Here is a 72,089-nt window from a genome sequence, read left to right as displayed (position 1 = left end):
CAACCGAATGTCGATTTTTTTTAGTTTTGGTACCGTAAAGAACGTGACGGAAACCGCCCAAATTTGCATAGATTGATCGCCTTAACGTCCGGGATCAACCACGATCGGGTTTACCAACGCTTGAATTTTACTAACCGACGCCGTCTCATTGGTCCACCTTAATTTTTATAACTTTTGTTTTATTTTTGGTTTTTGTACCAGCACAAAAACGCACATAACCAAAACCGACCGAATTTGCATTGACTTACCGTCTCAATGCTTAGGTTTTATAATCGCCCGAGTTTTACCGACCTGCTTGCGCCGGGTAGAAATCTAGTTCATATATAATTCAAGTTCAAATATAGCCCAAAAAATACATGTCAAAACTCTACTAATATACTTTTTTTTTATCACATCAGAAAAACAAACTAAAAGAGTCTAATTCCGTTAGTGAAAAACTCGTTGAAGAAAAATATATTGAAAGACGAGATTGTTATGGTACACATTTTGAAAGTTGAGCTTAGCACCGACCAATTGATCGAAATTTGGATTATTAAAATTCAATATCCCCAAATAAACTTCTAAACCAATGATCACCAAGGGAAAAAAAAGGAAGGAAAAAATATTCCCATGTAACAAAGAGAAATTTAGGTCTTGTAATTAAAGGACGAACTTTTAAAAAAAAATCATCGTAGTATATGTGTGGATAAAGCTCTTTATTCGAATCTCGAACAAGCCATATTGTGAGAACTGTACTCTAAATTGTTGATTAAATGAGAAAACTTTAAAATCTTTATGAAATCGTGAACTCCAGAATTTTGAATTTAATTTGTCGATTGTAAGGAAGTCGGGAACGTGGGTCTACAGCGGTAACTTTTAATAGGATTTTAAATTTGGAGGGTTAATGGTCGAAGGCAGAATTACCCTCACTTAGGGTGCACATTGAGGGACTAAACGAATAGGATGAATTTGTTACGCAAGTGGAGCAAAATGGAACAAAATAGAAAGCATCATGTATTCATGTTGAAATGACAACATTTAAGTGAATTGGAGTAAAATGGCAACAAAATAGAAAGCATCTTGTTGAAAGCAAAATTTAAAGAATTTAAGAAAGTGAATTGAAATCACCACTTTAACTCTTATAATAACTGAGTTGAAGGGTCCTAGTAATCTGCATACCATGAACAAGTTTAACCTCTATTTCATTACAGTGTTGAAACTAAAAAAAAAAGTGCCGTCGACTACTAAGGTGCCGTCATCGGGCACTTGCGACACCAAAGTCTTCTTTTGTTATATATAATAATTTGCGTATAATTAGAATTTAATACATATGAATAAATTGATTACTTGATAAAAGATTCTAGTGGCTTTTACAACTTAAATGAGTTCTTAAATTATTCTATACTTGTGGGTGGCCTGCACTTTGCGACGGGTTTGTAAAAGTTAAATCTAACCGGATGTTGGAATTATTATTATTAAATGTTAATTATTATATATGCGTAATTTAGTGAATTGAGTATATACTAATTAGGGATGAGCTCGGTACCGTACCGGTACCGGTACCGAAAATCACAAATTTTTGGTACAGGTACCGGTATTTAAGGTAAAATTTGGGAAATACCGGCACCATATCATACCGTACCGGTCCCGAAAGCTCAAAACCTTGGTACCTCGGTACCGACGGTACTAAATCGGTACCTATTTCGGGTACCGGTTCGATCGGTACCATACCGATTTTTGCTCATCTCTAATACTAATAAATAATATATACTAATTATTAGTGGTTACAAAAGACTAGGGGTGTAAACGAGCCGAGTGTGACATCTGACCCGATCCGACCCGACCCAGGTACCCGTTTCTCTGACCCGATCTCTTTCTTTTATGATTTAATATTTATTTATACTTATATTTTACTTTAAATAATAATATATTTTCCTTCCCGCCTCTTTCTCTCTCTTTCTTTCCGCCGTCCCGTCCCTCTTCTCTCTTTCCGCCTTCTTTTCCCTCTTGTCGCCGTCCCGCCCTTACGCCTTGTTTCCCTATTTTTCTTCTAACTCTTTGCTTGTCCTTTGGTTCTTCCCGCCTAAGGTTGTCTGCGCAGCTCCACGCGCCAGACTCCTTACAAGGAAGCCTGCGTGAAGACCATCTGTTCCAGCGATACGCGAGACGAACTCTTCTCGCAGCGCGCTAAGAATTGTAATTCTTCTCGCAGCGCGCGAAGAACGGTAGTTCTTCCCGCGACGCGCTAAGGATTTGTAGTTCTTCTCGCAGCGCGCTAAGGATCGTAGTTCATCCCTCGACGCGCGAAGAATTATAGTTCTTCCCGTGGCGCGCTAGGAATTTTAGTTCCTCCCGCGGCGCGCTAAGAAATGTGATTCTTCCCGCGGCGCGCTTAGAAATGTAGTTCTTTCCGCGATGCGTTAAGGTTGGTTCTGTCTGCCTTCGCGCTCGCGCTCTCTTGACCTTCTGTGTCAGCCTTCTCGCGCTAAACCCTTTGAGTTTTCTTCTGTTTAATCTAGCCGTTTGCTTTTGTGTTGTCTTATCTTTTGAGCTGTTGACCTAATCTGCTTTATGTCTGAAAAGTTACTTTCGGCGCAGCATGCGCACCAACCCCATTGGTTGACAGAAAAAGTGACTGACATTATCTTTTGAGATCTGCTTTTTCCATGCTTGACCAGTACCTTTATCTGATCTGCCCATGCCTTTTTACTGTTCCCTGACAGCTTTATCTTGCCCCCTGCAGCTGCCATATCTTTTGATATCTTTTGCTTTTGGAATCTTTTGCTTTTTGAGATCTTTTCCCCTTTTTCTAGGGATTGTGTTTCCTAGGGTTTCTCTATAAATAATAGTATTATTTTTCCTAACACTACACACACAAAAACACTTAATCTCTCCTATTCTCTCTTGCTCCTTGCTCTCTCTGCCGCCTCCTCTCTTGCCTCCGTCTTCCTCCCTGTTCTGCCCTGCTTTTCCGGTAATATATATATTATATATAATAATTTACTTATTAATTAGGCTAACTTATAATCAAGACTTAAAGCAAATCATTAAAACAATAATCTTATTTATAGGTTAACTTGTGCTTGTTTAAAGTTGGTTCTTGCTTTATCTTACACCGCATCGTTTATCAAGTGAGTAATCTCGTACCTAATCCCTTTTTGCTTTTAATGTTTTGGGATGTTCATGTGTTCATACAAACTTAGAGTCTTAAACTGTTTATGAACTTTAGTCGCGCAGTATCCCATGTGTTGAGGACGTAGACTTGGCTGTTTATTTGTATGTGTGGATCATTAACCGTCTTGTCGGTCTATTCCGCAGTTCTCATGGTACCATTAGATGAACACGGGAGAACTATCGTTTATGATTTTCTCTTTTGTTTGCACATGCACAGTTTGTCTTGTTTGTGAGCTCAATTGTGAGCACTGGCAGTCTATGAATCTTAGAGTTGATCCCGATCAGATTACACCCCTGTTGAAAACCAGACATACACATGTTGCGCGCAGATTTATTGTTATCTATGTATTGTATTAAACTTGATTTCTCACCAACACGCAAGTGTTTGACGTTTATTTTAACACATGTTCAGGTTTGCAGTAGCTGTTTTGGAGCTTGTGGACACGTAGGAAGTTTTCTTTATTTTGGACCTAGATTAAAATGTATCAAGACAAGTTATTGCCGTTCGAATATTATGATTTATAATATATTGATTTATGATGATTCATGTTATCTTGTGTTTACCCTGCGCGTGCGCGAATGAACGTATTTATTAAATATTGGCACCCAAATAGTGTCACGAGTAATGAAACAATATGTGGCGCCCCGATGTATAATCCGCCTTTGGTCGGGGTGTTACACCGAGCTACTCATGAGCTACTAGAGATCGGCTCGTGGAAAAGCTTGATCGAGCCGAGCTCGAGCCCGAGCTTGAGCCTACAAGTAAGCTCGTGTAATAAACGAGCCCAAGACCGAGCTCGAGCGGGCTTTGTGAGCCTAAACGAGCCTGCTATTTATATAATTTTTTAATATATATATATATCTATTTATATATATATATATATATATATATATATATATAATGTTATAAAAAATAACTAAATAACATATACTATTTTGTACATAAAATTATAATTGAAAAAATACACAAAAATAATTATAAATATATAAAAGTAATTAATTAATAGTAAACGAGCCGAGCTCGAGCTCCGTGTAAATTAAATGAGCCTAGTCGAGCTCGTGCTCGGCTCGGTTCGTTTGCACCCCTACAAAAGACAATGGTACCCCTGGAAAATATTTTATTAGTAAAGTGAATGCATTAAATGTTATATTATATGTATCAAATGTTGTAAACTCTTAAAATTAAAAAGTTCTTACTATCATTGTTAAAATTTTACAGTATATATACGTGTGTATGTATATAAATTTGTTTTTATCATACTTTTAAATATATATATATACACACACACACTAGATTTTATGCCCCGTATTACGGGGGTTGTTTTACATTATTCGTTTTTAATATTTATATATGTATATTTGGATTTTAATTTTATTTATTATAAGAAAGTTAATAATTAATATACTTGATGTTTGATGATGAAATGGTTTCACAAATAAATTATATGTTATAATCCGGTTTAAAAGATATCTGGGTTTGGTGATACCAATTACCTGTTTATTTTCTTTATTATAAACTTGTTTCTTAATTATAAATAATATCTTTTTTTAAAATAAAATAGGATATTAATTTTTAGTATATTCCTATTTTATAGGATTTTCATATCAAATATTTGATGAGATTACTTTTTAATAGAATGAGATGTTATAATCCGTTTAAGAGCTATCTGAGTTTGGTGAGACCTTTACCCGTGAATTCGTTTAAAAGCTATCTGGATTTGATGACCCGTGACCCGCTTATGTTTTTTTCTATAAAAGTGTTTCTTAATTATAAATAATATCTTTTAAAAAATTTAGCTATTAATTTTTAGTATAACCCTATTTTATAGGATTTTTATATCAAATAATTGGTAAGATTAATTTTTAATTTAATAAGATGTTATAACTCGTTTAAGAGCTATCTGGTTTTGGTAAGACCCATACTCATGAATTTGGGTGAAATCAATGAGAGGCCTCCATTTAAAAATCAAGAAATCTGGTGGCTTCCATAAAAAGGGAAAGCAACCACATCGCAACACGTAAGATTTTAAGGTATTCGTTTATATATATATATATATATATATATATATATATATATATATATATATATATATATGTATATAGGATTGGGTTCATTTCAAAAGTGGTTTTAGCGTGAGAAGTGCAAGAAGAGATTCTGGCCAATCATAAGTTTTCTTTTTAATTTAGGATTATTTAATTGTAGAACTATGTTAGTAAAAAGTTTAGGAGTTTCTTTTGGTAATTAATACTAATTAATGTTAAGTTACAAATAATTATATATTTATTTTTATTTTTTAAATTGATTTAATCTTTAAATAATTCATAAAATAAAACTATCATACTCATACTATAAAAAATATAAATATATTAACCATCATAAAAACAAATACCTACACAAATCATAATATTACCCTACATATACAAAACTAGTTTATGTTATCATCTACACATATCACAATATTTATATAGATGCACATAACTAGTTCATGTTAACCTATACAACTCATAATAATAACCTACATATACAAATTTACTTCATGTTATAGCCTACCCATTTGTATTTACCTACGCATATCAGAATATTAACCCACACAAACAAACCTTGTTCATGATATCACATACAATTAATAGTATTAACCAAAACTTGTAAAATATTCGCAATGTAGGAACGCATCATATTTTTTTTATAATTTTAGTTATTTTATAATCTATCTTTTATGTGTAGGCAAATACGAGTTATGTGTAGATGTATATTATTTACATGTAGGTGAAAATAAAATGAACTAGCAAGCTTTGTAGGTGAATACGATATATGTGTAGGTAAATATTAGTTATGTGTTGGTGAAAAATAAAGGAAACAAAATTAGTGTAGCAGAAAATAAGTTGTGTTGGTAAATACGAGTTACATCATGATAAAAATAAAAATAACTAACAACTTGTATAATTGAATATGAGCTATGTGTAGATTATTATGTTACTTGTGTAGGTGATCAATTTAATATAATTCACCTACATATACATTTTTTATATGTAAGTAATAGATAATTCAAATATGTAATCTTCTACAAAAATTAATGTGGAGAATATCTTAGGAGTAATTAGAGTAATTAATGCATTGACAAATCAAATATGATCAATGGTTGAGATCGATTTCTCGCACTTCTCGCTATAATATCACTTCTCGCATTATCCATCTCCTATATATATATATATATATATATTAATTATTTTATTATGAAATGTATATTTGTTATACTAAATAAAAATAATCAAAAATAAATAAATAAAAATAATAATATTTGTATAAATAACATGTTTGTGTAGGTTCCCTGCCTAGCGAACTCGGCATTTGAAACCCGGGCTCTTATATTAAGCGAGCGTACTTCTAGGCTTTAGCTTATTTTAGTGGTTTATTTTGAATTTTTGATAAGACAAATAGCTTACGTGTGGTTTGGCTCGTTTAAACGCTTATTATTACTTTGGTTGTGTCCCATCCTGCCATCACCAAAAATTTTCAATTACTAAGTACCAAGTAAATGATAAACAAGTGTATTGTAATTAACTTTTTAAAATGATTGTATGTATTAATTTACTTAAAACAGGACAACTCTAGGGTGTTGGGTAAAGGAGGACAAAGTTTGGATTAACATTTTAAATATTAATATAAAAATGTAATTAAAGAAAATAAAAGTAGACATGAGCACGCTACCCCTTCAAATAACAACCTGGCTGTAAATACTAAACACATACTATTTATTTATATTGAATACCACATGCCTCTTTCTCCTCTAATTCCAACCCACTCACATTTTAATATATCAAACACTCATCTCCATGCCATGCTTATGGGGGGGCCATCAATGTGTTTCATTGACAACCTTCTCTACTCCCACGCCCCTTTCTTAAAAGCATCTACTTATTTATTTATTTTTCATATAATCATGATCAAGCGATGAGAATATATATCAAAATATTTACTCATATCATCATAAGTTTTAATATGTACAAATATATTATTTTTTAAGTGTGCAGATTATTATTAATTATTTTTTTGCTGTATATCCACTTTTTCACGTACCTACTTAACTTTTTTTGGTCATACGTGAACAGCAGGTTTGAGCATTTGAAGATATTTTGAAATATACTTGAGAAAATAGTTAAATAGAATTATTATGTGTACCTTTGTAGATATATTTTTAATTTTTGAAAATACATTTGACATGTTTATTAACAGGGATGATTCAAGTGGATAAGCATCGGTGCATAATTGTTTTATATGCTTTCTTTCTTTAAACGACCGTTTAATCATTTAAATTACGGACGGGTCACTAATTTATTCGATTATTTTCATTCTACACTTAGGAAGAAAATCAATGAAACTTTATATTTTAGAAGGGGACACACTATACCCAAAATTTCTCCATTATTCGTGTGATACAAGCTTGACTTTTTTTCAACCTAAAATCATAGGGTTGAAAATGATTATAGAAAGATGGAGATCCCAATAAATCATACATAGAATAACGTGCAAAATTCTAGAGTCGGTATGAAGGTCCTTCTTTCATGAATCAATATGTACTTCCCCATGAAGAACTTGCCTTCAATGTCTCTTTCTCATTTCTTTTGACTAGCCAATCATTTATTTTTCTTATATTTAACAATTTTATAATAACAAGATAATGAATGTTTAATAAAAGTGAAGGAATTAGAACCTCACTAACCATCATTCCAGCTTTGATGGGTGACCAAAACTTTTGTCTTTTGGAGTGAAAATTAGGATTCAAAGCCTAACATATTGATATATTTTTTTGGAGTAGTTTAGATAAAAAAATAATAATAAAACTCACTAACACCATATACACTGGTCACCCCACGCACAACGGGAAGGTGACTTGGCAAGGCCACACTCCGAAATAACGGAGCATATGCAAAAAATGGCTGAGTTTTTGCGATAAAACGTCGCAAATGCGGGGAGGTGGTGATTATTAGAAAATATTTTTGATATATTTTACACATATCTTATTTATGTTAAGTAAATCTCATCTACCTATATTATTAAAGCAACACAATACTTACACATGTCATTCAATTAGACCCTCTAAGGGTACAAGCTTCTATTTTTACAATTTTCATTTTATGAATGATAAAATGAAAAATATGTTATTGGTGAGAATTAAACTCATGACCTTACTTTTAAAATACTTGTGCCTTACCAACTTAAGTAAAATGAATTGATGGCAACCTTCCCTTATTCTTAATTGGTAAAGATTCACAACCTTTCATTTTTATTTCTAATACAAATACATATTATTCTTACTAATCTATGTATTTTAGAAAATTATTTATATCTCATGAATTTATAAGGTATGTTATTATACATATTATTCAGTTTAATTTTTTTATTATATTTTTTTAACCACCGTGTATCATACGGGCTATATCCTTGTTTAGTTATTATTCCTATTTTATAAGAGTTAGTATTTGATTCAAACTATATTTATATCCCCATACAAAGGGCATTCAAGATTTAATGAATTATAAAAAAATATATAAATATTTTTAGTGATGTGGCTAAGGCGGGGGGTGTGGGAATACGATGCCCATTTGCGGTGGGATGACCTCTTAACATAGCCTAAAGCATTCTCAACCGATCCTTTATCCCCATTTTTATAATTACACTAAAAAACACTACATTTCTCTTCTGTTTAATTAAACAATATTTTTTTTGTACTTTAATCATTACAGTTTTTTTTCTCCATCATATAATTTACAAAAAATCACCACATTTTCTCTCTTCACCCTATAATTTACACTCACAACTACTCAAAACCTCACCTTATAATTTACAAACTCCCCTCACAAAATTTTAGGGAACCGGATGATAATGGTCTAACAAGTAACAAGACATGAATATGTAGTCCAACTTTTAATATCCAGATTTATAAGTTCATCAAAATCTCGAAGTATAAGAATTACTAAATTTAATTTCCTTTAGTCTAATCTAGGTGTTTTTACTTTTTAGTGGTGTTGTGCATTTAAAGTCTTGTTTCACTCTTCTCTAATAGTACGATTAGACCTATGATTTGAATAATCTCATCCCCCAAATTACTCTTTTTACCGTCCTTTTCTCATGGGCCATTAATGAAGTGATCTTTATGGGCCTTTGTGGTTGGACCTGATTATCCGTCGTGGGCTTGGAACTCCTCTTAGAGCCAGGTAGGCTCTTCACGTCGAGACTTCACTTGAGTAATTTGTAAGTTTTAACGTTTTTGTAATTTGAACAATTGAGAAAAGGGTAACTGATTTTACTACAAATGAATTTATAAAATTGTTTCATTATGTTCGATACCAACTTATTTTTGTTACAGTTTAATATAACTTTTAACTGTTTTGGCACACCCTTTTTTGGCCCGTTGTCAGTAAATTTGAAATTGTGGGTTAATTGATCCGTACATTTTATATATAGCTTAATAATTCTATAGATATCATAACATAACATAACATAACAAAATATACAAATACAATGTTGATTTATTTTTATATTTTATAGGTCATTGAGAAAAGGATTTTAAACAAGTTATTAAGTTCAACATGAGATAAAACGATGATAATAATCGAATAGTCAAGTTCAAGCCATTTTATTCATTATTACTTATTAGTTTTACTCAGTGAAATAAGAAAAAATAAATTAAAATATGTTGGGCCTTGAATTTTGTCTACGTGAAACAACATAAATTAAAAGAGTCATACAATAAATAAAATGGGCTTTGGAGCTATCTAAATCGATCAATGGACTTGGGATTCTGTAATCAAATGGGGTGGGCCAAAGAATGGAAGAAATGTAATTCAAAAAGGGTCAATGGTTTTTTTTTTTTTTTTTTTTTCAGCAATGGCAACGGGCCAGGTTTGAACAGGTGCAGGTAACCTCATAGCTGTAAAAACTTGTGTCATGCCAGGTCCAATAATCCGTCAGGTAACTACCATACTCGTGGGTTTTAAGCATATTATATGCCCTATATCCTTAAAAAATAAACTGCTTTATAGGAATTAAGATTATAACCATGAATATTATATACCCTTATGTCAATAAAATAAATAATAAAAACCAGTCATATTGGAATAAACTGAACCCATTTTTTTATTAGTTTTTAGTTTCCTTTTCTTGTAATATTTCATCAAGGTATTTTTTATTTAAGTGTTTATAACTTATAAATACTACAAACATATACCAAAGCATAAGTAAAATCGCAAATCTTTTTTTTAACGGCTAACAAACATAGAATGCCAAGGTACTCCGTACGGGGTGGCCCAATGGCAAAAGGCCACCGCCAGCTGGCCTAACCTAGCCGTACGGAGCCCTTAAGCGCCTCCAAGTTATCTTCAGTTTCAGGGAAAACCCACCGCCCGAAGGCCCACTGGTGGTAAAACCCGGATGCCCTCAGGATCGAACTGAAAATCACAAAGATCTCAGTCTTCCTTTATTGAGCCATCATATCCCCCCAAAGTGTTGTAAGTGGGAATCGAACTTGGGTCTCCATTAAGAAACCCAAGCTCCCTACCACTACACCACATTGAATGAATAGTAAAATCGCAAATCTACACCAAGATTGCACATATTTAATTAGATTATTTACGCCATCATCCGATTTTTAAATCCAGTCCAACCGATGGGACAATAAAACATCCAAATCATTATTCGGTCAAGCCCTAAAGGCCTAAACATTATTAAAAAGGTCTCAATAGCACGCACACATGGCAAAATCACGACTTGGTCAGTCCAACCTTGACGATTAGGAATTTAGGAGTACGATGCCATCTCCCCTCATGATTACAAGATTTTTGTATTTGCTTCTTAATGTAAACATTACAAAATCTAATACTTGTTTCTTTAGCCCTTCTCAAATGCAAAAAGACCCAACAATTATACTACAACTAAACTATACAACCATCAAAACTAAAACCTACACAAAACATGTACTACCACCATTGATGAACTAAAACACCCAACTCCCTCAATGACCTATACAACTCCAAACACTCTCCATATCCATTTTGATACTTCAAACCCTTCTCACCATCACAACATCTATCCTTCCTATTATAATGACACTCAAGAAACATCTCATCAACCAAACAAATCGCCCCGCTTTCAACCATCTTCGCGATCAAATCGAACTCGATCCCATCAACATCCATCTTCACAACAACAAAATCTCTCTCACCAAAACTCCTCTTCACCCAATCCGCGAAATCAAACCCTTGAATCTTATTCATATCCTTCATATAACTAGTCGACGTATGAGCCGATTGAACCCGACCCATCCCCCTCCCCCTCTCATTCTCATTGTTCTTATTCGGCATGCGATTAATCTCAAAAAACAACGATTCGTTTCGAACCCAAGCCGCGTAAGGCAAAAGGGTTACTTTTTTCTTGGACTTATACTCTTGATGAAACCTTTTATCCACCTCACTCGCGAAAACATCAAATGGTTTGTCTTGTTTCGGGTACCGTTTCTTGAACCATGACCCGATACTCGACCCGTAGTTTCTCGACCCGACATCAATGTAAACATACCCGGTCTTGAAACTAATATCCGCCATCGACGGGAGGTACTTAATGTTTCGTTTAAACGAAATCCACGGCTTTAACGGCTCTTCGGGTATCAACGGCTCCGAATTTCGAATTAGTTTCTTTTTATACGCGGGAACTGAGCAAGTTCCCGGGAGTCTTCTCCGGCGCCGGAATATTCCATTTTGTTTTTGTAAAACAATCTCGCGAATGGCGGGAACCGACCAGTGGTCGACGGTGATATCGCGAGATCGGATTAATTTGAATGAATTGAAAAGATCAAGTAAGGAGTTTAAGCTGTACAAGTCTTTTGATTCGGTGTGGATTATGAGATAACCTTCTGGGTTTAAAGTTCTTGACAACTCGGAGGCGAATTCGGCGGGTAAAGGGGAGCAATCGAGGCCGGTATGGGACGAGAATTCGACATCGAACGAGTTGTTTTGGTACGGCAGCCAGACGTTCTTCTTGGTTGATATGGAGTTGGTGACGTTTGAATGCTGCATTGCAGCGGTGAATTCTAGGATTTGGATTCCGATGATTAGGGTTTTGGAGTTGGGTGTGAGGAAGTGGTCGGAGATGAGGTTTTGGAAGACGGTGGCGTAGGATTGGACGAGGTGGTCGTCGAGTTCGGGTTGCCAGGTGTCGGTGGATGTGGTGGTGGTGGTGGTGTCGGTGGTGATGAGGTAGACTTGCCTTGCAAAGAAGAAAAAGATTCCGGCGGAGAGTATAACTCGGAAGAGGATTATTTTCCGGCGGACGGTGGGGATTTGAGCAGGTGTTTGTGGGATCATCATTGCTGTTCAAGATGGAATATTGAAATTGAAGTCAGTGGCAGATTTTGAAAATTTGATGTGATTGAGGGGTAAAACGGGTAGAAATAACTCGTGTGTATTTACGAGAATGCCACTGACGGTTATAGTTAGTTGATGAATGATAAGTGGGCTATAATAGTGGGCTTTATGAAAGATAGTCTTTTTTATTTTGAAGGTTTGTCAAATAAAAAGAAGATAGATTTCATAAAGCCCACTAATATAGCATGAACTTTACCGACAGCCACGGAACACCGTTGCTGAATATGAAGCTTGCAATTTATACGGGGAAAATTCTCAAAATGTCCCTTTTTTGGATTGAGATTTCGTATATTTTCATTCAAAATTCAAATCCCCTATTTGTTTCTTTACTAACTCGTCGTCTGCTCTATGTTAGAAGTTCGAGACGACATGTTTCTTAACTCGCTGCCTCCCCACCATATTAGCTCATAACTCGTCGCCTCCTCGCCATGTTAGCTCAAAACCCATTGTCTCCTCTCCATGTTAAGCTAACACAGTGGGGAGGCGATGAGTTTTGAGCTAACATGGAGGAGAGACGATGGGTTTTGAGATAACATGGCAGGGAGGTGACAAATTATGAGCTAATATGGTGGGGAGGCGGCGAGTTAAGAAACATGTCGTCTCGAATTTATAATATAGAGCCGAAGAAGAGTTACTAATGGGACAAATAGAGGATTTGAATTTTGAAGGGACATATATGAAATCTCATTCTAAAAAAGAGACATTTTAAGAATTTTCCCATTAGATAATTCGTTTTTATGTGTTATATATGTATTTAATATTCAAGAGTGACACTGATTCATCAAATACTTTTTGAAATTAAACATGTTTATTGGTAAGGCAAGCTCATCACGTTACAAGCGGATACGTATCAAATTCTTCAATTCTTCATCATATGATTCATCCATGAGTAGTCATTTCAAATTCTTCATGAACACAAGCGGAAGCGGATGCGTATTTAACTTTCTTACTTTTTTTTAAAAAAAAATATGTATATTCTAAAATATTGCGAGTATATATGCAATAATTTTTAACAAGTTATATATTTTTAAATTTCATTTAACAAATAAGTTAAAACAATCGTAGTATTTTATTTTACAAATAAGTTATATTCACCATCCTTTTATAAAATAAATAAAATTGCCGCGACATGTTGGGTGTTCACAGGGGCGGATATACCTTACATCCAGGGGTAACCTGGGTTACCCCTCAACTTTCGCTGCATAGTGTAAAATTTTATTTATTTTTAACAGTTTGATATATTAGGACCTCACTCACGAAGATTAGGTTACCCCTGAGCAAACATTGTATAAATAGAAAAGGTGAAAATCTCATCGGAAATTTTTTTTCGATGATATGTAGTTGCAGAAAATGAAAGAGGAGGATAAAGGTAGAAGATGGTATTGTTTTTCAATTATTGAGGTAAAAGGAAAATTGAAAACTGAAAAGTTTCTTTCATGTCATTTCATTTCATTTGTTTTTTATTCCTAAATTAAAAATATAATATATATTTCAAAATGATAACCGTGAATGAAAATTCCATCTTGAATTTGAATTTCTTCTATTCAAAAAAGAGAAAAAAAAATGGATTTTTACTTGTTATGTATTTATACATTTATTGGTAACTTGGTATATTTAATTTAGTTTGATCTTATTTTGTTTTAGTTTTTTTAATGACTAATAAATAAAGACCGGTTACCCAAGGTAATGAATAAAGATCGGTTGCCTGGGGTAATACAATAGCAAAATGCGATCTCATACGCCTGTGATGGAAGAAAACATTGGGTAGCCCGAACCAATCATCTTCTGCTACGACGTGCTTATTTTTATTTACGTACCGGTATAAATTTTATTCACAACAATACAATCTATGTTTCGACGTAAATTTTATTCAAAACGAGTTGTGCCAAACATGATGTTATTAACAACCAGATTCGTTAGACGTTAAACCCAATTTAAAATTTGAAAAATAAAAATATAAGGGCTCACTGTTACACTCGTACATGACCTCGAGGGTTTTTTGAATTCTCATAGACGATCCTGTATGAATGCACGGTAAAAAAAAAATTATGTTACCCCTGAATTTTTTTCTAGATCCGCCACTAGGTGTTCATTAATTGAATCCAATGGAATAACCCGAATAAATTCGATTTTGAATTTCGGTTTGTCCAAATCAAGTTCTTATACAAACCGAAGTCATCCAAAACGAGCAACAAAACACCACAAATATTTCTGAGGCTGCATGCTACATAAGGTTCTCTTAAAGCATATTTCCCGTATATATTTGTATTAGTGGATTTTTTTTGCACAGATTTCTGTTTTCGCACGTCTAGAAGAAGAACTCAGTTTTATAGTCGTATACAAGACAATTTTAAATCATAGTAAACGCAATAAATATGCAATTTAATAATTATTACATATATAATAATTGCATATAATTAAGTGTACAAAGTTAAAGATATCTGCACCTTTTCCATTCAATCTTTCCAAATCAAAGCAAAATGTACCATCATGATAAAAATGTTTCGATTTTAAAAAATGGAATGAAAAGTATACAACCGGAGTAGATAGGTGCATCTAAAAGGGCTGTTTCTCATACTTATCAAGTTGGCTTTTTTGGGTCAATATTTTCTTGCTGAGATTCAGATTCATCCTTTTTCTCCATGACTTGTTGAATACCTTCTTGATAACCTTGTATAAAGCTCTTCAACGCGTCTCTATATGCAGAGGCCCGGGTCATGTAAACCCGTTGCAAAGCGGGCCTAAGTGTCTCCATTCCGCCTCTTGCAGCAACAGCTGTCATCATCAATCCGAGCACAATAAAATATTAAAATTACTGTTTTTAAATCTCAAAGCTTTGTTTTAAATAAAGGTTTACCTAGATCCTCCAATGTTGAAGGTTCTGTTCCTCCATTAGGACCTTTAACGCAATCGTGTTCGTCTTCTGATTTTAATTTGTTTTTATACTCGTTTGGACGCAGCTCGGGGCCTATGTCTCTTACCCAGCTTGCAGCATAAAGTCTAGTTGCTTCCTTCAACACCTGAAGAATGGTTTCAAAACAATAGCCAAGTTGTAAATATCTTAAAAGGGAGTGGAGGGTTAATAGATTGAATAGTTAAGCTGAACACAAGCCATATAATAGTTCGTGTCAAAAGCATTAACCCTAACCTGAACACACTTGAAAACTAGTAACCTGAGCAAGACCCGTTTAACATGTTTTCCTGTCAAATTAGTTGACAGGTTGTTTTAAGTGGGCTGGACGGCTAGTAGGTTAAATCATTAAAACTGAACACGACCTGTGTAAATGTATGAGTATTCATGTCTAAGGCATTAACCCTACTCCGAACACACTTAAAATCGGCCTTAACAAGACTTATTTAACCCATTGTTTTTAAACGAGCCAAACAGGTTGGCAAGTTGTAAACATGTGATGGTTGGTAGGTTGAATTGATAAGCCTAACAACCCGTATTTATTCCTGTCGAAGACATTTACCATAACCAGAGCAGAGTTAAAACTGTGTAACCCAGGCACGGCCGTTTAACCCAGATTTTTAAACGAGTCAAATGAGTCGGCATGTTGTACTCGAGTTGTAAGCATGTTAAACGGGTTTGGAGGGTTGTAATAAACGGGTCAAACGGGTTGGCAGGTCAACATGTTTAATTAAACGGGTTAAACCAACAGGTCAACCCAAACACAATTTATACAATTAAAACATGTCAACCCGAATTATTGCTACCCCTAATGTGCATAAAAAAATGGATTCAAGAAAGATTTATGAGAATTAATTACTTAAAAAGCTGCAATATTTCAACCTCAGCATGTTCAATACATAACTAGTATAATGATGGCAAATGAAATCCACCAAATCTGTGTTACCATGGCCGGCTCTAAGGCCGGGCAATACGGGCACCTGGCCAGGGAACATTTTTTTCGGGGGCACAAATTTTTTTAAAAATTCCAGGTATTATATATATAGAATAGCCAGACATTTATAATCCCACTATTTTTATAATACTCACACACTTTTTAGACCCATTTTTTTTAAATTACCTAAAGACTTGTCATTAAAAATTGAAAGAGACCCGTTACTTTTTATTAATCAATAAAAGGTAAATAAATAGAAAAAATGAAATGAATAGGCAGGATAATAACAACGTCGACTTCGAACACCAACATTCACGGTAGCATATGCAGAAAGGTGTTTTTCAAAATTGTAGTCATTGAATTCTTATTTTTATTTACGATCCACAATGCCCAAGAAAGACTTAGTGGGTTGGTGTTCATAGCTATCGAGAACAGAATATTAGAGAGCATAATCTACGATGAGTTGATTCACCAAATTGTTATCAAGAATGTTATGTGAGCTTCACAAATCATCGGTTAGCTATTAGCATATTCAGTATGTCTTTTAATACAATTATTTTGCTAATTGTTATGTTTATTGCCATAACTTTAATCGTCATTTAAAAAAATTGTTGACATTATTTAGTACGCTAGGGTTAGGGGGCATATTTTTTTCGTCCGGCCGGGGCACTCGAATTCTCAGGGCCGGCCCTGTGTGTTACTGTTGATTAAAGGTGCAAAAGCATGTGATTTTGTTGGTAAGATTAAGCAAGAAACAAGAGTCAGTCACTCACCAAATATCTTTCTTTCCATGTTAATTTTCTCCTCTTTTTGAAATGTGGGGGGTCGGGCAAAGACGAGGGGAATGCAATCTCCTTCAAATCATACCGAACATAATCACGAACTTTCCTCCAGACTACCTTCACCTTCATTCTGAATCTCGATTACCTCAACCAAATCTGCAGAGTGCAGTCAAAATTAGATGTAAAAAGAAAAGTTTGCATAAAAGAGGAATTTCATCAAACACTTGGTGTGCAACACGAATAAACCACCATATTTACTTTACACTGGCTATGATCCCCAAATAAATGGAATCCCTTGGTAATTAAAGACAAAGATTATGAACATGACAGCATATAATATAACCCTAACCTCAAATTATCAAATTTCTAAAAGCGGAATTGGAAATCTGGAATTACTTGCGAGAGATGGATCAGGTGCCACCAACCACACCTCCAAACTCAAACTTACTACTTAATACTTGATACCGTTGGTTGCAGCATTTCAACTATGCGCAACGATGCGCAAATGGTCCTTGATCCCGTCAGGGTTTGTTTTTCGGGTTCGGGTTTTTATATGTTCTGTTAAGAAAAAAAAAAAAGGTAAAGAAAAGACAGAAATGCAGATTATGTCCTTTATGTTTGAGGTGAATTCCACATCATGTCCTTTAAGTTTAATAAGTGCGGTGACTGTCCCTTAACTTTAAAAACCGTTGCGGTTTATGTCCTTTAGGTGACGGCCGTTAACTTAAAGCTGTTAACTCTAAAACACTTGCCACTCACATGAGGGTAATATCGTCTTTTTAACCCAATCAATATTTAACGAAGTAAACATTACACACATTAAAACCCAAATATATTAAAAGGATACTTTCATAATACCAAACATTATCCAAAATACAAGCCATTAATCCAAAACATACTACCAAAATACTATATATTTTTCCCAAAATAAAAGGTTATCGATCCAAAAGACTACCCGTCACAGTTGCTGATCCAAAACACTAACCTTGTTGGCTTGTGCAACTTCTGATGTTATGGCCTTTTTGCTTACATTTGCTACAAGTCATGGTTGAATTCTTTTTTGATAACTTGTTGCCTTTTGTGATGTCTTCCAGTTCAATTATTGATTTCTTCCTCACTTTCTTTGGTCTTCCAGTTGGTTTGTGATGATTTGGTGGGACAAGGATGGTAGGAACTTGAGACCTTGGCCACATGGATCAACCATTGATTGGAAATACTTTGAAGCTATAAACTTTTTTCCAAGTCTCCATCATATAAATAGGGTTTACCCATTTTTCAGGGATCATACATTGTTTTCCATTGGCCTGCATATTCCACATTGCAGCCACCGCATGCCTGCACGGTATACCTGTTATCTCCCATCTCCTGCATGCACACAACCTTTGACTTAAATCTACTACACGCTGATCACCAAATGGGCCACTCACCTGAAAATGTTCCCCTCCATTCCAAATCACAGAGTATTTAGCAGCTTCTTTCTTTATTGTTTCTAATACTTTTGTGGCATAGGGTGTCAGTAGACCATCGGATCTATCTATTACCTTTAAAACATTGACTATTCTTCTCATTAAATACTCCCTAATAAACTCTAATGCTGTGATGATTGGCTTGTCTCTTCCATCTAGTAGCTTGGAATTCAATTGCTCACACATATTATTGAGCAACACATCAGAAACGGCCCTACCTGTGACCATCCAACACATAAATTGAAATGCATAATAACAATTATTTTCAATACATATTGTTTAGCAATACATCATTACTTACCTAAACAATTATTAGAGCAAGAAAATTTCTTTTAGATGGTGAAATAAAATTAACACCCAGTTTGAGAGGGGGAGATCTTGGATAGGGGTAAGCATAAATTGAGTGAGGCCCGCGAGAACCACAAGACCTGACCCGGTTATTCACAATATGGTTGGTTCTCGGGTCCTAAGAATTAGGGATGAGCTCGGTGCCGTACCGGTACCGAAAATACCGTTCCGAAATATTCGGTCGGGTACCGGTATTGAAGGTAAAATTCAGGAAATACCGATACCATACCGATCCCGAAACTCAAAACTTTGGTACCGATGGTGCCAAATTGATACCGACGGTACCAAATCGGTACCGGTACCGATACCGAATTTTCTCATCCTTACTAAGAATACCATTAAACGGGTCCGAGTCGAGTAGGGCCGGAATCGGGTCTGACCATTTTTTCCTTATCTAATAATACAAATATGATCAATCCTAGCTATCTTAATCAAAGCCTCTACATATGCACTTTTTGACAGTAAAATAAATGCTGATGATACTATTTTACATTTAGAATAGAGCATATTTAATCATATTTAGTTGTGTAGTAGTTGAGACTTTGACAAATTCAGCTACAATAAATGAGAATAAATAATTAAAAAATTGGCAATCACATCATATACTACAATAGCATTTTAAATCATATTACTCAGCATCTCAGTTAGCTCAATGCATTTTCTTAAAATCTCATAGCAAATGTGTCTTTTTAATGCATTAAATCTTGCTCAAATGCATATTTTCAATGCATACCTGAGAAGTGAGATCTAGACCAATGTTCAGGAGAGATATTTAAGAACCACAAATGGGCGTCATTGTTGAAATTCTTCAACTCATCCATTATCTTTTGAAACTTAATTACCGTAGTTGCAGTAGCAAGTTTCCATGCCATGTCTTGATATACTTTTCCTTTGAAGTTTTTCTCATATTCTCAATAATATGTCTAACACAATACCTGTGTTCAGCACAGGGGAAACATTTGCAACCGCTGGCAGAATGCCCTGTTACAACATAGTAATGTACTTATAGAAAACTCATATATTATAAAATATTAACATAGTTAAACATAAAGATTGTTTCACTAACCTTTTGTCTGTCACTGATAAATGTGAAGTTTGACCTTGCATTTAATTCCAGATGATCACCAAGACACTCAAGAAACCATGTCCAAGAGTCAAGAGTTTCAGCTTCTACAATAGCATAACAAAGAGGATATATGCAATTGTTGGGGTCAACACCAACTACTGTAAGAACTTGACCCGGAAAGTGACCTTTCATAAAAGCACCATCAAGACCTAAAAGGTCTCTTCCAATTGACTTAAATCCTTGTTTTAAAGACCCCAAACAAATATAGATTCTCTTAAATTTTCGAGTTCCTAAAGTTGGATCTGTGAATCTTTCTACCTCTAATTTCACTGTGGTACCTGGATTTGTATTTTGGAGTTCTTCAATATAATCTCTAAGAATCCCGTATTGTGCGCGGTAGTCTCCATGTAGATGCATCTTTGCTTTTTCTTTGGCCCTAAATGCTTTTGTTCTAGAAATCCCAACCTCAAACTTTTTTTGAAATTGATCTTGAACTGTCTTGACAGGAATATGTGGATTTTCTGCTAGTTGGTCCACTAGTTGTTCAGAAATAAAAGAAGAAGTGCATGCTTTAATGCTTCGGCTTTGTAAGCATTTATGATCTTGACAATAAGTCTTCACCATCCAACTTTCAGATTCAACATCCCAAGATATCAAAAGTTTCCAAGGGCAAACATATTTATCTGGATCTGTCTTTTTACCCCTGCCACCAACATTTCTTTCTTTTGGTTCTTTACCTTTGCTAGAACTGTCATTTTTACCTACACCTTGAATGTGGACTCCATCTACATTTATTTCAAAAGTTGGCATATCCCCTTCACATATTACTCTGAACCTTAATCGATCATCTTTGGCCACTTTAAGTTGCCTTCTTGTTGCAACTGAATGTTCCTTAACCATTTTCTTGGCCTCTTCTTTAGTCCCAAATATTTGCCCAATGTAAAAGTTTGCATTTTTTTCATTTGTATTCCTAAGATACTTCAGTTTCCTTTTTCTTATGCTAGCAACGTGCTCATCATAATCTGTCCCACTATCATAAAAATCATTGTCTAACACTTCAATATCATCCTCATATTGATGTTCATTTGAATCGAGTAAAGGAACCTCCACATTTGCATCCACATTCAACATAAAATCCCTCATATCAACCTCAATATCAACAACACCATTCTCCTCTTCAATAATGAAATCACTGTCTTCGGAATCAGCACCCTCATTATCACTTTCAGTCTCATTCTCAACCTCAATAGTGCTATTTTCAATCAGATTATGAATTGCAATCTCTTGACCAGATTCATTGAAAATAACATTAGACTCACTCGCATGACTTATATTGGTAGCTCCATGTTCAGTATACACACTAATCAAGTTAGTGTCTCACACAAACTTAGACAAAGGAAAAACATCAGAATCACTACGTAAAGCTCTAAGACCAAAATCTAAATCATCTCCGGGTATTAGAAAGTGGTAGTAAATACCCTGACTATCAACATACCCTAGCTTTACCATCACACGCTCTATATCATGCACCGAGAACCTTTGAATGTCTAGCAAATCAATGAATGATTCTTTACCATCAACGTATCTTCGCCCCCGAAATCGAGTAAAATAACCCCCATGATGCAAGTGTATGGAAAAAAGATGAACATTACCTCCTGTATTCGATATATAGTTCGATTAAACACAAAACAAGTTATGAAATCATAAATTCTTCTATAATAAAAGAAGTTGTTGGCTTACCATATATTTCATTCACTTCGTCTTGATCGAGTACATCACGAATGTTGATTTGAGCCATGCCTTTCAGATGAAGAAACACCATTGAACCCTAGTTTGGAGAATTAGGAGAAATATGAAACGACATGAATGAAATAGGGATTTATAATAATATATTGAATTTCAGGGGCTAAAAATACGATCTTACCCTCATGTGAGTGGCAATTGTTTTACAGTTAACGGCTTAAGTTAACGGCCATCACCTAAAGGACATAAACCGCAACGGTTTTTGAAGTTGAGGGACAGTCACTGCACTTATCAAACTTAAAGGACATAACGTGGAATTCACCTCAAACATAAAGGACATAATCTGCAGTTCTGTCTAAAGAAAAGTTACAACATCAAAAGTAAAGTAAAATATTTTCTTTACTTGTTGCGTGAATAAACAAATAATAAATAAAAACATTACCTGTTAAAGCAACATATTCTTCTATTCCAGATTGTTAGGCTAGGGGAGACCTCATTTTCCCTAGCGAGTGAGGTGAGGTGCAACTGATGTAGCAGATGGTCACGCATGATAAGCTTTGGAACCCCCCCCCCCCCCTATTTTTTGCTCACGTGTAACGTGACCATGATCACAAAGGTCACACACCAAAACCATTTCTCTTTATTTTCTTTTTTGACCGTTAACCACACATTTTAAAAAAATATATATTACAAATAAAAATATGAAAAAATTACAATTTTTGTTTTTTTGAATTAGCAAAATTATGGAATGGATCATTTTTTAAAATGAGTTTCAATCTTTATCCTTTATTTGTATGTTTCCCTCGATTTTGTTCTTTACACTAACGGGCATCCACTTTCTCAGTTAAGTCTTCTCATGTGCCATACACATGAGGGTGTTCTGGTAATTTTACTTAAAAAGGTCTATATATGTAATTACTATAATTTAGAGGTCATTTGTGTTATTTACTAAAATTTAAACTTGAAGCCCAACAATTTAGTGTTATATAAACACATATCCGGTAGGGGTGTTCTTCGGGTTATTTATTTGGGTTTCGGGATGTTCGGATTTGAGCTCAAAACAAATTGACCCAAGAACCGACCCAAATAAATTCGGTTTGTTCGGGTTTCAGTTTATACGGTTCGGGTAAATTCGGGTTGGGTTTTGGGTTTTGTAACATCCTAAAAATTTTAATGATGAATAAAGGAAGTTATGTTTAGTGATTTCGCGTAATTAATTAGTATCGGGTAGGGAGCGGGTCTTGGACGTGGATTAATTGAGAAGGGTTAAATAAGAATGGGATTTCAGGGATATAAATACCCCCAAAATCCCAAAAATATCTTCATTTACATCTATTTCTTCACACACTCAAAACGCACACATTCTAACCGATCAAGATTCGAAGCCGAGACCCGAGATTTTGTTGATAGATCTGAGTTGGTAAGGTAAGAACAAATCCAACAAAGCTAATATTACTGAAAATGGTTAGGATTGGATGGGTTAACCGGACCCGAAACCCAAACTGCCCAAATCGGACCCCTAAAACGTCGATTTTAGGCCGATTTGATGGTTGGGATTTGTAGGCGCCGATCATACGATTCCGTGGGTACCAAAATCGAGTTATTTGGCTAAGAAACGAAGGATTTATGGGCAAACAGATCTGCAGCGCGATAACTTCGCCTGCAAGATTAAGTTTGCCTGATGAACTTCGCCTTCAAGCGTAACTTTGCCTTCAAGCGTAACTTCGCCTAAGGATAACTTCGCCTACGGCCAAGTTCGCCTAAGGATAACTTCGCCTGAAGCCAAGTTCGCCCGAGGATAACTTTGCCTGAAGCCAAGTTCGCCCGAGGTTTAACTTCGCCTGAAGCCAAGTTCGCCCGAGGTTTAACTTCGCCTGAAGCCAAGTTCGCCCGAGGTTTAACTTCGCCTGAAGTGAAGTTCGTTTAGAAAATAAATTAAAAACCTAATGGAAAATGTGTTAAGGCAGTTATCGAAAATAAAATTTTTCCAAGCTGACCTGGCAGCTCGACCCCAGCCAGGGGCTCTGCCCCTTGGACCCTGCTAGGGGCTGCCGCCCCTAGACCCCGCTGCCAGGGGCGCTGCCCCCCGGACCCCCGTTCGTTGTGGGTAGTAATTAAGACTAGAAAGATGTTATAAGTAGTGATAGTTAAATTGATATGTATACTTGTTATACAGTCAGCCGTGCACAACTGAAGAAAGGGATTACGATCAACGGAGAACGTAACCGTGTTCAGGTGAGTTTCTAGCCCCATTTATGTGTTATGTTTTCGGGGCTGTGTGCATACTCAACATGTTTGTTAATACACTTACCCTAAGAGATAAGTGTATGCCTTATGTGGATAATGTGAAATGTATGAATGATTGCTTGATGGTACGTGAACGATCTTCGGATATTGCACGTACTGTCAGGTTGTAACGCTATGTATAAGGTAAGTATGTTATGTATGTTTATGTGTATGAACATGATAGAGATAATAGAAGAAAGAAATGATAATGTATGGTTGTATGGTTACGAAAAGGGTACCAAGCCCTAATAATACTCGAGGTATGATGTATGGTTGTATGGTAACGAAGAGGGAATCGAACCCTACTAATATTCGAGAACTAGGGAACCGAACCCTACTAATATTCGAGGAAGAAGGGTACCGAGCCCTAATAATACTCGAGGAAAGAGGGTACCGAGCCCTAATAATACTCGAGGAAAGAGGGTACCGAGCCCTAATAATACTCGAGGAATGTAGGGCGTAATGCTCTTTATAACATAGGATATGAAAGTAAGTTAATACAAAAGAAAGTAAGAAAGTATGAAAGTAAGAAAGTATGAATGTAAGAAAGTATGAAAGTATGAAAGTATAAAAGTATGAATGAAAGAATATAATGTTATGTGAATTGTATGATTATGTGATTATCTAGAACTCACTCAGCGTAGCTGACTTTTAGTATGCACGCAGGTGAGTAGGATGAGGCAGCATGCTTGAGGAGACACATGGCACTGAACAAGAATATGGCATCTGAAGACCTATGATGTGTTAATTTTAATGCTTTAATGTGAAAGACAATAAATGTTTTGAGACAAGTTATGAATTATGTAAAGTTTTATGAAAGTTTTATATTCCGCGTAAATGTTTCAATTAACTCTGATATTTAGAACTGTGTTTATGAGTAAATCCAACACGAAAGTAGGGTTACTGGTAACGGGGCCTTACAGGTTTAACAAATTAAAAAAAAATCCACCTTTAACAATATCATAAATTAAAAATCTGTCACACCTCAACCTAAGGCGGAAATGCCGGGGCGTGATCCGATTGCTCACAGCTCGAAGATACTATCATATATAAAATGTGACAATATCTAATTAATTATTTACAAATATTACACACATTATTCAAACATACAAAACAATTCAAATACACAAATATGAGTTCATATAACGATTATCTTGATTATATCCTAAGGTCTTGTCTACGTGTCCAACTTCAATCTTCAATACAAGCAACCTGCATACGGGTAGAAAATGGAGTTTTGTCAACAAACATGTTGAGTGAGTTTACCACCAAGTTTTGATACCAAAAATAATGTTAATATAATAAATAAGCAAAACGTAATAAATGCAGTAATGAAATCAAACCATAAGCAAGTAAGTTGTCGATTAAACCATTGCCAAGCGAATCGAGCGCCGGTAAATCAACTATGAGCAAATAATGAGAATAAGATCGTTGCCAAGCGAATCAGGCGATGGTCAATAAGAATAAGAACCCTCTCCAAGGGGATATGTCAAGCGAATCAATACAATAACACATAAGCACAAAACAAGTAAGCACATAGCAAATAGATTTGATTAATCACACACAATTACACGTTTGCTATTTTTTGATTTGTATGTATATATAGATATGTATGTATAGTATGATATACGCATATGTCCCCAAATCGCTTGTGAAAATTGAGTAAAATAGGGGAATGATAAAACTCACCTTAGACGGAAGGCAAGTGATTAATAAATTCGACAAACGAACTAATGACTTAAGCGAGTCGTTCAATACGCGTCCAACGAGATTAATGATCAGAATTTGAAACTTTGTGATATGAAACTATAAATAAAAACGAACTTAATGCCGCTGGAATCAATCCAAACGGATGAGTAGAACTCTAGTTATGTTGATTTTAATGTTTAAACAAGTCGAGTCTGACCAGAATCCGAACTTCGAGTCGGGAGTCGGGTTTTGTTCAGAACCCTTAACATTTAATTACGAGAAGAAAAGTCTTCTGGACCAAACATTGAATCCGACCAGAAGTATGAGAAAACGAGAAGTCAAAGTTGTTGACTGTTTTACCCTTTATCGGGTTTTGAAGCAATTGACCAGTCAACACCATTCAATCACCGAAATTGATTGAAGGTTATTGACTAGGGAATATGTATGAACGATTTTACAGTTTACAACTTACCCGGAAAGTGAAAGAACAAGGAGAAACGATGAGTCAAAGGTCCTAAAGCAAGCAAAGTCAACCGTCAAGGCTTGTGTCTTTAACGAATATGCAAAAACCGAAGGGCTTGAGAATGAGCAGAGGTAGGTGACGGCTGGAGGAGGTGTATTAGGGTTAGATTAAGGTTTACAGCAGATGGTTATGACTTGTTTATATAGGAATAGCTAAATCGAACTAATTGTAGGCTTTTTGGCCCGTTTAAGCAAGTATATGCGTTTTAAGGAAATAATCGTCGAAAGATCCATAAAGATCTAATCTTGGGCAGAGGGAAACGAATTAGGAATGATATTTTAGTTATATGATGTTTACTTGGACCTTAATTCACTCAAACATGCCTAAAAATAAACGATTTTATGCCTTAAACGAGTTTAGAAACGAAATCAAGTTAAACGATCTGACCAGCTAAACCAAGGCGGCGCGCGACGGGGGTGGGGGGTCTGCCCGCACGGCGTTCCGGGTTTTAGGAGGGGAAAGTTTCATTTTTTTTACAAGTTTAGTCCTTTTAGTTTGGTGTTTGGTCTTTAAATGCACTTTTTGATGAAATCATTAGGATTTAAACATTATTTAAAGTACAAGGGCCTAAAGTGAACATTAGGAATTTAATACATATAAAGATTTGATTTTTGATTAATAATAGCGATCCAAAATATTCCCGGATCGGGTTAAACCTAAATGAATATGGTTTGAAAAATCTGAAATGTTACAAAAACCATATTCCAAGCCGTTATAAAACCATAATATACAGCGTTATCCAACAATAGCATATATTATTTAGCAAAACATGAAGTTTATCATACAAGAATGCATTAGATGAGATGAAGGAGTGTTGTAACCTCTGGATTAATACCTGTATAGATTAAAGAAACATGCTCAATAAATATTGGTTTAAATATTATACTATTTAAGTTTTTGAATTGAAGATATATTCTCCGCATGCTTTATGGTCATTAATACAATGGGATGTGATAGATCAAATATTAATTGGAGTATTGAGAACAACCGAACAAGAATACATAAGGTCACTGTGCTACTTCACCGCTAAACTACCCTATAAAATTAGGGATACATGCATCGACGTATTATACTTCGGGTTATTCGGGTCAACCCAAATCTGGGTATTTCAACTCAAATACCGACCCGAATATTTTATCTCGGGTTCGGGTTAGGAGTTTATTCGGTTCGGGTGAATTCGATTTGGGTTATTTGGGTCTCGGGTCGCTTCGATTCGGGTTTGTTATTCGGGTACGGTTAAAAAACACACCCCTAATATCCTGTGCTTATCATCTCTCTTTTGATTCTGATTCACCATTGCCTGTCTATCTCTCTACTCTACCACCAAAATCCTAACACAAAATTAAACAGATGAACCATTGATTATTATTATTTGGGGGAGGGGGGTAAAAATAAGCAAGGGGCTCAAAGACAAAGAAAAAGAAGGGGGTAGTGGAGTTATCGTGTTCAGGTGTGGGTGGGGTATGAATATAGCCGGATATGGAAAAGGTGCACAGATCTGGGCATCAGCGGTTAAGAGACGATGGCGGTGGTCTCAGATCTGATTTACAGGTGATGGTTCATATATTTGTGGTCTCAGATCTGATTTACCGGTGATGGTTCGTATATTTGGTCATTTTAGGTCGGATATGTGGTGGTTGGCCTTTTAATCGGTGTTTGTTGTAGAGTTGTGTGGTGGTCGGAGACTGAGTTGGTGACGACAGTGAAGATGAACGGCGATGGGTCAACAATAAACAAAGGATGCAATCTCCTTTTCTTCTATAATCGTTGGCGGTGAATGACGGTGATGGTGGTGGGGTCATTATAATGGTGAGCGACGGTATTGAGAGAATTGGGGTTTCTGGTTGGGGTCGTTGTGGTCTCCGGCAGAATTAGGGAGGGTGGTGCATTTTAATCGGAAGGAGTGGTTTACGGAAAGCTTATGGTGTGGGTTTTAACACGGCCGTTGAGAAGCCAAGGAGGTGGAAAACAGTTTCAGTTTGCCACCTGCCCGGAAGTGGTAGAGAACGGTGGCGTTTGGGTTCTAGGGTTATCGGTAAGAAGATTGTGACGACGGTGGTAGTCATGGTGCATATCGACAAGGATGTGGTGGAGTTGGTGGCTATAATGTTGTTTTCAATGAAGACAGTGGAGGCGGTGGTGGTTTTTTAGTAGAGAGAGAGAGAGATGTGAATATAATATGTTTATTTTTCTTTTTTATATTTAATTAAACTACAAGATGGTCCATATATTTACATATATAGTCCTTATAAGTTTTTGATTAACTTCACATTTTTGTTATGTTTGCACAAATAGTCTTTTAAGGGGTAAAAAGACTAGAATACCTTCATGTGCAATGCATATGGGGCGAGTTGACTGAAAAACTTAACATCCGTTAGTGTAAATGACAAAATCCGAGGGAAACATATAAATAAAGGATAAAGATTGAAACTTATTTTCGAAAATGACCTATTCAATAATTTTGTCAATTCAAAAGGACAAAAATTGTAATCTTTTCTAAAAATATATACACTTTATCCAAAAACCAACCTATTTCAACCATTCTCAAATCAAAACCTATTTTAACCAAAACAAAAAAATCAAAATTAATTATTCTTTTTTGTCCGATGATACGGATATTTTTCGTCACACGATAGAATTTACGGTCGAACATGTTTTATTTTATGACGAACAAGCATCGCCTCCACTAACATGAAAAGCTTAGTTGAATCGAGATCATAAAGGCGCACACGACAATCTAGATATTTTTTAAGTTCTAGCTTTTTTTTTTAAACCGCAAAAGAAAATTATATTAGAAAACACAGCGAGAAAACTGAGCATAGAAAAGCATTTAGGGACAAACGAAAAACAAAGAAACAAACCCAAATAGAACTCTAGAGATCTAACCACTAAAGAACCCCTATGTTGCCAAATAAAGCATCAGCAAGCAAATGAGAGGAATACTAAATCAAAATGAGCCTTCAATTCCAAAACACCAAAAAAACAGAACAAACAATAGGGCACATGGTCATGCTTCTAGTTTATTTCATAATTTTATTTCCAATGCTTAAGTTTTAGTTTATTTATTAATGTTTTGTATTATATATATAATATAAATTGTATTAAAAAAATAGAAAATGAAGAATGATGGAGAATGAGGCAAGGGGTGTATACCCCTATGTTGAATGGTGTTGAGGGGTGATGTTGAGTGATGGGGAAAAGATGACGTGACGAGTGAGGAAAATGGTGTTGATAGGTGTATGCCCCTTAGCCTTATTAGCCATAAATAGAAAAGATATATAAACAATAAATAGTCGATCAACCATAATAAGTTAAAGTGAACAGGAACAAGTGGAATGTGATGAGTGTTATGTATATGGTGTACATAACAAATAACAATATCATGTTTCTAAAAAAAGTTTATTTGGGTGTTTCGGGTTGACCCGAAGCCTATAAATCAGACCCAAGAACAAACCCGAATTACTTCGGTTTGGGTTGGCCTTTTCTCGGGTTAGTTTGGGTTCGGGCTTTCTTGGTTTGGGTTTGGGGTAAAGCGGTAGCCCTACCAGTATGAAAACGAGCATTTCAGCACCGGTATCGGTATCAAATTAATAAGAAAATCGGAATCGATACTGGTATTGGTATTAACGAATTTTTGTCTACGGTAGTACCAAGTTTTAATAAAAAACAAAATCGATACCATTATGGTACCAAGCTCATCACTAGAACATCGCATTTTTTATTAAAGTTTTGTTTTAAGAAAATGAATATTTATTTGTTTTGATAAAAGACAAAACTACATGTTTTTGACTTGAGTTTTGTCTTTGAAGCATTACCGATTTATGTAAAAATGCCATGTAATAGTTATCATCACTATGTAATAGTTATCATCACTACTCATGGACATGCTTTTAGCAACCATGAGTTGTATTTATTTTATTTTAAACATCTCTAGAATCAGTGATAAGATATATAAACCATTCACCTAATTTTAAAATAAGAAAGTGTCAGCTTAATTGATTTTAAATAGAGAATATGCAAAAGAAGCTAGAAGAATGAGACGTGCAGAATTATAAATTTTAAATACAGAATATGTAAAAGAAGCTAGAAGAATGATATGTGCAGAATTGTAAGAGAGAGAGAGACGCAAAGAAGATGGATTACTCCAAATAAATTCATAGCTGATTTCTCACTAGAGTTCATGACATTAAATACAAACATTACATTTAAACCCTTATGCTATACTAATTACAATTTGACCCCTCATCCTAATTGATACGTAACAATTTGAAGCGATCTGCTTCGCTTCAATACTTCATAATGGTCCATGCTTGGTATGTCAATTGCATATTCTTTTCTTCTTATCTAAACTTATAAAATATTGTGAACTCAGGGTTTGACTTTCTATCTTCTTTTGTGTTGACCAGCTCTGTGAGTCAATGATTTTCAACTAATTGTTGGACAAGTATTGTAATTTTAAATTATAACAGGCAATCAAAATTATTACGATGATTTGTGTTTACATTTTAAGGTGTCTCATGACGTCTCAAGGTATATGGTTCCGGTCAAAATGTGTAATTTTGAAAAGGCATTGATTACGTATCAACCGGGAGGTCTATTAGTGTTACTCTTGGGCTGGTTTGTTACATGCGTTCATTCGTTTTAATGGTTTTAGTATAGATATACTTATAAGTTTATTTAACTTATGTTTATGAGTTAAAGCACATGCATTGTTGAACACCGTCTATTTTCGTTTGACTTTAACGGCCCGCCGCAATACGCAACCCACGCATCATGAAACGGGCGGGGTAAAATACTAGTAACTTCTAAACTTCAACTGCCTTTTATATCTAACTAGAATTATGCCCCCCCCCCCCCCGGTGTTGTGGTGGGGACGTAAAATCATATCAAGTAGCATCCATGTCACACCACCGCAACGACAACCAACACTGGAAAAAACTCGTATAAAGAAATAGATAAAGAAACAAAAAGGTTAAACCAAACGACAGTAGACGTAGAACATTGAACCACGCACACGAAACGTAAAACATAAGAAACAATAACTAAGTCGATCTAGGAGCTGCATGTTACGACGGGCTCGTGAAACGGGAAAAAATAAACGTAACAACGTTGAATCATGCATACGCGTTGCAACGTGTTAACTCGCAAAGTGTAGACCGAAACGTAAAACGTAAAATGTGTAAAATATGAAAAGTTTAGTGGACCAAAGTTGAAAGTGAAAAGTGTTAGGATTAAATTGTAAAAGATATTGAAGTATTGGGTTAAAACTAAAGTATTACATACGAAAAAAAATTAAAAAGAAAAACTAAAAATGGGTACAACACATTAAAGCCCATGTACAAACCATGATGCATACTAAAGTTGCTAATTGTATATATATATAATGACTAACTTTTATTTCCTAGAAAATATAATTGTTTTAAAATTAATATATACTATTTGAAGAGGTAGGTCCCAGCAGAGCCCAGTTGGACCCGCAAGACCCACCTTCAACAGGGACGTCTGCGCGGTTGGACCCGCAAGACTCACCTTAAACAGGGACGTCTGCGCGGTTGGACCGGCAAGACTCACCTTAAACAGGGACGTCTGCGCCGTTGGACCCGCAAGACTCACCTCGAAGAGGGACGTCTGCGCAGTTGAACTCGCAAGACTCCTTAAAAGAGACGTCTGCGCAAAGACCAACTGGATCCGCATGACCAACCATGCTTAGAGACGCGACGTCCTTACGCGCAGTACGCAAGCTGCTCCCGCAGGAAACGCCTCCCAATGGTCGACGTACTCCGCCTGTTCCCGCAGCTACGGATACTAGCCATCAGGGAAGGCTACCCGCACAGCAAGGCTACACGCACAAGGCACTAACTCTCAAATAATTCAGTAATGTCACCTGAAGAGGAAATGAGCAAGCCGGGAATACTCCCGCCCAAATGAGCCAGTCCGTACATTACTGGAGGATCTTTTGTACTGTACCTGCCAAGGTATGGACAAAAGATCTGACCAAAGCTGCGACAGCTCACTGTGATAAAGGAATAGTACACAGCCGGCCTGGTCACTATCAGCCGCTGCCTACTCACCAACCCCTGTCACTATCAGCCGCTGCCTACTCACCAACCCCTGTCGTAGCACGTGCATAGCCTGCAGTTGGTGGGAAAGGAATAGTACACAGCCGGCCTGGTCACTATCAGCCGCTGCCTACCCACCAACCACCAGCATGGCACGTGCGTAGCACACAATTGGTAGAACAGGAATACTATTCAGCCGGCTGTACCTGCTTGGAAACCTACCTTCGGCTATAAATACTCCAACACCTTGGAACGGTATTATCATCTCATCTCATACCATCATATCTGCTCTAGTCATTTCTCTTAATATACACTTATATTCAAGAGCAATCTAGTCTGATTCTCACGCCGGAGGGTGGTCACAAGGAGGTACCCCCCCTTCTCAGTGACGAGCTCACGGTGTCTGTTTTGCAGGTCATCAGAAGAATAACCATCTTGCCGGACCTAACCCTCGTGGGAAACATCTATTTAACCCCCAAATTATCCGTAATCTGCCCGGGGTCACTTAGTGTTTCTTCATTGGCGCCATCCGTGGGTAAAAGCTAGAACTTATTCTTTTTCAGTTTTTTCAAAACTTCTGGAAAGATGGTTAAGGTTACTCCGTTGCCAAGGCCAACGAGTGACCAAGAAACCCCGGTAACCACAACCCCAGCTACTGGGGGGAACACCGGCGAATACACAATATTTACGAACACTACCCCGGTTACCCAAGCCGGAGCAAGTGCAGTAAATTTTACGAACACTACCCCGGTTACCCGAGCCGGGGCAAGTGCAGTAAACAATCCTTCACTGGGATTCACCGATACCCAGTTGGAAAAACAACAGACGAGGCTCCCCCGCCAAAAGCTCCAACGGTCCGGCACTGGCCTGACGCGGATCAGAGCAAATACTGTGACTTCCACGGGACAAAGGGTCACACCACTGAGAAGTGTTCATCCTTGAGGGATATTATTGAAACATTCGTCAAGGATGGAAAACTTACACACCTTGTGGCATCAATCAAGAATGGAAGGAAGAATGACAACCGATACAAAAGCAACGGACGAAAGCCCGTTGACATCAGCATCCACATGGTTCATAGTAACATCAGAGGAAGAAAAAGACAGACGACAGAACCATGCGCATGGAAGGAAGCTGAGGTGCGCTTCCCGCGAGTGCCAGGAGGACCCAGCAAAGAAGGACCTATCGTCATCAAAAGCCAGCTGGGGCACTACATCACTTCCCGCACACTTGTTGACAACGGCGCTTCGTCAACGGTTATGTACAGGCAGTTCTTTGACAAGCTAGACGACGAAGACAAAGAACGCCTGGAAACGGTCTACGCCTCGATGGAATGGTTTGATGGCAGCACAAACACCCCCTTGGGTATCCTATCCTTCCCCGTCATTCTCACAGACGGGAAACACTCCCACACAGAAGACGTGGACTTTGTCGTAATGAGGAAGCCACACCACACATACGACATCCTCTTCGGGAGAGACTGGATGGCAAGATTCAATGCCGTGGTATCTTCAGTCCACGGCATGATGGGATGGCCAACAGCTGAGGGCGTAGCGATGGTCACCGGTATTCCCCAGGTATGCATCGCATCTGTCTCATCAACACCCAAACCAAAGATGGCTAAACCAACCATCACCGAACCAGAAGAATGGGCCTTCAATGGCAAATATCCTGACCAGGCTGTTACCATTGGCCCAACAGTCACTGATCCTACGCGCACCTTACTCAAACGCTTACTACAGAAAAACGTTGACATCTTCGCGTGGACACCAGCTGACATGACTGGTGTACCTCGAAGTAAGGCAGAGCATAAGCTCAAGTGTGACCCGGCTTTTACGCCGGTCATACAAAAGCGCAGAGTAATGGGGGCGGAACAAGCTAACGCGTGTAGAACCCAAGTCAAGGAACTCCTTGACGCAGGCATCGTACGCGTTAGCAGATATCAAACATGGGTTGCAAATCCCGTCATGGTACCGAAGTCTAACAAACAATGGCGCATGTGCATAGATTTCAAAGACTTAAACAAAGCATGCCCCAAAGATTGTTACCCGTTACCCGAAATTGATCTTAAGGTAGATTCGTTAGCAGCGTTTCGCCTTAAATGCTTCCTTGATGCGTATAAAGGGTACCATCAAATCCACATGGCCGTTGACGATCAGGACAAAACCGCATTTCGGACGCCCGATGGCACATTTTGTTATCAAATGATGCCATTCGGACTCAAGAATGCCGGGTCCACATACCAACGCCTGATGGACAAAGAGTTTCATGCCCAAATTGGTAGGAACTTGGAAGTATACATGGATGACCTGGTCATCAAAAGCCTTGACCCAGAAACGATGTTGAAAGACATCGAAGAAACTTTCAATACACTCAGAAAGATAAACATGAAGCTCAACCCGAGCAAGTGTTCCTTTGGGATGGAAGAAGGGAAGTTCTTAGGAGTCATCGTTACTAAAGATGGCTTCAGAGCGAACCCTGAGAAGGTCGAAGCCATTATTAAAATGGAATCACCTACTACCATCAAGCAAGCTCAGACACTGAATGGATGCCTAGTCGCGCTTAACCGCTTTTTGGCAGACAATGCGGATAGGTCGTTCCCATTCGTGTCAACGCTGAGAAACTGTTTAAAGAAAACGCACTTCCCCTTGACACCAGAAGCGGAAGCAGCTTTTCAGGAAATTCGGTCACGCTTGATCGAACTCCCAACGCTCACAGCACCAGAAGCGGGAGAGGAATTAATCCTTTACCTCTCCGCCACAGATAGAGCAACCGGGGCCGTCCTGCTAGTCGAGCGAAAAGGCATCCAGATGCCAATCTACTATGTTAGCCGTCTCCTAACAGACGTCGAAACCCGGTACTCTACCCTGGAAAAATTAGTCTTAGCACTTGTACAGGCTTCACGCAGGCTAAGACGATACTTCCAGGGTCACCCAATCACCATTCTCACCAACTTCAAACTCGCAAACGTTTTAGGCAAACCCGAATTATCGGGACGCCTAGCCAAATGGGCGATAGAATTGGGAGAATACGCGATAAAGTACAAGCCGAGGCCAGCCATAAAAGGCCAGGTCTTGGCCGAATTTATTGCAGAAGTCCCCGCCTCGCGGGAGAAAGAGTGCCAGGAAGAGGCTCAACCCTCTCCAGCACAGGATATCGATGATGTCTGGCGGCTCTACACTGATGGAGCAGCCAGCAACGAGGGCTCAGGCGCCGGGTTGAAATTAACCAACCCAGCAGGCCAAGAATACACTTACGCTATTCGACTGGATTTTCCAAGTACGAATAACGAAGCTGAGTATGAAGCATTCTTGGCCGGGCTGAGAATTGCGCGTAAGATGGGAGTGAAAAACTTGGAAGCCCACGTGGATTCCATGTTAGTAGCCAACCAGATAAACGGGACGTACACGGCCGTGAACGACACAATGGCCCTGTACCTCGCACAAGCAAAAACCCTTATGCGCGATTTTAACGATTGTAAAGTCATACACGTCAAGCGTAGCGAAAACAAATCTGCGGATGAGTTAAGCAAGCTTGCGTCATTGGCCTTCACCCACTTGGGAAAGGACATCCGCATCGAACTTCTTGGAGCACCATCAGTCCCACACAAGGAAATCTGTGTCATCCAAACCGGCACGGAAACGTGGATGACACCAATAATAAATTACCTTGCGGCGGGTATACTACCAGAGTCAAAAACACAGGCAAGAAAACTACGCTGTTAAGCACTGAACTATCAACTCATCGATGACATCCTCTATAGACGTAACTTTCTTGGCCCACTCCTCAGATGCGTTGACGACCAAGATGCCGACTACCTCCTAAGGGAAGTACACGAAGGCATCTGTGGGATACACGCAGGTCCACGCGCAGTTGTAGCTAAGCTAAACAACGCGGGATACTTTTGGCCGGGGATGCATACGGATGCACTGGCATACATCAGAAAGTGTAGGTCTTACCAACTCTACGCACCCAACACGCATCGCCCGAAAAATGAACTTGTTCCAGTCACCTCTTCATGGCCATTTCAGAAGTGGGCCATCGATGTGACAGGCCCATTTCCCACAGCAGCAGGGAACGTTCAGTTTCTAGTGGTCGCCATCGACTACTTCACCAAGTGGATAGAAGCAAAACCCTTGGCCCAAACGACCGCAAAACATATCAAAAAATTTATTTGGGAATTTATTATTTGTCGTTTCGGACTTCCACAGAATTTGGTGAGCGATAACGGCACCAACTTTGCTGACAAGAAGCTACAACAGTGGCTGAAAGAACTTCAAATCACCCACACCTTTACCTCAGTGGCGCACCCGCAGGGTAATGGTGAGGTGGAAAGAGCAAATAGGAGCATCGTCGACGGCATAAAGAAAAGACTATTGGAACACAGATCCGGCTGGGTGGACGAAGTTCCACACGTCCTTTGGGCACACAGAACGATGAAAAAGACAAGTACGGGAGAAACCCCGTTCAGCCTCACTTATGGCACTGATGCCATGGTCCCGGTCGAAATTGGTCTACCCTCACCAAGGGTCTTGATTCAACCAGAGGACAATGATGCGGAAAGACGGTTAGATCTTATGCTAACCGAGGAACGCAGAGACTTAGCCGCAACGCGTGAAGAGAACTACAAGCGACAAATGCAAAAGTACTACAACACGCGGGTAAAACTCTGTAACTTCAATGTCGGAGACTACATACTGCGTAACAACGAGGCTTCGAACCAAGAACGCCCAGGAAAGCTGGCCCCCGTCTGGGAAGGGCCATACATTATCAAAGAAGTTTTGGGAAAGGGCGCATACCGGCTCGAAAGGCTCGATGGCACCCCCATCCCAAGAACATGGAATGGAGCTCAATTACGCAAATGCTACATGTAGATCAATTCCAAACTTATAAAGAAACGGCCTGGAGCCACTTCTAACGGAAATGATTCTCCTTTCACATTGTGTTGATCGCTTTACATTTGTACTTATGAATTTTCCGAACAGATATGCCGGTATTCATCGCATAAATATGGAAAGAAGTCGTTGCGTGTGGACGGCGGCAAAACCCGCATAAGCACAAAAAGTGGCAAAAATTTATTACAGATAAGAACAACCTTCACGCAGGTCAGTCATAGGTGAAGTTCGGTCACCCCACTAAATGAAAGTGCCGGTCCTATCCGCACAATCATGATAGAGGAAACTGAACATTAACCTATTGACAACCGCGCGTCGAAAGGTTTAACTTATTCAAAACACTGATATGCCGGTATTCACCGCATAAATAAGTGGGGAAGTCGTTGCGTGTGGACGGCGGCAAAACCCGCATAAACACAAAAAACGGCAAACCTTCACGCAGGTCAGTTATAGGTGAAGATTGGTCATCCCACTAAATGAAAGTGACGGTCCTACCCGCACAATCATGATAGAGGAAACTGAACACTAACCTATTGACAACCGCGCGTCGAAGTGTTAACTTACTCAAAACACTTGGAAAATTGCTAAGTTAAACTAAAGTATGCACGAGCGAATCATATATTGTTTATGCGGCAAAACAAGTGCCAAATTAAGCTATAATATGCATGAGCAAGTCATATAACGTTTATAACGCAAATCAAAAAGATTCAAAAGTAAGCGGGACCAAACCCCTTACCTTGGCAACCAAGTAACTATAAGACAGGTGCGGGTACAGTGTCAAGGCAAAACCCTTCACATACTTAGCACCTGCAGGGAATTGAAGCCAAGAATACCTCGGCAACCAAGTAACTATAAGACGGGTGCGGGTACAGTGTCAAGGCAAAACCCTTCACATACTTAGCACCTGCAGGGAATTGACGCCAGGAATACCTTGGAAGTAAAGTAACTATAAGACGAGTGCGGGTACAGTGTCAAGGCAAAACCCTTCACATACTCAGCACTCCGCAGGGAATTGAAACCAAGAAGGATCTTCTGGGCCATGCTTGCGGAAACGGAAATAACATCCCCGCATAGCGGGAACGTTGAGAACTAGATTGTTTGAAGCTCCAAGATGGAATTGGTTGTTTAACATAATTGATCACTATGTTTAAAACTACCAAAACCTCATGGAGAATCTACACAAGTGGAACTCAACGCTCCTGACTTGCGAGGAGGTTACAGACCTACCCGCATCATACCCAAAGATCAAGCAGAAAAGTCGGGAATTTCTGCACGTGACATTAGGACTTCCGCGGGAAGAATCCCCTTGGAAAACCTTAAAACTAAACCCTTTTCAAAACCCCTTGCTTAAGTCCAAAAGTTCACCTCACTTATTAACAATTCATGAGAAGAACATTGGACTGGGGGGGACTTGAAGAGGTAGGTCCCAGCAGAGCCCAGTTGGACCCGCAAGACTCACCTTCAACAGGGACGTCTGCGCGGTTGGACCCGCAAGACTCACCTTAAACAGGGACGTCTGCGCCGTTGGACCCGCAAGACTCACCTCGAAGAGGGACGTCTGCGCAGTTGAACTCGCAAGACTCCTTAAAAGAGACGTCTGCGCAAAGACCAACTGGATCCGCAGGACCAACCATGCTCAGAGACGCGACGTCCTTACGCGCAGTACGCAAGCTGCTCCCGCAGGAAACGCCTCCCAATGGTCGACGTACTCCGCCTGTTCCCGCAGCTACGGATACTAGCCATCAGGGAAGGCTACCCGCACAACAAGGCTACACGCACAAGGCACTAACTCTCAAATAATTCAGTAATGTCACCTGAAGAGGAAATGAGCAAGCCGGGAATACTCCCGCCCAAATGAGCCAGTCCGTACATTACTGGAGGATCTTTTGTACTGTACCTGCCAAGGTATGGACAAAAGATCTGACCAAAGCTGCGACAGCTCACTGTGATAAAGGAATAGTACACAGCCGGCCTGGTCACTATCAGCCGCTGCCTACTCACCAACCCCTGTCACTATCAGCCGCTGCCTACTCACCAACCCCTGTCGTAGCACGTGCATAGCCTGCAGTTGGTGGGAAAGGAATAGTACACAGCCGGCCTGGTCACTATCAGCCGCTGCCTACCCACCAACTACCAGCATGGCACGTGCGTAGCACACAGTTGGTAGAACAGGAATACTATTCAGCCGGCTGTACCTGCTTGGAAACCTACATTCGGCTATAAATACTCCAACACCTTGGAACGGTATTATCATCTCATCTCATACCATCATATCTGCTCTAGTCATTTCTCTTAATATACACTTATATTCAAGAGCAATCTAGTCTGATTCTCACGCCGGAGGGTGGTCACAAGGAGGTACCCCCCCTTCTCAGTGACGAGCTCACGGTGTCTGTTTTGCAGGTCATCAGAAGAATAACCATCTTGCCGGACCTAACCCTCGTGGGAAACATCTATTTAACCCCCAGATTATCCGTAATCTGCCTGGAGTCACTTAGTGTTTCTTCACTATTTATATAAAATAATTAAAAAAGAGTGAAAGATAAGCGATGGGTCAATTGGTAAAGACAATACTTTAAAGTTTAAACATTAAGGTCTGAAAGGGGATGTCTTGGATACAAGTCTCATATACAATATATAAAATGACAAGGATTAGAAACAATTCACATCTCTCAAATAGAACCATCGTACCAAATGTGACATACACATAAGTCTTAACAATCATGTGATGTGATGCCGGTCTACAAGGGAAAAAAGAAAAAAAGAAAAGAAAAGAAAAGTCATGTGATGTGGGCTGTGTAGAGCTTTCCATGACATCAATAAAAACAAATGATGATAACCATCAATCTCACAAACTAATATCATTACCCCAACTATAAATACTCTTGGTCATTGATCAAAAATTTTATCTTGTAGCCACATGCCATGGATATCACAGCAGTTTGTTATTTTGTTGGAGTAGCAGCAATCTTCTTGTTTTATACATGGAGGATTTTGAATTGGTTGTGGTTCAAACCAAAGAAGATCGAAAAGTATTTAAAAGATCAAGGACTCAAGGGTACCCCTTATAGATTCTTGTATGGAGATCTCAAAGAGATGATGAACGAAGCTAAGTCTAAACCCATAAATTTTTCTCACGATATCGCCCCTCGCGTCTCGCCCTTCTTTCACAAATCCCTCACAACTCTTGGCATGAAGCTTAATTTGGTTATCTTACTTTAGTTATATTAGCTTTAATTAATTTATTATATATTTAGTAAAAAACTGAATGGGACATGTAAGTATGTAACCGTGTAAAACATAAATTAACCGAAAGTGATAATATTAGAAGTAAAATATATAATTACTTAGTTATAGGTAATTACATAATTAATAACATATATTGTTTTGAATAAGACGGTCAAAGAAAAGCCTGAAATCCAAAGTATTCATATTGAAAAGTGGATTCTAATCAAGGTGTTAGACTATTCTCATTCACAACCTAACCAAACCCAATCTTTTAATAAAATATTAATTTATCTTCCTTCTATATACACAACCCAACTCAATCTAAATTTTCACTATCATTCACAACCTAAGCCAAACAATCTTTTTTATTAAATATACATAGTTTCTTTTTATAAAATTAAAACTAAAAAAATACATAATGAATTATATAAATACCAGCACCACATGCTATTTTAACTACATAGAGATAATTTTTTGTTTTATTAAAAATGGGCATTTACATATTTTCCCTTCCTAAACTTTGAAATTACATATTTTCCTAAACCATGCTTAAAGAGCATTGTACATTAGCAATAAAAACTTGTATTTTGAGGAAATATGTAATTTCAAAGATTAGGAAGGAGAAATATGTAAAAATTTCTATTAAAAATATTAGAAAAAAATAAAAATAAAAATAAAAATTTGGATATGAATAATCCATGAAAGAAAGTACAAAATCGAAAAAGATTAGAATTAGGGGAGTTGGTTTAAAAATATGTCAAAATTATACGCTATGAATTGAGAAAATAAGTTAAGAATGTGGTTTGTTTTTTTATATTTTTCTAAAGTTGGTTGACGTTAGATTTTTAAAATAATAAGATTTACATAAAACATTATAATCAAAAGTTAATAAAATATATATTCGGCAAGAAGCACAATTATTCGTGGCATAAGAGCATTCTCATCCCACCCCCTATTAAACCAAAAATTACACTAAAACTTACTTTATTTTCTTTCTTCATTTCAATTAAATAATACTTTTTATACCTTTTATCATTACCTTTTATCTTTTATTCACTCACAACTACTTTCAAAATATATTAAAAAATTATAGGGGATGAACAGTAACTTTTCAAATATACAGAAAAATCACTACTTTTTCTAAAATATATAAACTGTTCACTCACAACACCCTTAATAACTCTTTAAATTATAAAAACACTCCTCACATTATATAAGGGGTTGGATGAGAATGCTCTAACAACTAAAAAGGAATTAGAAAATGGAATTTGGGTGATATGCTTCTGACCGAACAACGGTCGGTCCACCAACCTGATCGCCTCCAAAATAAGAGTTTTGCTTTTTCTTTAATACTTTAATCACCGACCGACCGAACATTTCATGCCAATGGGGATAGTCTAAGGATATATTAGTTGTGAACCCGTGACTATGGCAGTACAAGCAAGAATAATCAACTTTTAGTTGGTAAAAAGGTGATTTTGATGGCATCTACAGGAGGGGTGTCAATTTTACAAACCTGATGCAAAGCTTCCTGATTACACAAGACCCAAGTTAACTGAACCTGATAAATTGGTTTTTGACTGTCATGCAATCATTTTTAGCTTTGGTACTTCACTTATGATTTTGTTTCTAAATATTCTATCTTCTATATCTAGTAAATTATGGGGGTGTTTGGCCCGCTTTTTTATCAAGGTTTATAGCTTTTTTAGCTTTTTTTTACCAAATAAGCTTAATTTGGTGTTTGTTTTAGCTTTTTAAGCTTATGTTTATAAGCTTATATAAGCTAATTTGAATATGGTTTTTAGCTTATTTGAATGTGTAAGGTGTAAATTACTCATTTGCTCTCAAATGTGATGGATTAATAATTATGGAAGCAACTTATTACTAACAAACTAAAAAATGATGAATTTAACAAATTATTATCAACTTGTAGAATATAAGGTAATCCAAACACTTAAAAACTTATCAAATAATATAAAATAAGCTATAAGCTACTTTAAAATATAAACATAAGCCAAAAAATAAAAGTTGGGCCAAACACCCCCTAAAATAATGAAAGACATGCCAGCTTCATATATCAGTTAAGAGTGATTTTTCCTATCTCTCTTACCTATTAAATATTAGATGACACTTGTCGAATGCTGGTTAATTCTGGACTTTATATCCTACTATTGTTGTATAGCATAAAAACAATATATATATAAATGAAGCAGGTATTAACTTTGCACATCTTTCTATGAAGGGTATAAAGCCTTTGCATATAAGCATATTAATTTCAAAATGTTTTTTATTTTTATTTTTCAGTGAGCCTTTAGACATCTATGTAACTTGAAACCTGACTTATCTGACCCGCTCTAACCTGCCCGATTAACACGTCATATACTGGGTCACTAGTTAGATAAGAGTATCACCAACACAAAACCCCAAGTCCTCGACCTGAAACCCGGGAACAAAACCCGACATGCGATGACAAATCTAGAAAATATTTTTATCATATTGCACCTAATAATTCATAAACAGATTATAACAAATTAAATCAAGACTAAAGTTCAGTTAAATTATGTATCATTTTGATAAACAAATTAAATCAAGACTAAAGTTCGAACAATCTTTCGAATAAACAATTTAGTGTATAAATTAAATTTAGGAAAAATTCCTAAAATATGTATTAGTAAATTGTTTTAGTACATGAGTAGTTTCTGGATTCAATCAAAACATGACGCGTGACAATAATCTAACCGCTACGAGTAAGTTCGCTAACCATCTACTCGTCACGACTAAAGTAGTTGCATGCATCGCAAACAACAACCACGAGTACTGCATACATGTTACTGCATACATGTTTAAGTCGTGACGAGTAGATTAAAACTTTTCGCGACACAAGTAAAACTAACTACAACGAGTTGTTTTGTTACCAAATTCATCAAACCGGTTAGTTTTACAAAAAACTAACTGGACCGGTTACTTTGAAATCTCAAATACTATGTACGAGTAGTTCTTCCTTAAACATTCCCAATACGAGTAGTTCTTCCATAAACATATACGATACGAGTACTTTGTTACCAATTAACCCGTCACGACTAATTTGACCTTATAATCTACTCGTGACTACTATTTTAACGTTAACACTATTTAATTAGAAAATATTCTAAAAAATTACTCGCCACGATACAATTAATTAAATCATAGTCATCGCGGTGTGTTTATTTGGACACTACTCTGCTGAGTTGTTTGCAGAAACCTTTCAAATTCTTTTTAATTTTTTTGTATAAACCTTTCAAATTCTTTTTTAGTAACTGTTTGAAACGTATTAGGAAATCTTTCAAATTCCAAAATGTATGTTAAAAAAATATTAGGAAATTGTATTAATTAAACGAATATATACCAAAAGAATGTGAAAAGTTTATGCAAAAAAATAAAAAAGAATTTTAAAGGTTTCTTCAAACAACTCGGGCAGAGTAGTATCCAAATAAACGCACCGCAACAAGTAGGATTTAATTAATTGTATCGTGGCGAGTAATTTTTTAAAATATTTTCTAATTAAATAGTATTAATGCTAGAATAGTAGTCACGAGTAGACTATAAGGTCAAACTAGTCGCGACAGGTTAATTGGTAACAAAGTACTCGTATCGTATATGTTTACGGAAGAACTACTTGTATTGGGAGTGTTTAAGGAAGAACTACTCGTACATAGTATTTGAGATTTCAAAGTAACCGGTCTAGTTAGTTTTTTGTAAAACTAACCGGTTCGATAAATTTGGTAACAAAACAACTTGGTGTGGTTAGTTTTACTCGTGTCTCGAAAGGTTTTAATCTACTCGTCACGACTTAAACATGTATGTAGTACTCGTGGTTGTTGTTTACGATGCATGCAACTACTTTAGTCGTGACGAGTGGTTAGCAAACTTACTCGTCGCGGTTAGTTTATTGCCATGCGTCATGTTTTGATTGGATCCAGAAACTACTCGTGTACTGAAACAATCTACCCGTCACGACTAGTTTATAATACATATTTTTGGAATTGCTTGAAAATTATGCCTAAAACTAGAATTTTGTTTTCATAAATACCTATTTTGAAAATTTTCCCTTTATTAAGTTGGATTTTTGGATATTTGAATCGGGTTCGGTAAGATTTACTAAACATCTTGCCATTAATCTTATGTGTTTTTTCTAATTATGTCACAAAGCGGATTCAAACAACTGTTAAGTTTTGGACTTAAAGATGTCTCTTTACACGTGAATTGTTTTAATCTAGTAATTGACACACAATGAATTTAAGGGGATAATCGTAATGCTAGAGGTTTGCAATTTGGTGCTATGTTGAGGGCAATTGCTGACAGATATTGCGAAGGTTTATTCTCAAATGGGTATCCAATTCTAAAAAAGAATTAATTATTTTTTAATAATATTTTTGAAAAAATCTTTAAAAGAAATATTTCGAATATCTATTTTTTTCTATTATTTCAGGTTCGGAATTTCGGATAATTCCGTTTCAGATTGGGAATTTTTTGCACACCTTACCAGGAGAGTGGAATAAGAGACAAGCATCTATCACTAGGATAAGGATTCATTTGTGTTGTACACTTTATTTAAAGCACAACACAAACTTAGTATGAAATTTATGAGGGTTAGGCATAATCTAGCGGGTTTCTGGTCAAATTGAAAAAAAAAAAAAAAAAAACATGAACAAGATTGGCCGAACGGGTCATGTTCGTGTTAACCCGACGGGTTCGCAATCATAGTTATTAGTGCTTATAATGGCAAATTGAATATTTAGTTAATAACACACATATACTCCGGATTGTTGTAAATTCTTTAGATAACCGGGTGTATAAATAGATCGGCGTATTATTTTTTAGGCTTTTTTCTTTGGTTTTGTAGGCAAGAGTTGTTTTACATGGATGGAAACAAGACCTGTGGTACATGTATCTGAACCTACTATGATACGTGAGGTCTTGGCTAATTATAATAAATATCAAAAGCCAAGAGGAAGTAATCCATTAGCAAAGTTGCTTGTAAGAGGATTAATAGATGTTGAGGGCGATCAATGGGTTAAGCATAGAAAAATCATCAACCCCGCCTTCTACGTGGAGAAGCTAAAGGTTACTTTCTTGTTACTCCCTTTTCGTTGACAAGAATGATATAACGTGTCTTAGTTTATGATAATTTTTTGCAGCACATGATACCAGCCTTTTATGTGAGTTGCAATGAGATGATCCAAAACTGGAAGAAAGTTTTATCTAAAGAAAACTCATGTGAAGTAGATGTGTGGCCTTATCTTCAAACATTTTCAAGTGATGTAATTTCATGCACCGCATTTGGTAGTAGTTTTGAGGAGGGAAGAAAGATCTTTGAACTTCAAAGAGAGCAAGCAGCGCTAGTTATGAAGGCTACAAATTCAGTTTACATTCCAGGATTAAAGCACGCCAATTTCTAAACATATTAGAAGCATAAAATAGGTAATATTACTAGAATTTTGTACTGATAAATATAAATTAATAGATTTTTACCGACAAGAAACAATAAGGGGGTGTTTGGTACAGAGAATGGAAATGGAGAGAAAATAGAAATGGAAATGGAATTGTAGAGAAAGAGAATTGGTATGGAGAATGAGAATCATTTCTCTTGTTTGGTACACGAGAAAATAAACAGAGAACTCTACCATACCCAACCCCACCTCCACCCAACCTGACACCACTCACCACCGCAGCCCCACCACCACAGCCCCACCACCACCAGCACCACCACCACAGCCCCACCACCACCAGCACCACCACCAAAGCCCTTTCTTCAACCACAGCCCACCACCACCGGCCGCCGCCACCAAACCCCCTTCTTCAACCACAGTACACAAGAAATTAAAAAGATTCAAATTTTTGGAACATAAGATATAGAAAAAGGAGGCTCAGATCTGTCATCACTGTCTCTTTAAAGATTTTGTGGTGGTGGTTGTGGTGGCGATGATGATGATGATAATCAGAAGCCACCTGCAACCACCGCCGATTTCCACCACCACTGTCACCCACCTGCGACCACAATCACCCGACCATCTGAAAACCCTAACCTACCACGAACCACCACTTGAAACCCTAATCTCCGTTCACCCGTACCACCTGCAACCTACAACCGGTTACCATCTCTGTGTTCACCACTGCGAACGGCGGAGACGGGGTGGTGGTTGCAGACTTGGAGACGAGGTGGCGGTTGCAGACTTGGAGACGAGGTGGCAGCCGGAGACGAGGTGGTGGTCGGAGACGAGGTGGTGGCCGGAGACGAGGTGGTGACATGCTATGAAGAGGCTGCTGAGAAATGGATTTCTCTTTGTTTTAAAGAGAAATGGAATTCTCTAGTTTTAGAGAAATAGAAAGAGAAATAGAAATGAAAAGTGGAAAACAAACAAAAGAAATATTTCTAATTTCATTTCTCCCCAATCAAATCCCTCTACCAAACACCCCCTAAGAGGATGAAAGAGATTGACAAGCAAGTAAGGGGTTCTATAAAGGGCATAATTAATAAACGAATTGCTGCGATGAAAGCCGGGGAAGCTAGCCATGATGACCTTTTGGGCATCCTTTTGGATTCCAATTACAAAGAAATCAAACAACATGGGAATAGCAATTTCGGATTAACCATTGAAGAGGTCATTGAAGAATGCAAACTTTTCTACTTTGCAGGTCAAGAGACCACAGGAAATATGCTTGTTTGGACTATGATTTTGTTAGGTCAACACACTGAATGGCAAACACGCGCTAGAGACGAAGTTTTACATGTCTTCGGTGATAAAAATCCAGATATTGATGGCTTGAGTCATCTAAAAGTTGTAAGTTTTTCAACTAAATGATTAAAACTAGATATGATGGCAACTTTAATATATGTATAATTGCTTGTATATCTATTGTACGCAGATAAACATTATATTCAACGAGGTTCTCAGACTATATTCACCAGCAGCAATACTTAGACGGCTAGTACATGATGAAACAAAATTAGGTAACTTAACATTACCTGCAGGGTCCCTTATCCAAATAAACGCATTAATTTTGCATCACGAAAAAGATATGTGGGGTGAAGATGTGAATGAGTTTAGGCCTGAAAGGTTTTCTGAAGGTGTTTCAAAGGTTACTAAGGGACAAAATGTGTACCTTCCATTTGGTGGTGGCCCACGCATATGTATTGGCCAAAATTTTGCTATACTGGAAGCGAAAATGGCCCTTGCGATGATTTTGCAACGCTTTTCTTTTGAGCTATCTCCATCATATTCGCATGCTCCGCACGCAATGCCTACTCTACAACCTCAATTTGGTGCTCACTTGATTCTACATGTACTTTAGGCAATATATCACATATGCTTTTGTTTACTTAAAGTTACATGTTGTGGCATATATGTTGCATATGTTATTGATGCAGTTTACGAAGTGATCAATGGCTCGAGAGACTCATGATTAATAAAAGACGATAAAACAAACCAATGGTTCAAGAACAAAGTTCTTATAATTAAAATTCAATCAAAACTGAAAAATACATAACATTCAACCCCAACTTACATTAAATTAAAATAAGATAAACTTGGAAACAAGATAAACACAAAATATTAAAAGATGGTAAAAATCAAAATTTAAATTAGGAGATAATTCTGCATCATACTCCCCGTCTTCGAAAAAACTCTTCCTCGAGTTTTGCCTCAGGATCACATAGCCACTTGGATCGAAAGGAACATCAACGCGCTCCTTATTTATTAACTTCATGACATTCCCCAACAATTCAACTTTGCAAAACGCCTCGCGCGACTCCTAACGTATACCACCCCGGTCGAATGTAGCATTACAACGGTTCGTGTTTGCTCTCAACTTTACCCGCTCAACTAATTGAACTTCACAAGCCGCCTCACCCGACTCTAAACTCTTACCACCTGGGTCTATTGGGTTGTTGGGTCTCTCCACCTCCTTCTCCCCGTCTTTGAAAAAGACTCGTCCTCGAGTCTTGAGAACGTCGAAAAGATCGGCTCCTTTTTCCCGATTTTGATCAACACGAGGAGGTTTGTATAACAACCGAGTTTCCCAGTTCTCTTGTGGCTCTTTATTTTGCTACGAACCAATCTGTCCATCCTTGATAAATCCCAAAAATTGTGATTCAAAAGTCAAACCATAATCTTCTTGTTTAACTTTCAAATCCCGTGATCCCGAAGTTTGCGATGCATCTTGCAATTCACTCATGTATCTTGGCTGTATTTTTGTTGTCGTCTCAACAACCAGTTCATCATTACCGACCTTACCATTGTTTGCCACCGTAGCAACACAGTTGACACCCACATTTTTATGCCACAAATCAAACATACCGTCCGTTTCTTTCATGGGCTCGTTCTCTTGAATAGTAATCCCGTTAAGAACGGTTTGCACAAATAGACATTCTTCTTCATCAAAATTAATCCCGTCTTCATCGAATTTAGGTTCATCTTCCGAAAAACCATCATGACAAGATTCATCTTCATAAATCGGTTCATAGAACCGGGGTGGTTGACGGCCAAACGGTTGCTGCTCTCTGTCACCACCTTCGTCCCAGACGACGGTGCTTGACTCGGTTTCCGTCTTGCACATCTCCCGTTGTAACTCGAGATCGCGGACTCGTTTTCGGAGCCGGTGGATCTCTTCAAGATCGCGGACTCGTTGTCGTAGTCGCTTGATCTTTTTAAGATCCCGTGGGTCAGAACATACTACACCGCTGCCTCGGCCGGCGACTCTGCGAATAGGACGTTGATCTTCTCCATCAGCACGTGAATAGAAAATACTTCTGTCGTTGCCTCTGTCGGCGACTCTACGATCAAACAAGTATTCACCTCCACGTTGAGCCATTTGAGAACCAAAAGCTCTGATACCAACTGATGCAGTTTCGGAAGCAATCAATGGCTCGAGAGACTCATGATTAATCAAAGACGATAAAATGAACCAATAGTTCAAGAACAAAGTTCTTATAATTAAAATTCAATCAAAACTGAAAAATACATAATATTCAATCCTAACTTATACTAAATTAAAATAAGATAAACTTGAAAACAAGATAAACACAAAATATTAAAAGATGATAAAAATCAAAATTTAAATTAGGAGATAATTCTGCATCAGTTATATTGAAAGAAGCAACATACTCTTCAAGAAGAAAAAGAAATTGGTGGTTTTATTATTGCAGTTCTTAATTCATATCATTTTGATTCTCATCAATTTAATATTCAAACTTCAAAGTTGAAGGTGTTATATTTTTCTTCGGTCTCCATTAATTGTTTCAGTGCACATTTTTTTAATGTAGAATGATGTTTCTTATTCTACGCATCAAGATTCTAATTTTATTTCCTATGGTTCTCTTTAAGCTGAGAGCCGGATAATATGAGCATTTGAAAATAATGTGCCATGCTGAGTCTTGCGGCCGGGTTAAATGCGACCGATTGATTCCATATCTTATACCACATAATTTAAAAGTTATTAACTAAACCCCGAGACAATTATATGCCCCTGTTTGCTAAATGAGACCCATATGTCTTAGAAAATAGGGAATATATCAAGTCCTAGGTTTCCATCAACACCTCCAAAACCCAACCTTCCGACTTTTTGAGTTACGATGGCCAATGGCGAAATTTAGAAAAATCTTTCATAGAGGGCAGAAATTTATGAGTCGTTTGTCTATTAGCATATTATAATTTTTTTTCGCTCTGGTTCGGGTTGGCCCTAGTCAAGTCATATTAATAAAGATTATAAAACTGAAGCTAGTGGCATCTTGGTGGTGGGATAAGGCTTAGGGACCATAAGGTCCTGGGTTCGAATCCCATAAAAAGGGGGTTTTCCCAACTTTTGTTGGCTTTCCTCCTGAATTGGTGGTTAGGCATTATTGCCTAGTGGAGATGGATATGATCGCGTGGTTCTGCTGGTACTATACTCCAGTGGTCCGTGAGTGATCCTAAATTTGCCGTTCAAAAAAAATATAATCAACAAAAAGTTCGTCAAATGTGACTTTCGTCAATTTCGGTTTATTTTTGCAATTGTTTACCCGTCCCGGGCTTGTATTCGGATCTCTATAATTAATGACATCGAGTGTTTATTTAGTGTTTTATGTTGTTTAATTCATTTTATATTGCTATGGTACTTAAACTTGTTAAAACGTTGTTAAAATCACTTAGTTTGAGCTAAAACCGCATTTCTGGAAACCATATGGACTAGATTTGACAAAAAATGAAAAGTTGGTGAACCTACACGTCGCGTAGCGCGACGGGGGTGGTCTAGGGGTGGCGCGTAGCACGGAGCCACCAAATGTGCAGATAAGCTGTTTTGTGATTTAGTTTGTTTTGACTCGTTTAGCATCCAATCTTCATCCTAATCTCGTCTAATATTCAAATTCTCTAGAATATTCCTAGATGATTTCCTATCATAAATTGATAATCTTTATCCCGGATTAACAAAGTTTAATATCTAATTGATAACCATCTTATCACTTGTTTAATTTTCAAAGTTGGGTTATCTCTAAATTCATGATAAACTCGAAGCTAAGCTGATTCCTATATAAACACACGACCTCTAGCTTCTGTATTTCGTTCATTCACGTGCAAGTTTCATACATTTTGACAAATTCAAGCTTTTAGTTTAAGTATTCTTCAAGGGTTGACTTTCAAAAGTCAAACCAGTCTTTCAAGCATCAATCATCTAGTTATTCCATCAACCCTCAAGTAAGTTTGTGTTTTTATTGTTATTATTCGGCTCTTCGTCATTTAATAAAAACGATGAAACATTATTTTTCCTTAAATCCTTTACGCGTCACTCGAATTTATTCGTAAGCGAAGCATTAAAGTATTGAAAATATACATTTTTATCCCCTAACTATGTTTTGCCCTAACCTGCTTAGCCAACCAAAGCCCAGGGACCAAATTGCAAAACATTCAAACACTTTTTTCATTCCCTTCTTCCCGTCGACAAACGAACCCCCCTGATCTACGACCCTCGAATCAAGCTGTAAGTCACGGATTCTGTCATACCTATTTGCTAGTTGATCATGTTCACACTCAATAATGGTCTAATTATGTTAATTGACAGCCAATTTACACTAATTTGAAATTAACTCAAACCCGCTCGAAATCATGGTTACCCGGATATATACTTGATAAAAATGCAATTAACAAGTACCACACCTTCCTCTCATCATGTCGAAGAAAAGCCCTAACCCAATTTTATCTCATAAACAATCCTTGGTTGATTTTAAGTTCGTGTTCTTGAGCCGAAGCCCTAGTTATATACTAATAATAGTAATAAGTAGAGGTAGTAAGAAAACTAGTAATATAAGAGAATGATAGTATGAAAACTTGTAATACATATCTAACTAGAAAGTATTCCCTTCCCCTAAAAATCGTTCACCTTCATTCTACGTCTTTAGGAAGTCTAATCATTTACCGTGTCTTCAGAAAGGCGTAAATATAACAAATCAAGCCTAATTCTCTCGTTCAGTTCAATTTGAGTTTACCTCTACTCCTCCTATCTATAGTGAGGTTTTCACTGATCTAACAGAAGTCGTCGTCTGTATCTTCTTGACTTCTTCACATGTCAAAGCCATTTGAATCTGCATTCTCTTATCTTATTAGCTATATTAGTCACACCTAACATTTCTCAGAAAACGTCGTTTCATATTTGATCCAACATTGTATGCACATACATCCATTGTAGCATTCTCATCCCTGCGACCTCCAGCTTACGCGCTTGTGCCTGCTTAATTACTCAACATTTGTTCCATACAACATCGCTGGGTTAATTGCAATCCTGTAAAATTTCCCTTTTAACTTATTTGAGAATATCCTGTCGCGCAATACCCCTGTAGCCGCTCTCCATCTACACCATTCTACCTGGATGCGGTGTGCAACATCAATATATATGCCCCATTGCTCTGTACAACAGATTATGAGTACTTGAACTTGGTTGACTGCGGAACCAATTGACCTTCAATGATGATGTGGACACCTTCCACATCATTTACCCTAGCAAACTCATTATAAAGATACTCAGTATTAGAGCGACTAATCCTTGAAGGTGGGGGGAATATAGTTTGGTTATCAAACTAGTCTTCACACATTGTTTGAGAGTGACATAACTGAATCCTGTCTCACACAAAAAGACATTTGAGGAATGACCTAATATTTTTAAAACATTGAATTTGAAATTCACTTTTGTTTTTAAAACAATACTCTGTTTAAACATTTGGATAAAAAGCAATTTGCTTTACTTTACAACGAGAACGAGAATCGAAAGAGAAGAACATCATAAATCTATGTATATTATATTTAAATTAAAAAAAATAAATGAAAATAGAATATTCGGGACCCATTTGAATTCAATCTATCACGACTAAACAGTCTCAGATTTTCTTCATCATAAAATAAAAAGAAGACTTGGTTCAACTGTTCCAGCACCACCAGGTAAACTCGATTTCTATTCATCTACTTAATAATAATAATAATAATTATTATTATCTCGAGCTAGATGTTTACTCTATTCTATTCAACTATCTGTTACTTAATTTCAACCTCTAATCGAATCTACGGTACTCTTAGCCACCATGAAAATATCTCCAATTACGATCTCCGATTCGCGTACGAGTAATCGATCTGTGAAATTGTTGCTTCAACTTTGATTGTATCTGTAATCCAATTACACGGAACCGTTTCGTGTTGAAATTCGGTTCCGTAACGTCATAAACTTGTATTGTTTTTGTTGTGTTTTAGGTTTAGGTATTTTCTATTTAGGTTAAAATAAATAAATAAATTTCACCTCAATGCTTCTAAAATCTTCTTCATTTGAATTATTTCAATAGGGCATATGATATTATTCATTTAGAAGCCCAAACATGTCCCCTTTACCTACCACTTTCACTTTATTGTAATGGTTTAGCAAGGTATTATACTATTCTTTTCTTCTGATGTTCAGGCTTGATTGTTCATAATTTTTCTGTTTTCTTTTCGTCCTCGTAATCTTGTTGATTTTTCAAAGGGAGTTAGGTATATGATATTATTGATTTAGAAGCCGAAACGTACTAAATTTTGATGGTCATGCTTGATTGTTCGAATTTGTCATCTTTATGTTCTTACTTTTCAGGATTTCCTTCGTCTGCAACTGCAAGCATGTTCATATTCTCACTATAATCTTGTTGACTTTCCAAAGGGAGCTTAAGGAATGCTGAAAGATGTGTGTGAAGCACAAGAAGCCCATTTTCAAACTCCACTGTGATTCTACGTCTTTAAAACTCACCATCTTTATCCTCGATGAGATCGGCAATATCTTGTCCAGCTCGTCAAATCTCTTCGCCACTGCCCGAGGCCACATAACGAGTGCTTCTAGTTCTTTGGTGCATGATCTGTGTGAAGATGGTTAATCTCCTTCATTAATAATATCAACTGTTAGTTTCTAGTTTCTAGTTTCTAATTCCCGTTAGTTTCGTGTGTTAAGAACTTATAAGGTACAAAAAGATACGGCAAGTATGGATACCAGAGTGAGTGTTTTGATGGAAAGATACGAGTTAGGGAGATTATTAGGTCAAGGGACCTTTGCAAAAGTATACTACGGTAGAAATACGCGGACGGGCCAAAGTGTCGCGATTAAGGTAATCGACAAAGAAAAGGTCTTATGCGTTGGGCTTACCGATCAAATCAAGAGAGAGATATCTATTATGAGACTGGTCAAACACCCTAACATTTTAGAACTTTATGAAGTCATGGCCACAAAAGCCAAAATATATTTCGCCTTAGAATATGCAAAAGGGGGTGAGCTTTTTGACAAAGTATCCAAAGGACGGTTAAAAGAACAAACAGCTCGCAGATATTTCCAACAGTTAATAAATGCTGTTGACTTTTGTCATAGCCGAGGGGTCTATCATCGAGATTTGAAACCTGAAAACCTATTATTAGACGAAAACGATAATTTGAAAGTTTCTGATTTCGGGTTGAGTGCTCTTGCTGAATCTAAACATCAAGACGGGCTGCTTCACACGACATGTGGGACCCCTGCTTATGTGGCACCTGAGGTGATTAACAGGAAAGGGTATGATGGGGATAAAGCTGATATTTGGTCGTGTGGGGTCATCTTATATGTGTTATTAACGGGTCATCTTCCGTTTCATGATTCGAATTTGATGGAAATGTATAGAAAGATTGGCAAAGCAGAATTCAAATGTCCGAATTGGTTTCCACCCGAAGTAAAGCGTTTACTTATGCGAATGTTGGAACCGAACCCGACACAACAAATCACGATTGCGAAAATTAAAGAAAGCCCGTGGTTTAAAAAAGGCACAAATGTTAGAAAACTGAGAAATGAGATCGAAAACACGGATTCCGATAGAGCTTCTTGTTCTGAGGAAAAACAAGAAGTCATAAGGCCGCCTAACTTAAATGCGTTTGACATAATTGCCCTTTCTCCTGGGTTTGACTTGACCGCGCTGTTTGAAGATCGCGGTCGAAAAAAAGAAGCGAGATTTACATCATGGAAACCTGCGTCGGTTATCATATCTAAACTTGAAGAAGTTGCTAAACTTTTGAAGATGAAGATTAGTAAACGTGAAGCGGGACTGTTGAAACTGGAAGCGATAAAGGAGGGTAAAAAGGGAATTTTGGCGATTGATGCTGAGGTGTTCAAGTTGACTCACTCGTTTCATATGGTTGAAGTGAAGAAATCTAATGGAGATACTTTGGAATATCAGAAGGTTTTAAACGAGGGGTTAAGACCGCGACTTCAAGATATTGTTTGGACATGGCAACCTAAGGATGAGCCATGCCAGCATATACCTGAAGCGGAGCAAGTAGGGTCAGTGCCACCTCAGCAGGAACAGTTGCCATGAGTTGGATTTTCAGCTCTTCAAGGTATCTGATTTTGTTACATATGAATATGTTACTTCCATTTTTTGCTTGTGTGATTTTATTCTAGGTCTTGTATGAACTACTTTCATTTATCATATTCATATAGTACCATGTATCATTCTAATACAAATGCACTTTGTGTGGGTACCCAATTTTCTAATGTTATTTTTGGAACAGTTTCTTTAAAAAAATGATAAATTATCATTTATAAATGATGACATGAGTCGAATTTAATTATTGTGAAAATTGGTATAATATGTGGATAAATATTAAAGTGAGGTGCACAAAAACCCAAACCTGGAACTGGACCCGGAAAAAAACCCGGAACTGGGTTTTTTTAATACCCGAACCCGTCCCTACCCGCAGGGTATGGATAGGAGTATGCATTTCAGTACCAAAATCGAACCCGATTTGTACCCAGTTATACCCGATTTCCGGAACCGGGTTTTTCCAATACCCAAAACATGAAATTTTGGAATTGGAACTTTTATGACTTTTAAAGCATCTAAATAACTTACAAAGATCATACTCAATGATTAATATTTGTCGAGTAAGTTTAATTTGGTAAACTTGTTTTAACTTTTCTGATTAAAAATATGGAAATGGGAATTTGTAGTGCTACATAATCGCGTTTACTTACTGTGACATCTTAAGTTACACGTCTATGTTGGAAAAGTGCGCATGGCGGTTGTCTGGTACATCTCAAAATGTTATCTTTTCACACATTTCGAATGAAATTTGGGTTGTAACCATCAATAGTTGATGAAAATTGGTTAAAAGTACAATTTGAATGTGTTGATATGAAAGTTAAAGGTGTAATTGTAGGTGGGGTTGAAATTGAGTAACCACCTTTTGTTTTAAACGTGTCAAGATGAATACTAGTCTTACGTTTTGTTAATTAGAATTGAATATTGGGTGGTTTAGTTGCATACTGTATCATGAGAATCACACTCATTGACTTCAGCTTGAACCTTTGGTGTTTAGGCTAAATTGAGTAAAGACTAGTGCTGCTGGTGAGTTCATTGCGTTTTCTTTTTTACATCACAACTTTATTTTATTCTATCTTTTTAGAATGGAAACTACAAATACCTATAGCATAGTCGATAAGCTAATTTTGTTGTTAACTGTTATTGACTGATTCTATTTTATTAACCAACTAAACACTCGTTTTTTCATTCGTTTACAATAGTCCATTCCATTCCGTCTCTTATTCATGTATGTTGAGCACTACCCTAAGTCCCAAATTCCAGTTGTTGTGTAAATTGTAGTAAAACATAGGGTTGTCACTTTTGACATGTACCCGAACCTGAACTAACCCGACCCGAGAAACCCGAACCCAAGAAAAGGCTAACCCGAACCTGAACCAAAGTAATTCGGTTTGGTTCTTGGGTCCAAATTCTAGGTTTCGCGTCAACCCGAAAACCCAAATAAACTTTTAGTTTTAAAATCATATATATTTTTAGGTATTGTAGGCTAAGCCTTAGCCGCTGACGTTATCAGAATCTAGTCCAAATTGATTGTTCTCGTTGCACCTATAATGAATCGATTTTTTTTATTGTTTATTAATGTTTTAATTTATGACTAAAAACAACTATAATTCAACGCCTTAATCACGGCATATTCAAGACGATTATGTCGGTCTTGTTTATTGTGGTTGAACTTCGTAAAATTTAACTCTTTGTAGATGTTTTATCAGTTTATTTTTGTTTTGTTAACGAGTAAAGAAGAATATCTTACATTTAAATTTAACAATATGTTTTTTCTCCTAGGAGACTCAAAACCCGATTAATCCAACCTGAAAAAACATGAACCTGAATTACTCGAACCCGAAGAAAGCGTGAGAGATTTGGGTTGGGTTTCGGGTCTGGATTTAAAACTTTGAAACCCGAAGAACCCAACCAAAAAACCCGAAATCCGAAAAACTAACCCGAAGAACACCCTAGACTAAAACTGGTAAGTTCTTCTCATGAGATGCCACGGGAAAATGATGAGATGGGAATTATGCACATGTAGGATACAAACAAACTACAAAGAAGCACTTTATTTTTGGTGTAACTTTGTTTTTAGCAAGAGCATTCGCATCCCACTCCCTATCTTCAAATAAAAAATTACACTAAAACTCACTTTATTTTATCTCTCAATTTCAATTAAATAATATTTTTTATACCTTTTATCATTACCTTTTTTCTTTCCTTCACTCACAACTACTTTCAAAATATATTAAAAAATTATAGAGGATGAACAGTAACTTTTCAAATATACAGAAAAATCACTATTTTTTCTAAATATAAAAACTCTTCACTCACAACACCATGAATCACTCTCTAAATTATAAAAACACCCATCACATAATATGAGGGGTTGGATGAGAATGCTCTAAGATCTATTTTAAAATGTTGAGATTTTTTTTTATAAATATAGTTGTGTTTTTAGAATGTTTTTTTAAAAAATTATCAAAGAAAAGCTATTAGAGAAAAATAAAATGGAATGTGTTAAAAATATATTATTTATAGTATAAGAGATTAAATTGAAATTTAAAAATGAAATCGTAGGCTAATGTTCATCGAAAAAGTTTTTATAATACATATAAATTTTAATCTGTGACTAATTGGCCATTAACCAAGACCGTCTCTAAGATTTTAGGCGCCCTAGATGAACTGATCCGATACCGATTAAATTCTCACCACATCCCAACGCAACACTTAAAACTCATTTAAAGTAACTAGCTGTGAATACAAGTAAAAGAACCTTCGTCTCTGTAGTGTACCTACATATAATGAACCAACTCATTCTAAAAGATACATAAAGAGAGAGTGAAAGAGAAAAAAGGTGTTAGGACTTAATGGGGAATTACAGGTTTAGATTATCAGATATGATCCCAAGTGCTTGGTTTCACAAGCTCAAAGACACGAGCAATACCACCACCACCAACCACCACAAGAAGCCACCGTCTAGTTCTCATCATTCCTCTTCAACCACCGCCCCACCACCACCACCAGAAAACCACCATTTGCATCATCCAAAAAACTCCATTCACAAAGCTTCCCATAACACACCAACAAAACCTACAAAAAGATCAACACTACTCAACCGAAAAACCATCTATAAACCTTCACCGAAACACGAATCAACCCAATCTCCCTCCTCCGAGTCACGACTCACTTCATGCACCCGTCCGGATTTAGAGCTTCAACTCCCTCCGATCATAACAAAACCGGCAAACCCTGCTTCAAGAAACCAAAAATCATCCGTTTTCGGCAAGAAACAACTGAGAGCAAAGAGTAAAAGAATTGTTAAAAAATATGACCAGACAAAAAACTTGTCGGAAAGTCTTGTAGTTGTGAAATCATCGTACGATCCTGAAAAAGATTTCATGCAGTCGATGATGGAGATGATAACTGAAAACAACATCAGATCAGATAAAGATTTGGAAGAGCTTCTGGGTTGGTATCTTTCTTTGAATTCAGATGAGTATCATGATGTAATTGTTAAAGCATTTGAGCAAATCTGGTTCAGTTTGCCAGGCCTTTGACTTTTTCTAGGTCAACAAAGTGAAAGTTTAAGGTAAAAATAATAAACTATGAGATTTTTGCTGTAGAAGTTGTTAGATCTTTATGGTTTTGAGTGTCTGTCAGAAGTCTGATCACATTCCAAAACAGCAAATTTCTGACAGATTCGAAATGAAGTGAATTAAGTTGTTTTTGATCGAAAAAGTTGATAAAATTTACAACATTACAAGTTGGTTCTATTCAAGAATCAGAAGATAGGTGTCAATTAAAGCCTTAAAGTGGTATATGAATTTTTGTATATATATTTTTCGTTTTCAATCTATTTACCCCTTAATTAAATAAGTTGCAACGGTTGGAATGAAACGCCTTAATTAAACAAGTGCTTAGGGACTTGTTGTGACATATAACATAATTGATGAACTATTAGTATTTCAAGCTAGTCACATTGAGTAAATTAGTCATAATGAAAACCATTAAAGCTGATTAAATTTAGACCACTGTCTTTTTAACACATATCATACATACTAGTAGTACAAGGTAAACACATGTAAGGTTCTCAGACCTTCACTATGTTCACCTTTGCATATTGTACATCCCACTTTACATACTAAGTCTTATGCTAGTTACCACTTTATCTTTCTTCACTATGTTCACCTTTGCATATTGTACATCCCACTTTACATACCAGGTCTTATGCTAGTTACCACTTTATCTTTCTTCACTATGTTCACCTTTGCATATTGTACATCCCACTTTACATACCAAGACTTATTCTAGTTACCACTTTATCTTTCGTAAACATAACCCTTTTGTTGTTGCCACATCATAATATTAACTTAATTACACAATCATTACCAATATCATAAGTGGCAAGAAGCCAAAACAATTATCTTATTTCTTTTAATCTTTGTGAGTATGCACACCGCCCCCCTAACGTAATATTAAAAAGTCCAAAAATCATCATCATTATGCGGATACTTTATGTGAGAATACTTTTCTATGACGATATTTTCCTTGAGTAGGGTTGTAAACACATGCATTGAACGAAGCCTTATTCATGTTCGTTTGTTTAGCATTAAACTTGTTCATGTTAACCGAACGGAAAATCTTGTTTATCTTCATTCGTTAAAGAATTGAACTTTTTCAGGAACGGTTTACGAACGCAAACGAACATATACTATTTAAGGGGTAAAAAAGAACAAAAGCAACGTTCCTAATCCAATACATTAGATATAATCACCTTAATCTATCTATACTATTAAAGCAAAACCATTCTTCCACATGCCATTAAACTAGAGTAGCCAACTAGGATGCCAGCTAATACTATTGCCATTTATAGAATTATTTATTTTAGAACAACGACTTTCTTGTATTTAGGCTACCGCATTCTCCAAATTTGGAGAGCCTCGATGTCACACTTTGGCCAGGCTATGTTGTCTTAATCGGACTCACGCTGACTTCAGAGTTTGGTTTGGACGTTCCCTCGGTAAACCATACCGCCGACTGCCACTTGACATTCGTTGTATCACCACAAGAGCAGAACTTTCTGCCATAACACACGGTGTGATGAAAACCAGGGTGGGCTTAGGTTCGAACTGACAATCTTTGCACAATATCTAGCTGAAATCCTTCATTGTCAATATCCACCCAAAAGTGATACAACTGAGATTTGAACTTGAGTCTCCACTGGAGAACCCTAGCCTCCTACCACTACGCCACAAGCCCTTGGTGTGTATACCAACGACCCTCCCTTAAGGCCTATAATCTTGTATTAAGCACATTTATTTAAAAGTCTATAATTAGCCTTGTAGACTTATTAATTATCCATTTACTAATAATATATCCGAATGTTACGTTATAACCTACAAACGAAAGTGTTTTTTCTTCTGTGAGTCCTGTTTCAACGGGAACTTAATGAGTTTATCCACTTATACATATTTCCTTCAGTTTTATACCCAAGGAATTACTCCATAAGGTTCAAATGATTTGTTTGTCTTTTGTTGTATCTTTTCACGGCTGCATTGATAACTTGACAAGCCTATGTTTTTCAATGTTTCAGAATACGGTAAATCATGTTAACTAACTGATAACGACAAAATGAATCGGCTTTTGCAGTGGTGTATGGGATACGGTTGATCCTTTTGACACGAATAAATATTGCTCTTATTTAGGTTTATCAATTCGGCATGTAACTCATGTAAGCTTGGCACACTACAGCGTTTATCAGGGTCTTGATTAAAAAGCATGTATAAATGAAAGGCTCAAACTGAATAAAGTGATAATATGATCATATCATAAAGCAACATTTATAGAGACATCTTGAATACAACGTTTAGCGGATGTTAATCAACACCTCTGCTTCACGACCAACCAGAAAAACGACACAAAAAACAATGAACATCGTACAAATTCGGATTTATCTTCGAGTTTACCTAAACAAAAGCTACTTTCCAATAAAATCTCAAAACGAATGTATAACAAGCAACTCGTACATAATGTTAGCATAGAGGGGTTGGAGGCACATACTCGAGTTGTACTGCATGCATTTTAATTCCACCGTCTTTAAAAATATGAAGTATATTTGTCATGTTTTTAAAGATGGTAGTAAATTCAAATGGTTTTAGAAAGTTAAAATTGGTTCCCTTGATAAGTTTGGCCGAACTGCCAACCCGCACCAACCACGTTGTAGCTTGTAGTCGTTCTTCCATCACCTGTTGTGACTCTAAAGGAGAGACTTTGACCGTTAAGATACAAATTGCTTTGCCAATTTTGACCCCAGTTTCGTGACATAGCTTGCCACCCTGTTTTGGACCCTTTGATTGAAACCGCATGAACCTCCCCTGCACCGCCGACGTTGCTGACCAAAACCAAGTTGAAGTATGCATGACCATGCATGGTGAACCTTATTCCTCCTCTTTTTACACATGGGACCCTACATGATTAAAACTCGTTCAATTCAAACAGATCACAACTCGTTCCAGTTTTATCGGTTTACATGGGATTTTAGTTACCCTAGTAATAAATAAACTATCGTTATAGTTTAATATAACGTGTCAAACAGTTCGAGTTTGTGGGCCGAACTTGGACAATAGATGAAACTGAAAATTATGTAAGACACATGAACAGGTAAACGCCATGTGCATTCGCAAGGTTGACATTAACACAACATATTCAACCCGAAATTTCTTTTTTGCCGTATTATTATTTTCATTTACAATTTTAAAACCAAAAATAAAAACATGCATAAAACAATGTTTAAACTATAAAATCTAATACATATAAATTGCGGTATAAAACAAGTTTTAAAAGTTAAAAAAAAAGAATAAAAGTGGTTATATGAGTCAACCATGAACCCGTCATATTGATCCGAACTAAAAAGCCACGAATTTCATGTTAGGTTGGTGTTGTCTTATGTTCAATAATTATTAGTAACTAAATTACCCTTAGTTTACCTTCTGTAAGATACAGGCACAATTCCAGCTTTGTACTTAGCAATACGCAAGAAAGCAGGCTGAGCCATGTCAAAATGTTGGAGTGGTGGGTTGCACCACCCACCATTGTTGCTCGGCAAATCAAAGTTGGGCGGGCAGAAATTCGTGGCGGTGATGATGACCGATCCAGGGAGGCACCACTGCGGATCGTTCACGCATATCATCTCGTAACAACCCCCGCAGCTTAATCCACTGTTAAAAAGTGCGGTACTAAGTGCCGCAGTGTTTGTGCCGTACCCTTGGCTATACAAATCTCCATAACCACAAGCTCCCCCTGCATATATACTTGCAAACAATTAATCAATTACTATTTTCGTTACCAATATGTTCACACTTTTATGTAAAATTATTCCAGGAAAAACTAAGTGAATGGATACCAACAAAAGAAAGGACACGTATAATTAAATGAATGGATTTTCTTGTTCATGCTAATTTTTTTATGAAAACAAACACATGTTGTATTCACTTACTAATATGTTATAAACGAACATACACAGGCTTAAAAGAACAAACATAAACCAAGAAATGAAGAGCCAAGTAAATTAAATAATAACTAGTAAAAGAAATTAAAACGTATATGTAAACGAATGAATGCAAATGAACAATTACAAAAAAGGGTATACGAACGTACATAAATATATAAACAGGATGTTGATATGTAACGTATAAGTGTTTTCCTTCCTGTATATGTTTGATATGTAGCGTATATGTACATATATGCTTGCCTATATTAGCGTATATGTTTAGTAGTTAGCGTATATGTTTAGTTGCCTATAAATAGTTTATTGTAATCACATTTACATGGTCAATGAGAATCATGATTTGAACGATTTCACAGGACATGACTCCATGCTCTTTCGTTTGAACAAATGAATAAACTTTATTTTTTTTATATGTAAGCCCATTTATTAAATATATCAATATATAAACTTACCATCAAACCGTTTATGAAAAACGTTAAGAGTTCATTTACTTAAAACTTAGAAATAGAAATAACAACGTACATAAAAGCTCTAAAACATACCCATTGTTCCAGAAGCATCACTGCCGCCATAAAACGTGGCGTGGCCACTCTGCCAACCGTCGTAGCTGGTAGTCGTAGCGTGGAGAAGGGTTGCGGTGAACAAGAGAATTAGCATAGAGATTTTCATGTTACAAAGATGGGAGAGAATTGAATGAAGAAATTTAGAGAGGTTATTGTATGGAAAATGAGGTGTTGGTTTAATTGTATTTATAAATAAAACAAGACACCCAAGAACCACCGTAGAGAGGCTGAGCCGGCCAGATTCCGGTTGGAAATAATGAGGCCAAAACGCACATGCATGCGGTTGTCTTTATATCATGTTATGCTCACTTATGCTACACCGTGCATTTTTTATTGCTATATAAAATAATTAAATCTTGATTAGTATTGCATGATTAAATCAAGATGTTTGTTTGATTACAATAATTTCCGATTCAAGATTTTTTTAATGGAATCCAAGTGCAAAACAATAGAACTTTAATTAATAAAAAAAAAAATATATTTTTTCATATTTAGTGATCTTTTAGAATTTTAAGTAAAAGGTTTACATATTGTTAGTCCATTGACAAAGCGATGATCACTACATGTTGATGGTCTTTTAAGATCGGATGATTTTTAAAATTTAGCATTTGTTATGTCCATAAGGACCATAACCGATAGTGTAAGGTTTACCCGCTATATAGTGTCAAATGCAGTGGCGGAGTCAGGAATCTTTTTCTATGGGTTCAGAATTTTTCGGTGCTCGTTTTTTTTTTCCGGTGTCAAGTTTTCGGGCCCAGATGGGTCGGGTTGGGTCGGTCGGTCAGTCAAACAAATAAAATGCAATATCAGTATCATAACAAAAGTAAATCGTCAACATTCAATGAAATACAAAGTCATATTAAATAAAAAATATATTACATATTACAATTGTTCCATACGTGTTTTCATATTTTGAAAACGATTCATAACATCTTCAATCGCGACATTCAAAAAGAACTTTTTTTTTCAAATGCAAGCATCGTTTATATAACCGTCAGCATCCGATTACGCAAATCCGTCTAGTGCTTCATTGAAGAAAAACGTCTCTCAACACTTGCCATGCAACTGGTAGAACTAATGCTAGTTTCAACAAACGACGGACCAACGGATATCCAAGATGTTTCTTTGTTTTCAACCTTTTTTTTTGCAAGATTAGATAAGCAAAAAATAGAAAATAACCTTGTCTTTTTACTCATACTTGATTTGGCTATTTAAAAATCAAAATCAAAGAAAGATCCGTCGTGAGGTCCGGATCGAATGATCAATTGAAATCTTAAAGGCTTGCAGTAATCATAGAAAGAATCGGCCGACCGTTGTTGACCCGTTTAAAAGATCTTTTAATATAATTGAGCAACTAGCATCTAGATAGATAAAAAAAATTATGGCACTATATAATATGAATATTTTATATGGGTTCAACAATACTCTCGAATACTCGAATTATGGCCCTATACAATATGAAGATCTTTGTTTTTTTAAACATTCATCTGTTTAAGAGTTAACATACTTACATACCTAGTAAAAATTGAACATTTGAAGGCGAAGGACACTAGCGAAGGAGGTGAATCGATGATAGTCTGGACCTCCGACTTGTAACATTCGTTAAATTTCGGATTTTAAAACCTGACCAATTTTTTTTATTTGTTTGTTTATTTAATTGTTTATTTGTTCATATCAACTATCAAAGAATTGCCAAAGTAACCCCTAAACTAAACTTTAACCTCCTTCGCACCCTTGACCAAAGATGAGGGACCAGATTTCAATTAACATCGCAAGGAATTGTCATTTTTAATATTTTATGTATTCAAAAACCGTGATTACTTGCTCAACTTTATGTTGACAAACTATGTATTTTCACGCATGGCGCAGGTAACTATATTGGATGAAGCAAGAGATTAAAGAGTAGATGTACTTTAGGTTGCATGAGTGATAAAGATGGATTTTGTTCTTATTTATTTAAGTTGTAACGTTTATTTAAATTCGAGACAATGTTTGTGTTTTTGCGTACTTGAATTATATGAAATAAATAATTTAGATATTGACACGTGTATTTACTTTAATGTCTTTTGAGCTATGATACAATTATGTTGTGCCCCGGCATATTCTGCCTTAGGTTGGGGTGTGACACGACCTGGTCAATACTCGAGAGATAAGAAATTGAACCATTGTTGTTGTTGTTTTTATTTGTTTTTTTTAAGTTTAATTTTTATTTATGTATTTTTGTTAATGCTAATTGGGTTGGGCTTATTAACCCATTTTATTAGTAACTTTGGGCTTTTTTTGTTGGGTTCGAAGATTTTTTTAACATGATACTGGGTTCGCTCGTTAATTCATACCTATAGGTTACATATAAAACCGAAAATTTACCGGGTTCGGCCGAACCGGTGGTATGTATGTGGCTCCGCCACTGGTCATATGCTCGTTTACCCGTTATATACCTATTCAATACACTTTTTATGATATGCACGTACTCTATACTCTATACAAACTCTTTTTTATTTTTATACCTTCATAAGACATTAGTAATGCTAGGGTTTTCTTTCGAACTAAACATATGGCACTAACAATGTGGATTATCATATTACGTAAATTACAAGTAATTTCCTAATAAGTAATAAACTAAAATGGTGGAAATTGGACACGTATATACATTTGGAATAGTTTCATGTGGACATCACCTAGTTACCTAATGGACAACTATTAAATATTTTTTAATAATTTGCTAATTGTTGGTTAAAGTTAAACTTATCTCAATGAGGTCAAGTTAAAGAAAAACGGCTTGAACTAACATTTAATCTATTATTATTATTATTATTATTATTTGGAATAGTTTCATACTTTCTTATGTTGGCATTACCTAGTAATTAATTAATAGATTTTAATAATTTGCTAATGGTTGTGTAAATGTAAATAAAAATGGACTTCCTGTACAACATTTAATCTCTTATACTAATCAATGTTCATTATGTTTACTAGAAATTTATCATATATATTCATGGCACCTAGCTTAGATCGTAACAATTATTCTATCATCCACGTCCAACTCCGTAGTATATTCAGTTGTAAATATGAGAGGTTACAAGAAACACGTCGTTCCAAATATTGTATGCTTAAAAAAAACTTATTTTATTCTTGAAACACCATGCTATTATTCGTCAATCTATTGTTGAAGTTGATCATCATTGGGTATCTATTGTCGTTGTCGTTGTAGCTATTCTCGTTAGGCTTCATTGTCCTTTACTTCACACCTTTATTGTCGGTGGACAGAGTGGGCTCTAGACGAGAGCGTACCGACGGGAACACGCCCCGTCAAAAAGCATCCTGAGCGGGTTGGTGATGCTAAATCCATGTAAAACAAAGAAGAAATGAATAACAGATTAGAGATCAGAAAAAATGGTGAAAGATGAACGGGAACACGATGCTGGCCATTTCGGTACCATGCCAAAATCCTCTCTGAATGAATCTTTGAAACACCACCTCGTCTACCCCAATGTGACAATGTTCACAAAGTTTATCTTACCAGCAACTTGACATGAGTCATGACATCCACCTATATATTTGTGGGTCTGAGATTGATACTCATTTTGTCCAAAAGTATTTTTAGGCTGGTTACATGCATTCCATGTGTCATACTGTTATGATTTAACATAAGAACAATGAAGTTGAGTCAATGAACGATTATTATTGCTAACGATTATGAATTGTAAACAAGTACAAAAGTAATTTGGACACAATCAGATTACTAGACAACTGAATCATATGAACTCTAATCCCAAATTTGATTGTAAACGAGAGTCCAACAAATTGAGAACAAAATTTGGCACAAGTAGTCCCTCTAGTTTCATTGTCATGCCACATCTTAGCAAAAGTTTACCAATGCTTTAAAATATGTTTCAAAAATGACAATCTAACCGTATGAGTGAACGGACTTGCTATGTACAATCAATGGCTAAGCTTAGTGAGTGTCTGGGGGTGGCCCTGCCCCCTGTGTTTTGGCGCAGTTGTGTAAATTTACTTGTTTTTGTCCAAAAATTTTTATACGTATTATAAATTTACCAGTTTTCGACTGCAAATTTGGGCCCAGCTCCCATCCCCACCCCCCGACGAACTTGCCAAGCTTCGCCACTGTGTACAAGCAACTAAACTATAATGTACAAGTGAACTAGTCACAACTACGAATGGCCAATTATGACTTTAACATAACACATATGGTTCTCAACACGTAAACATCTTTAGAAGGGACGACTCTCGCCGTCCCTATTAATTGCTGATTTTCGCTCTGATTTAAATGTTTCCGCTCCAACATTGTTTAAAAATAGTCAAATATTATTTTGTAATTCATTGCAGAATAATTGTTTCACTTGTATCTATAATTTACTAGTAGTTTAAAAACGTACATCATTTTGTTTGTTGTTTCTTAATATTTGTCTTATTTTATTTGCTTCAGGTAGATGCAAGTTGCAATCACATATTCACTTTTCGTACAGAAGTATGACCGAGACATTAGTTTTATTACGAGATAAATAAAATTAAATAAATTTCCTTAAAACACTTTTAGTGCTGTATTTACTTCAGTTTTAATGAAAAACAGAAAACTAGATTACTCAGTCTCAGAATAATTTAAAACCTTGATCTGGGATAATCAACAAAGCTAAAGGAATCTTTCATATCTTGAAGTAAAAATAAAGAAATAGCGTACAGAAAATTATGTCTAAAAAGATGTTTCATTGTTTTGTATATTGGGTCTATGATCACCTTTAAAACAATATATGTAACTATATGAATCATATAAGACATGTTTATATATATTGTTTAATTGTGATATACAAATCGGTTATTTAAGTACATTTATTTCTCCACAAATATATCTTTGCTACATACAAATTTTAATATATCTTTTGTAGACACAAATTTTAAGTGCTTCTCATGATTATCTAAAATTTATAATACACGATTTAGTATATGCAAAAGACACATTTATTACATAACAATTTTTTTTGGGGGGGGGGGGGTGATTTATAATCGGTCAACATCGCGATATAAAAATAGCATTTGCATTCGTTAAACCTTATCACGATTTTACACTAAACATATCCTAAAGACCACGTAAATACTTGATTATGCTTTAATGTGATACACAGTACATACCCCGCCTTTTCCTAACTTTTATTATATTGTTATTTAAAATTTGTTATGTACAATTAATTAGCATGACAGTGTGATATACAAGAACTAAAATTACGGATCAAGATATCAATAATAGCTTAATGTAAACTTAATCATGATATTGATATTGTAGGATATGATACAATGGTGTTGGACTATCTGGTCCCACCCCACCCATGTTAGATGTCATGTCTGCCATATGGTTTGCTTGTTCCAACGTTAAAAGAACTTGTAATTACTAATACAATAAAATTTTAATATATTCTTTTAAACCTGTAATAATTTGTTATCAAACATTGTGGACACTTATACTCATTTTTACTTCACAAAACACTAAGTCTAAAAAGATAGTTTTTGATGGTTAACAACTAAAGCTAACGATGATATTTGGTACGTAGTTCGTATCAACTAATATTATTCACTTTTAATATTAGGACGAACTCACAGATCATTTTTTACTCAAACAAAAACTTTTTAAAAGGTTACTGAATCTGGTTTGATATAACTTAAGCATAGTTAACTATAAAGTCCTTCTCTCATACACAAAAAAATATATGCTCAAAACACATTAATGGTATCTAAGTCGTGATACATAACTTTTATGTACTATGATTAATAATATTAGATTTAGCTAAAGGTATTACAAATTTACAAACAGTACTACAAGTTAACTCTCTAAGTTAACTATAAATCCGTTTTATGATTAATAATGTTAGATTTAGCTAAAGGTATTACAAATTTACAAACAGTACAAGTTAACTCTCTAAGTTAACTATAAATCCGTTTGAAACTTCACATCAATTTGTGTTATTGTATTTGACTATATATAATTTGTTAACTTCAGATTCTATTTTAATATACGGAACTTTAAAAATTGATCATATGATGCTAAAACAAATAAACTTGCACCGGTTATGTTGATGTATCGACAAGTTGGCGGCCCACATGTAACTTTGAATATTTTTTAAGTAATATGTTAATGTTATAACTATATCATAACTTAACTAAACGAAAACACCACACCTTTCCTAACCGTTAGTTTTAATAGTAGTAATATGTTCGACTGACATTATTAGTTGAGATGGATTCTCTTCGTTGTAGCTCTTGGATTACGTTCATAACTTGAATTCGTAATGGAAGAGATATTATTTACCAAATATTATGCATATATTATTGCATATATTCATATATCATTCCCTGCTTATTCTTGTTTCCATTGTTAGAGATTTGTTCTCTTATTTATTCCTTTGTATTTGTTCATTCAAGAATAAGAAAATACCAATTCTAATATGGTATCAGAGAGTATGCTCGAACCAAAACAAACAGCCGTCACTCGCAAACATTAAACCCTATTCTCAAACCCTATAAAATTCTGTTCGTCAACAATGACCAGCAACAAAACCGACCCGACTAAACCCTATAGTAATACTCCTGACCCGAATACAAAGACAGCTTGTTTTGAAGGTGATTCGAGTCCCATAGCGGGACTAACCGGTGAGCAATACCAACAATTTCTGAATCACTTCGCCGATAAAGCCATTGGAGATGGCGCACCATCACCGATAGCAAACATGGCAGGTAGAACGGATGAAGGTTATGAGTGGGTTCTAGATTCAGGTGCCACCGAACACATAACCCACATTGGTGATTGGCTTGAAGAAAGAATTGAAACCTCTCATGAATTACCGGTCACCATACCAAATGGAGGCTCAATCCCAGTTAAAGGGAAGAGAAATCATACTCTTCCAAATGGAACCAAAATCAAACGTGTTTTATATGTTCCAGAATTCACTTGCAACCTTTTATCTGTTAGCCGTTTATCCCAAGACCTTCAATGTGCTATAACCTTTTTTCCTGAATTTTGTGTTATGCAAGGATTGAGTTCAAGGAACTTGATTGGAGTGGGTAAGTGCAAGCAAGGTCTGTACCGGATTAGGATGGTGAGAAGAGAAAGAAATGCAATGATGACTACTGTTGACACGTGGCATAACAGATTGGGTAACGCATCAGATAATAAACTTTCACGGTTTGATTTTGTTAAGAACTTTTCATTAAAAACTAGAGATGCAATTTGTGATTCATGTGCTAAAGCCAAACACATAAGGTCACCTTTTCCAACTAGTTCTATTAAGATCCATGGTTGCTTTGATTTGTTGCATTGTGACATTTGGGGAAAGTACCCTGAACTCCATCCTTGTCACAAGCAAGCTATTTTTTGACCATCGTTGATGATTACAGCCAAAACGTTTGGGTGTATCTTCTAAAACACAAGTATGAGGCAAGTGACCGTTTGATTAATTTTTGCAAGATGGTCAAAACACAGTTCGATAAACATGTAAAAAAAATTAGGTGTGACAATGGGCGGGGGGGGGGGGGGAGTTTACTTCAAACCGCATGATTGATTTCTATAATGATCAAGGAATTGTCATAGAAACCACGTGTCCACACACACCACAACAAAATGGCGTGGTGGAACGAAAACATAGGCATTTGCTTGAAACAGCAAGGGCTCTCAAATTTGAAGCTAAACTTCCTACTAAATTTTGGGGTGAATGTATACTAACAGCCACGTATATCATTAATCGCATCCCTTCTAAAGCCATTAGTAATAAAACCCCACATGAAATTTTGTTTAAACAAAAACCAAATTATGATGCCATGAGAGTTTTTGGTTGCTTGGCATATTACCGAAACACTGGAACCAAAGGGGATAAGTTTGAAGAAAGGGGGAGAGCTGGAATATTTTTGGGCTACCCACTAGGGACAAAAGGATATAAAATATACGACTCAAAATACAACAAAATTGGCGTATCGAGGGACGTGAAATTTGCTGAAACTATTTTCCCTTATGCCACCATTGACAACTCTGATGACAAGGAAGATAATAGCATGTTTGAATTTCCGAGTTGGTACTACAATAAATATGATGAGGCTTTCGAAAATAACAAAGGAAATTCAAATGCAATCACTGATTCCAATATCAGTGGATCGAACACCAACGTTGGGCCTCAAGCCCAAGATGAACAGACTCCTTTGAGTGAGCGAAGTTCTGGACATGAAGTAGAGAATGAAGTTGGGTTAGAAGTAGTTAATTCTTTTGAGCCCTTTATTATTCAAAACCAAGAGTCCATTTCCACAAGTGGGCCACAAGCCCAATTTGAAGTTGAACCACCTTTGAATGGCACATCTCAAACTGAGAATGAAGAACTTGTTCGTGAAAGAAGAGTTCGATCAAGACCCCACCATCTTGATGATTACATAGTCAAGTTGCCACCATCTGTAGACCCTACACCACCAACTACTAACCAAGAGTCTTCAACGGTATATCCTTTAGCAAATTTTATTTCTTATGAAAAATTCTCAAGTACTCACAAAGGCTTTTTAGCAGCCATCACCTCGGGTGATGAGCCAAAACATTTTAAACAAGTAGTGCAAAATGAGAAGTGGATAGAAGCCATGAAGCAAGAAATAAAGGCACTTGAAGCAAACAGAACATGGACCC

General features: G+C 36.5%; 6 protein-coding genes across 6 annotated transcripts; 3 read left to right on the top strand and 3 right to left on the bottom strand.

Moving 5' to 3' along the window:
- Window positions 1–11,130: 11,130 nt before the first annotated feature.
- LOC143579382 (uncharacterized) lies at window positions 11,131–12,516 on the bottom strand. The gene has a single exon (XM_077062710.1). It carries the CDS (start codon window positions 12,514–12,516, stop codon window positions 11,131–11,133), a length of 1,386 nt encoding a protein of 461 aa, XP_076918825.1.
- A 2,576-nt stretch (window positions 12,517–15,092) lies between these two features.
- Window positions 15,093–17,612, bottom strand: LOC143579393 (uncharacterized). The gene is made up of 4 exons (XM_077062716.1): window positions 17,597–17,612; window positions 17,192–17,356; window positions 15,431–15,593; window positions 15,093–15,348 (listed from the first exon to the last, which is right to left on the bottom strand). Exons 2-4 carry the CDS (start codon window positions 17,327–17,329, stop codon window positions 15,155–15,157), a joined length of 495 nt encoding a protein of 164 aa, XP_076918831.1. The 5' UTR covers window positions 17,330–17,356; window positions 17,597–17,612; the 3' UTR covers window positions 15,093–15,154.
- Window positions 17,613–40,179: 22,567 nt separating this feature from the next.
- Window positions 40,180–47,897, top strand: LOC143579391 (cytochrome P450 CYP72A219-like). The gene is made up of 6 exons (XM_077062714.1): window positions 40,180–40,465; window positions 45,386–45,606; window positions 45,681–45,925; window positions 46,007–46,041; window positions 46,975–47,324; window positions 47,410–47,897. Exons 1-6 carry the CDS (start codon window positions 40,201–40,203, stop codon window positions 47,833–47,835), a joined length of 1,542 nt encoding a protein of 513 aa, XP_076918829.1. The 5' UTR covers window positions 40,180–40,200; the 3' UTR covers window positions 47,836–47,897.
- A 5,979-nt stretch (window positions 47,898–53,876) lies between these two features.
- LOC143579390 (CBL-interacting serine/threonine-protein kinase 10-like) lies at window positions 53,877–55,419 on the top strand. The gene has a single exon (XM_077062713.1). The coding sequence runs from the start codon at window positions 54,005–54,007 to the stop codon at window positions 55,355–55,357; it is 1,353 nt and encodes a 450-aa protein (XP_076918828.1). The 5' UTR covers window positions 53,877–54,004; the 3' UTR covers window positions 55,358–55,419.
- Window positions 55,420–58,144: 2,725 nt separating this feature from the next.
- LOC143579381 (transcription repressor OFP1-like) lies at window positions 58,145–58,908 on the top strand. Its single transcript, XM_077062709.1, has one exon. It carries the CDS (start codon window positions 58,219–58,221, stop codon window positions 58,906–58,908), a length of 690 nt encoding a protein of 229 aa, XP_076918824.1. The 5' UTR covers window positions 58,145–58,218.
- Window positions 58,909–61,513: 2,605 nt separating this feature from the next.
- Window positions 61,514–63,527, bottom strand: LOC143579392 (expansin-A4-like). The gene is made up of 3 exons (XM_077062715.1): window positions 63,401–63,527; window positions 62,338–62,650; window positions 61,514–61,817 (listed from the first exon to the last, which is right to left on the bottom strand). Exons 1-3 carry the CDS (start codon window positions 63,525–63,527, stop codon window positions 61,514–61,516), a joined length of 744 nt encoding a protein of 247 aa, XP_076918830.1.
- Window positions 63,528–72,089: the final 8,562 nt, after the last annotated feature.

This window comes from Bidens hawaiensis, unplaced genomic scaffold (assembly GCF_021521415.1).
Source record: "Bidens hawaiensis isolate Kalapana, Puna unplaced genomic scaffold, B.hawaiensis_p1.1 tig00029688_1, whole genome shotgun sequence".
In the NCBI taxonomy this organism is placed as follows: Eukaryota; Viridiplantae; Streptophyta; class Magnoliopsida; order Asterales; family Asteraceae; genus Bidens; species Bidens hawaiensis.
The sequence above is the reverse complement of the archived record's forward strand: the minus strand, read 5'-3'. Positions and strand labels throughout refer to the sequence as shown.

What these genes read in the sequence shown, in the direction of transcription:
- LOC143579390 (XM_077062713.1), top strand. Translation starts at nt 54,005, where the DNA reads ATGGATACCAGAGTGAGTGTTTTGATGGAAAGATACGAGTTAGGGAGA.
- LOC143579392 (XM_077062715.1), bottom strand. Translation starts at nt 63,527, where the DNA reads ATGAAAATCTCTATGCTAATTCTCTTGTTCACCGCAACCCTTCTCCAC. An exon ending in TGATGCTTCTGGAACAATGG is followed by an intron (nt 62,651 to 63,400) that starts GTATGTTTTAGA and finishes GTATATATGCAG; the next exon opens with GGGGAGCTTGTGGTTATGGA. An exon ending in GTGCCTGTATCTTACAGAAG is followed by an intron (nt 61,818 to 62,337) that starts GTAAACTAAGGG and finishes TTAATCATGTAG; the next exon opens with GGTCCCATGTGTAAAAAGAG.
- LOC143579382 (XM_077062710.1), bottom strand. Translation starts at nt 12,516, where the DNA reads ATGATGATCCCACAAACACCTGCTCAAATCCCCACCGTCCGCCGGAAA.
- LOC143579381 (XM_077062709.1), top strand. Translation starts at nt 58,219, where the DNA reads ATGGGGAATTACAGGTTTAGATTATCAGATATGATCCCAAGTGCTTGG.
- LOC143579393 (XM_077062716.1), bottom strand. Translation starts at nt 17,329, where the DNA reads ATGAAGGTGAAGGTAGTCTGGAGGAAAGTTCGTGATTATGTTCGGTAT. An exon ending in CATGGAAAGAAAGATATTTG is followed by an intron (nt 15,594 to 17,191) that starts GTGAGTGACTGA and finishes ACCATTCTTCAG; the next exon opens with GTGTTGAAGGAAGCAACTAG. An exon ending in TTCAACATTGGAGGATCTAG is followed by an intron (nt 15,349 to 15,430) that starts GTAAACCTTTAT and finishes TGATGATGACAG; the next exon opens with CTGTTGCTGCAAGAGGCGGA.
- LOC143579391 (XM_077062714.1), top strand. Translation starts at nt 40,201, where the DNA reads ATGGATATCACAGCAGTTTGTTATTTTGTTGGAGTAGCAGCAATCTTC. An exon ending in CAAATCCCTCACAACTCTTG is followed by an intron (nt 40,466 to 45,385) that starts GCATGAAGCTTA and finishes TTGGTTTTGTAG; the next exon opens with GCAAGAGTTGTTTTACATGG. An exon ending in AAACAATAAGGGGGTGTTTG is followed by an intron (nt 46,042 to 46,974) that starts GTACAGAGAATG and finishes AGAGGATGAAAG; the next exon opens with AGATTGACAAGCAAGTAAGG.